Genomic DNA, 63,760 nt, shown 5'->3' on the forward strand with positions numbered 1-63,760 from the left:
TTTTTTTACCTTGAAAACATAAGTCAAATAAATATAAAAGTAATAAGTGTATTATGATTTTATGGTGAAAGACATGTTTTGGTTGTGTTTTAGTATCTTTAATCATGTTGATCGTCATGTTTATAAAAAAAAATTTAGATTTTGTTTTTCGAAAGAGTTAATGGGTGGAAATACTTTTATTTTTATTTTTAAAATGGGTGGAAAAACTTGGTTACCATGGATGGAGTTAATCAATAGACATATTAATGTTAAGGGTTTTGACATAAATACCTAGGTTCATATAGTTCATCGATTTTTTATTTTTTTTTAAAAGTTAAGCATGATTGTAATTAATGGAAACCTAGGTACAATATTACTAACTACGGTGAATGTGTCGAAAAAGACAACGAGTTTTGTCTGACTCAATTGTTGAAACAGTTTGTAGCATATTTACTTAAATTAGAAGTGTTGAAGTGCTGAAAGCATATAACAATTCTGTCTACACTAAATTGCTATAGCAATGAAACGTAGTTGTTTGTATTGTATATTAATTACTTTAGTGCTTACAAATTAAAACTACGTGCATATTTAAAAAAAACGAAGTTAAAACTACGTGCATGTTTCAGATTTTACAAAGTAATGCAAATATTCTATTAAGCACACAATACTCTCATACCAACCGGTGCTAAAAATTTGTCGCTGCCGACCAAGTTGTCTTGCATCTTGTATATAATATACTTTAATTTTATCTTAGGTAAAATGACTAATTCAACCCATAAATCAAGCTTAGGAAGTGAGGATTGTTTAGGCTTTATAAGCTTTATCTCTAACTAGTTAGTTAAAAGGCTTTATAAGCTTAGAATGTGGGACTTTGGGTTTGTTGAATAGGAATAAACACAAGTTAGTTAATGGCAAGCAGTTTTTATGTTTAGAGATAGAATATAGAGGGCTTTTAAGAAAGCTCGAATAAGAGTATAGAGGATTAATGAACTAAGCATAATGAGGTTTTTTCGAAGTGTTTATCCCTCTTGTTCCGGAACCAGAAAATCAATATAAACCTATTGAATAGCATGAAAGGATTTTGCATTAAACCAAATGTGTTACAAAACATGAATAGCATCAAGAGTCGAGAAGCAGTTTTATACATAAATTCGAAAATGATTACCACATCACAACTTAAACAAATTTTAGTCCTCCACTGCTTTCACTCAAAGAAAATTATTTGTTTATATAACTCAATCACCATAAATGGTTACGATGGTGTTAAGGTAAGATTTTAGGTCTATCAATCGCAATGGAAATAAAGTTCTTACTTGTTATCTACGTTTTGTTTTTAATTTATGACTTTTTCTTAAATAAATAATGGTTTATACTAACAAATGTCTTAATGATATTGTTTAAGGAATCCATTATAATTTTTTTTATCTTAAAAACATAAGTCAAACAAATATAAAAATAATAAGGAAAATGTTCTATAAACACCATTTTTTACCATACCTCCGTTTAACACCCGCTTAAGTGGCAACTTTTTCGGAGTCATCCAACATTTTAAAAAACTAAAACTAAAAAAGAAGATGCTTGTACTCTTCTTCTCCTCCCCTTTCCTCCCTCTTCCCACTTTTTTCCTCTTTCTCCACAACCACCATACTAAAGAGTAGATGTTCACTCTAAGACTACCTTCAGAGAGGATATAGAACAAGAGAGAGCCATACTAAAGAAGTGGTTGAGAAAAAACAAGTGAGTATGCAATTGGTAGAAAGCTTAATTCTTAAGTTGTGGGGATTTCGAGGGTATGGAGAAGAAATTTCATGATTTTAGTGAGACCTCTATGGAAAAAGTGGTTTAACAAGGGGGGAAAAATGTTAAATTAGAAATTAAAAAATGTTTTGATGAAAGAGTGGAAGAAAAAAAGAAGAGGGAGTATAGGAGTAGAAGTGTTATTAGTAGTAGAAGAAAATCAGAAAAAGGAAAATAGACATTGAAGGAATGCTAAGGGTGAGGCATGGGAAGAGTCATTGATAACTGATATTTCTCTGTTTTTGAACAGTTTAAATTGAAATTGAATTTGGTATTTGTTCCTTTATAATTAACGTTTTACATAGAGAGTGTGTTCCGATTGAATTTGAAGGTGAAACAAGAGAGATGGTTGATATGATGCCATTTTGTTATGATTCTATGTAGAGTGTGATAAAATGAGAGTGTCGAAAATGGCACGAACGGTTTCCAAATCATCATCGTCAGCGGTTGGCGGTGGAGGAAGAGAAGCCCACCACATAGGTTGGTAGAGACTCCGACTTAACTATCTTGGGGCATTCTAGGTCACTATGTTCATCAAAGTCATATTTGACTGTGAAAGGAACAATGGTGCTCTAGTGGATAAAAATGGTTCTCCTTATTGAGACCATCATCGTCATTGTCGTAAAATAATGTCAATTGTTAACTCAATCAAATTTAACATGCTAGTTTTGTTAAGTAAAATACAACCTAGTTCGATTCGATTTGACTCTATGAATCCTACATAATCTGAGTTAATTTTTAAATTTTAAATAACCTCACTATAAAATTTCCTTTAGACTTTTAAATGTATTGGGTTGACACATGTTTAAAGGAAGAGACTAGTTTATCAAAATATGACGAACTAAGATTCAAATCCCGGATATGAGACATTGTTTTCTTCTTCTTTTCAAACAAACAATAGGGGGATGGTGATAAAGTTCATGCAAAAACTATTTGAGGTTTGTAAATCTATTGAGGTAAGGGGGGAACAGATGGAGAAGATAATCAAGAAGTAAACTTCCATGAGGCAACATATCAAGAGTTTGGTCATTCTCAAAAAGCCTTTAGAATGGCCACTGATGTTCATATTTTAAGTGATTTAAACAAGTTTAGCTCCGTTGTTCAAGAATCGTGTGTTTCAACGACAACTATCGGGCAACGTCAAATATAAATGTACAGAGGAGGAATCAAATAAAGTCGAAGAAACCAACTTTACTAAATATCTTTCCAAGCATCAAAGAAAAATAAATACATGGAAGACTCATCAAGCCACAAGAATTGGCATTGGTACTGACACACATTCCAATGATATTTCTAAATTTCACTCTCCTTAATTAGTTTTCTTTTTTGTTTTTTTTTCGTTTTGTTTTTGTTTCATTGGATTTTGGCCTAGTCCACCAATCTTACTTTTTTCTCTAAAATAATTTTTTAGCTTATCCGGAAAAAAAAAAAAGAACCATTGTCTAATTATTCCAAATATGAATGCCAAAAAATCATAGGGACATGGAGTTTAACATAAAAACTCTCTCGTCTTTATGAGCTTGGTCGTAAAGGGGAATTCAGATGTTTTCAGAATGTCAATTACAAAGAAAGCTCTCTTCTTATTGGACAAGTAAATGATTGATTATTTATCTTGTTTAATCTTAACCATTTCTGAGATATTAATGCCATTGATTATTAGGGTTTTTCTATTTGCATTTTTTTCTTATTTGTAAGAATGATATTTCCTTTACTCAATGACCTATAATTTTATGTAAGGTAAGGTATATTTTGGAGCTTGATAAGCTAATGAGCACGATGACTTTGTTTTTACAATTCTTCTCCTTATTCGTCTCTATTGGTCTTTCATGTCGGCGTCATCTTTTTTAAATATATATGTTATAGAATGCAAGTATCCTTAATGTTACTCTATTTGCTATGTGTTTCAGTTTATATCCATTGACTCTATGTAACATTCCCTGTTGCATGCCGATTCTAAATATTGTTCAACTCTCTTTCCAAATCATTTCAGTCTGCAGTTTCAGTTCTTATTTCGGTCATTTGGTTCTTGCTTTCTGAATGAAGATGATTTTGATTGCGATTTCCAGTACCCCTCATTCACAGGATCACATTAGCAAGTGAGTTTCATTATCTTGCCAAATATAGGGTCAATTTTGTTACAATTTCATGTTACTATGTTATCAATATAGCATGGTAGTCACTTCAAAAACTTCTCGATTTGCTTGCGGATTTTCCTACACAAAATAATCCGCATGAATTCCTGAGGATTGTGTTGTGGGTTACACAGGACAAGGTTCCTACGGATCCTCCCACCACATGAGTCTCCGTAGGTAATGGCTATGTTTGCTGAGGTTTTCCTGTGGATTTTTGTATATTGTTTTCTGCAGATTTTGCTTCGGCTTTGTTTATGTTTTCTTCATTATATTTAAAAAATTGTAATGATTCTGAATTTCTAATTTTTTTTTCTTTTGGTATTGAATACGGACCCTCTAATTTTGAGTAATAATATTTGAACACAAATTTTGACAAAAATACTTGGACACTGTGAAATATGACACATCCATATTTGTTTTGTGTATTGTAAGTCAATTTAATGACTTTCTATCTTACATTTAAAAGGGACAATTAGGTCTTTGATAATAATACGAAAGACATAGTTAAATCATTGAAAGGTAGTAGCAAAGTGCTTCAGTTCTGGTATTCTGAAATTTGGCATGATTTTATATACTCATCATAGATGTTAGCTTGTTTTTGCACAATTTTTATATACGTTTTTTAGAAATTGAGTAATGAGTTCTATCTATATGCAGACATGTCAAATGGTGTTGAGTGTAACATGCATGCAGCCGATGGTAAGGCGCTGATGAAACAAATAATTATGGATGAACATTTGAATTATTATTTTTATTTACTCTGCCTTTGCAAAATTACATTGTAGTTTTTTCCATGACATGGATGTTCCTTACTAGAACTGAAATGTTTTGTCATATTTTCGTGTTTGTTGAAATAATTGTTATGCATATTTTGGAGCTTGATATTGATTGAGACTGTATTTTATGACTAATGTTTTTGTTAGAAAAAACAAGTTTTAATTGCATTGTTTTTTTGAATGTATGTTATTTTTTTTTTTATCTTTTACTCCTTAGAAATAAATGGAGTATATTGACAATGACATTTAATATGCATTTTGGCATACATTGAAATAAAATAATACCGATTTGTGTCAATAAAACAATAACTTTCCTATGGATTTTCCTGCGGGTAGCTTTAGTTTCATGAGAATTTACCTGCGGAATCAACTTCGCTACGGAATTACCTGCAGCATTTGCTGCAGTATGTTCGTACGAAACATTCACCTGCAATGGAACTTCTTCAACTCTGACAAAAGGTTTCTTGTGGATATTTTTAACTTTTCCTGCGGAAATATTTCTAGAAAAGTCTTCGGCGGTTTCTAAAATCCACCGGAAACAATTATCCATGAAGGTATTACTTGGGAGTGAAAATCCTTGGCATAATCCAGAATTTACACCAAAATCCGTAGGTAATTCTGCAGGAAAATTGAGAGTTTCTAGTAGCAAGTGAGATTTTCTGTTACACTTTGTATAATCACAAAAAATACACTGCATTCTCATCAGAAACGCTAAGACAAATAGAAGTACACACTTGTTATTTCAAATTTATTTCATATACATCATTGCAATTAAGGCTAGTAATAGCCATCATCAATCATCACGCTGGAAATAAAAGTTGATTTTTACTATTATTACAGTTTATGACCCTACTTGCCGAGGGACAATCCATGTACGTGCTTCCATTGGGAAACAAACACAACCTTATTTCTTTTAAGTAAGGCAACGATTTCCTAGTAGGAGGAGTACACATAACTGCTGGTTCAAGGTTTTTATTACCACTTTTTATGGCTGTAACAATTTGACCTATGTCATAAGGATTTGTTTTATGTGGCACAATACCAGAGTTTTTCAGTACATCTATTAGATTAATCTCTGTCTTGATACTTAGAGCCCGCTGAAAATAGGCTAATTGTGTATATTTGCTTAGGGAGCATGTTCCATGCTTGTTCCATTCTTTCTCCCAAAAATCTAGATCTTTTCCATGTATTACATCAGGCCATTCATGTTGAAGTTGAGGTTGCAACTGACTAAGCTAAAGAAGAAGGAAAAGCACATATAAGATTTGATTTTTTTTATATCAGAAAAAATAAACAAACAAGTATGTAGCAACAAATTAAATTATTTCTTTGTACAAATGAAACTTAACTCACCAAATTCAGATTAAATCCTCCTCTAGTTTTTTTCTTTCCCAAGCAAAATTCCGGATATGGTTGTGATATGTTAGTTGGCCATAACCCGTGTATTGTAAACTGGTTTCGGACAGGTTTAGGTATTGTGCATCCTCCATTGACACACAAAGTTGGGGGCCATTGTTGGGCCATAGCAAAATATTCATAGGAGCCTGCAGAAGGACCTACCTGTGTGATCACAACTATGAGAAACAACAATGCACAAAATCTCATTTTCATATTTGCACACTAACTAGGTATGAATTTTATTTCATTGATGATACAAAACTATCAAGGCTACTACTATTTATAATGGAGGAGTTGCATTTTTCAAAATACTTTTTCATACTTTTTCTAATCTTCAATATTTCTAATCTAAAAAGAAAAATGCATATGGCTTTTAACTTTTTTGACCATGGTAGTATCTGCTTTATTATTTCCATTGACTATTATTATTGTTAATGAATTTCTACATTGTTTTATTTATTTCTATATTACTATTGTTATTATTCCTAAATGTATAGAACACATAACATTCTTCTCTGAAACCATACAATACTTCAATTTCCAATTAAACTAGTAAATAAAAACCAATAAAAAACTGGAAAAATGCAAAAAATAAAAATAAAAAAATACTAGGTAAACAAGAAGAATTCCAATAAAAAAATTATTTTTTACATGTCTTTTCATTGGGATTTTTTTGTTCGTTTTCTAGTTTTTTTTCATAGGCTTTGGGCAGTTTAATCCATAGTAGGCTTGGTTAGTTGCGCTAGTTAGTTGTATTAATAGATCTATGTTGCATAATTTGATTAATGAAATGTATAAACTGTTGAGAATTGACTCAAAATTGAGGATTGAAAATCTGGCAAAATCGGGGTAAGTTTTGGAGAAAACAAGGCACGATTTTGGGTTCAGTTTTTGGAGTTTTGCTTTGACAAAAATAGGGCACGATTTGCAAAAATTGGGGTACGATTTTTGTGGATAACGTTAATACTGTATTGTGTACTAACCTGAAATCGGGGCACAATTTTTGAAAATTGGGGCACGTTTGCTTGGGATTTGAACACGGGTGCGGTTATGGTGCATAAGGAAATCCTTATGCACCCTGCATAAATTCAGAAATGGTGTTGGAGTACAACTCACAGAAACAATTTCCACAACAAAATGGTTTTGACATAATTTTATGCAGGTGCTGGAAATCCTCTTGCAGGGTGCTGGAAACCATTAAGTACATCTAATGGTTTTTGAGTACAACTCACAGAAACCATTTCTGGATTTATGCACCATAACCGCGCCCTTTGAACATTATATATGACTTCATTCTTCTTGTTTTGAGTAGGCTTCAAGAGAGTGAAACTTGGGAAATCAAGGAGGTAACTTTAGTGTGTTTGGATGGGGGATGTTTTGAGGGAATGTAATGTTTTAAGAAAATTCAAATACTTTGAGGTGAATTACATTATTTAGATAATAATTTGAAGAATTTTCAAAATGATGGAAATTTATGAAGTATTTTGTTCAAGTTAAATTTAGATAATTTCAAATGACACCTAAAAGTTAAGAATTTCATAATTCTTCATTGTTATAATTTTCCAAATTTTGCATTTTGGTTCTCAAATTTTCCAAACTTTTCAATTTGACCCCAATAAATTTCCAAAAAACTGTAAAGTGGCCCCTCAATTTTTTCAAAAATTATATTTTGACCCCTCAAAATTTTTTATAATTACAAATTGACCCCTAATTTCAATTTTCAAATTTGGCCCAAAAAAATTAAAATTTATAAAAGCTGCCCAAAAATGATGACAATGAAATTTTTTATTACTCCATCCAAACAAAAGTATTGAGAAATGAAAGTAATTTAATTGAATCATTTAAATTGCCTAAAATTCTAAATTCTTTAAAATTTCCAAATTAGTTCATAAATTTCCATCATTTTTAAAATTCTTCAAATTATTATCGAAACAATGGAATTCACCTCAAAATATTTGAATTCCTCAAAACATTACATTCCCTCAAAATACTCCCCCATCCAAACACACTTTTAGGGCTGAGAGTCTTTGGTGAGGGTTCTCTTGGGTTGGGAAACATTTGTAAACACTTGGGTGAGTGAAAATCATTGAGTGACAAGTAAAGTATAAAACGGAGAGAGTATCAAAAGGTTTCGTGGCTTATTACCCCCTTGAAACAAAATTATTCTCCAAAAACGACAAGTATTGTAAAAAGGAGAGAGTATCATTTAAGGTTTTGTAAAAACCAATCAATTATATAACAATATACAAAAAGCTAAATTATAATTTTCGTCCTTTTGGTTAAATTTCAGTTTCGCTATGATTTCTTAAGTTTGTTTCGTTTCATTTTGATCCCATAAATTACTAAAATTAGACAATTTTGTCCTTTAACTTTTTTTCGTTTCATGTTGGTCATTTAACTTGCAAATATTAGATGATTTGATCCTTTAAGTTACAAACTTAAGACAATTTAATCTCTCCTAAAAGGGACCAAAATGTCTTAATATTTATAACTTAAAGAAACCACAATGTCCAATGTTGTTAACTTAACGGATCAAAATAAAACGTAAACGCCTCAAGGGACAGAATCGTATAATATTTCTAACTTAAGGGTTGGAAATGAAACAAAATAATATCAAGGGACCAAAAGAAAATCTGAAAACTTATGGACCAAGGTATAAATTTAGCCTAAAAAAATAACATTAAATCAACAAAAGTGATACCACATTTTAGATAGTAGTTAATAATAATCAGTCAAAAAAATAATAATAACCAGTCAAAAGATAGTATACAAAAGTAATATTCAGTTGAGTAAAAAAAAAGTAATAATCAGTCAAAAGAATTTATTTTAATTACTAATTGCCTCAAAAAGTTAATAATGAATTTTTTCTATATACTTTTCTTTTCTTTTCTTTACACTAACAAAATATAGCTTTCTTTCTATAATTAAAAAGAAAATATATAGCTGTTTTTCTGAAGAAGTTTTCTATATAACTAGAGTAAAACGGAAACAAGAAATCATCAAACACTTCAATTTCACAGCAATCGCTTCTAGCTTCACGAAAACCCATCTTCTGAGAAGATGATGCAATCAACGGATTCTGTTATAGCTGAAAAGGTTAGCAATCATATTCATGATGATCTTGCATTTTCCATTCTGTCCAAACTGCCTCTTAAATCTTTGAAACGGTTTAGTTGCGTACGTAAATCATGGTCTTGCTTATTTGAGAATTCTAATTTCTTGAACATGTACCGCAATTATTTCATATCTAGTACTTATGAGGAAGATGGTCCATGTCTCCTCCTACAACAGACTCTGCCATATTTACCAAATCTTCATGTGTTATATTTGCTTTTTGGTGAGAGGTTTGAGAATAAGGTCAAATTAAATTGGCCACCTCCATTTCAAGAGGATAACATAGCTATTCATATTTTAGGTCCGGTTATTAACGGTATTGTTTGTCTCTATCAAGGACGAGAACCTGTTGTTATATTGTGGAACCCAGCTACCGAGGAATACAAAGTCCTTCCTCCCAGCCCTACTGAGTCACCTGTACTTTATGAGGAAGTCTATTATTATGTTCATGGATTTGGTTATGACCATGTTAGAGATGACTACAAAGTCATTCGATACGTATCTTATAGTCTAGATGTACCTGATGATTTTGAAGGTGATATTGATGGTGAGCCAATCAAGCTGTCACGCGACAACATGTGGGAGATATACAACCTAAGAAGCAACTCTTGGAGAAAACTTGATCTGGATCTTCCTCGTGCTCATCACGGTTGGGTAGGTGTCTATGTGTACATGAAGGGAGTGTGTCACTGGTATCAAGATGAATTTGAACATAAAGGATATCTGGTGTCATTTGACATAAGCAATGAGGTGTTTTGTACAACACCCCTGCCTTTGTATATGAATGATAGCTTTGATTCTGTATTTTTGTTGAGATACTTGATGGTATTAAATGACCACGTTGCATTGATCTCAAACTATGTAGAAATGACTACTTTTCACATTTCTATTCTGGGTGAACTCGGTGTGAAGGAGTCTTGGACTAAACTCTTCGTTATTGGACCTTTACCTTGCATTGAGCATCCTATCGGGGAGGGAAAGAATGGTGATCTATTCTTCAAAAGAAAAGATGGCGAACTAGTCAGGTTTAATTTAAGCACCCAAGTGATTGATGAGCTTGGTCTTAAAGGGGAATTCGGTTGTTGTCAGATTGTCAATTACAAGGAAAGCTCTCTTCCTATTGGACAAATAAATGATCGATTATGTTTATGCCAGTGAGGCAATTAGGATTATTAGGGTTTTTTCCTATATGCACTTTTTTTCTTTTTTGTTGTAAGAATGATATTTCCTTTACTCAATGACCTCCAATTTTATGTAAAATAAGGTATATTTGGGAGCTTGATAAGCTAATGAGCACCATGGCTTTGTTTTTTAGGATTCTTCTCCCTCTTTGTTTCTTTTTAATAAATTGAACATTACCATCTGTTTGGTTAAATATATATGTTATAGGAATGTAAGTTTTTTTCCTTCTGTCTTGTTTTTGAAACACAGCCTTTCATTCTATGATTGAGTCATGCTTAATCTTTCTCTATTAGTGCCATAGAAAAGTTTCTTTGCTTGGCTACAATGCTTTGGTTAAAAGCTATAGTGCTTAACCGTTTGTTTCTTTTTTACATGCCTTCGATTAAAAGCTTCAAATTTCTAAATTTCAGGTTATAACATGGTAGTAAAGTTTTTGTAACCACATGGTTTAAAGGATGGTTCTTATTCTGATCAATACATTTTAAAGGGTTATGAAAATTGTTGGGTATTTGTAATGGTTGCATTGTTGCTAAAACAAATATCCTTGTTCTGTAAGTTGGAACCAAAGTTTGAACATGTGTTTAGGCGTCTCTGGAAGATGTTGGATACGATGTTCCAACATCCTGGCACGGTTCAGTGTGCCTGAGTTCTCTTCTGTTTGTACGCGCACCCTTTATTGTTTAAGGAAACAATATTTCCTTAACTTATTGATCAAGCAACGCGCATATCTTCTAAGAATCAGCTATGGAATATTTCTAAAGTGTATTTTATATTTTAGGAAATATTTATTATTGTTTGGAACGATTTTAACACCCTGAAGAAAAAAAAATTAGATTAGATTTTTATATAAACAAAATAATATTGTTAAAAAGAAAAAAATATTGTAAACAAAAAAAAAAGTTTAATTAACGGTGTGAATATTATTAGACTGAGTATCAGATAGTGTTTGTCACCATTTCTTTCATCTTGGGCCAACTTATAATCATAAGGTAAATGAAAGTAGTCAACTGGTGATTAAACTGTATCATTAATGTGGGACTTAGTAAACTTCATTTGGTTCGATTTTTGCTACCATTCCTCTTGAAATTCGAATTAAATCAAACTAATGAAAAATGAGTTGTGTTTGTTGTAGGTTCAATCATATTATGTAACCAAAAAAAAAAAATCATATTAACATTTTTTTTTTAAAATTAAAAACTTCACTTCATCTATCGACACAAACGACAAAATCTATTATATGAAATGATTAAAAATCAATCCAAAAAAAGGAATAGAATAAAATGTTATGTTGAAATTATTTTAAGTTATATTTTAACTTAAATTATTTTTTTCCTAAAAAAAACTTATTTCAAAAAAGTAAGTGTAGTATAGACTATGAAGTAATGTTCTTGATTTGGCCAAGGTTCAATCCTCACATCTAAAGTCCATTCACAAAGTTGAGCCTCAACAAGGCGTACAAATGCCAGTATCAAACAAACCTGGGTTGGATTTAGTTATGTTGATGGCACCGCTGCAAGTCCAACCACCGTTTCAAAGTACATGATCAATTGATCCTTCATGCCAGTATCTCTTCTATTGATCCCAATGTTGACTTCACAACTAGCTTGTGACATTCTCACTGAGATGTTTGCAAGCATAACTCATGCAATAATCATGTACCTAAAAAAGAGACTCTATATATAGATTCATCAAAAGATCAAAATCCATATCTGAATACCTTCATAGTATGAAGGCTTTATCTGATAATTAAGTCGTCATGAACTCTTCTTTAGACAATATGGATCTTGTCACCCACGCTTTTGAATGGACTTGGTATCGAGTATCGTGAGGTCATTCTAATTTTGCAAGTTATTTAAGGAGGGACAAAATCGTGCCAAAAATATCTCTCGTAGCTATTGCAGTAAAATTATGTAACATGAAGGACAATGATGCAATCTGTGATAGACCACTTTCGTAGTTTATCAAGAGATTCCACATTAAGCAATAAGCATGCTAAGGAACTTTATCTCAATCGTACGTGTTATTTTTGTGATGTACTCTTTTGTGATTGTTCATCTTGCTCCTCTGGCACCTTATGACGAACATTATTACCCAACTCTCTAGATTGGGAGGCTTCACTTATAACCAAAACTGCAGTGTGAATTTGTTTGTAAACTTTAGTCAATCTAGAACTTTTGAAAGTATAATACTTCCAAAAAAATAACTATTTTTATGTCGTTTGGAGAAGTATACTTTTGAATAAAAACGTTTTTCCATCATAGTTTCGGATACGTGTGGTTTTTTAAAATCGTATGATGGGAAAAAGTTCTCTTATTTTTATATCAAAAGGTTTAGACCGTCTATAGCATGCAACCCCACTTATAAACACATTGTCAGACCATCACCTATCCGATGTGGGACTCTTAACGCCCCCCCACGACCAGTACTATATTGGGCTTGATTCGTGGACATAAATGGTAGGTGGCCCGATAGCGGAAACCTGATAACATATGGCCCAATGGATCTTGGAGAGGCTCTGATACCATCTTAGAAAACGTGGTTGGGCCTAACACAACCCCACAAAACCGGCTTGTGAGGTGATGATTGTCCCCACTTATAAACACATTGTCAGACCATCACCTATCCGATGTGGGCAAGTTGCTCTCCTGAAACAAAAAGAATGGAGAGTCCTAACGGTTGCGCCTTTTGCATATCCAAACTTACTCTTCTTTCTCCCATCACCATTTTGCATTTACGGTTCATATTAATCTATTATTGATTCAACAATGGTGAAAATAGTCTCAAAAAGTGTAACTTCGCTAAAAAATTACCTTCGTATGAAAATGTTTCTTCTCAGTTCTCACCCTTCATATTGTTTCAGGAGAGCAACTTGCCAAACCGAACTAACCAAACTGTTTAATCCACAACCGACTCCAACCACAAATCAACCAAACCGTTGCTCTTAGCGGACGGAAATGGGTCTAAATATTATCTCTTCAGTTTCACTTTGCATGAGGTTTTGTGAGCCAAACCCGACCGATGTTCACCCCTACTTCTAATCGTTTTAAAAAAATATTTTTATATTCAATAAATATGGGTTTTTCTAACATGTGCAACATTGCACATGTTAAAACAACTAATAGTAGTAACTTTTTCTTGGAAAACAAAAGTTATTTATTTAAAAGTTTTATATTTAATATTTAATGTACAAGTTCCAATACAAAATTTCTATTTTAAACTTGTGTAAATTTGCACATGATAGAAAAACCCAATAAATATATCTCCCTCCAAAATGTAGTGTCCATTAAATATAGAAAATCATAAATTGTGAAAGACATCATAGAAAATTTTGATTTTGTGTATTTTACAAGTTTTAATACAAGTTTTTTCACAAATCTAAAATTATTTAGAAACTAACCAAAAAAATCTACATTGAATTTAAAACATATGCATAGATTCCTTAAAAAAAAAAAAACATATGCATAGATATTTAGTAGTACTCCTAAGTATTGATGTGTTTACCACCAGTCCATCACTAAAATAGTTCAACTTGTGGTGATCTAGTGAGAGACCTCATTGATAGTTTTATCGAGCAATTCCACAATAAGCAATAAGTATGATGAACTCTTTTCTGACTGTTCATCTTGCTCCTCTAGCCTCTTATGGGAGACTTCACTTGTCAACAAGCAAATTGTTGTATGAATTTGTTTGTAAACATTGGCCCCTCTAGAACTTTTGAATCCATACTTCCCAAAACAAAAATAATAAAAAAAACTATTTTATGTCGTTTGGAGAAGCATAGTTCAAACAAAAACGTTTGTTTATCATACTTTCGATCTTGTGTAGTTTTTTAAAATCATACGAGAAATAAAAGCTCTCATGTTTTTATACCTAAAGTTCTCGACATCGTCTTTAAAAGAGAAAACTATATGTTTGTTAGTGAATTCGGGGAGCTTGAAGAGTGATAACGGTTCACTGATAACCAACAATCAATCAAGACACCACATCTCAACTCAAATTCTTTAGACATTAAGTATAAATGGATCACCACTTTTATAGATATCAATCAATTAATTAGTTCATTCTTAATCGATATAGAACTAATCACTCACACTTAAACTCAAAAATTCATCGATGCATTTGTGTGTTCCTCTATCATTTTTCTCACTCGTCAAAACCGTACTCTTCTGAATTTGGCACTACATTAATGATCTAAATTATAATCTTCTAAATTACATGTGGACAATAAAATGAAGCACGATAGAACTCACCTAATTTATATATCATTCATTTCCCTAAAGTTTTGTTATAAATAATGTTTTTACCATATCATGTAAAATATGTGTGTATACAATAGTGTAAATGCAAATTAAAACACAGAAGAATGGAAGAAGAAAATATAATCTTTCTTTAGAAGTCTAAACAAATGATTGATTATCAATAATCCAGCCCCTATCCAACCTGAAGTACTATCATTTTATTATCAGATATTGTCAGGATTTGGCCTTTTATGCCTTTATTTATGATTATGCCTATTATACAACAATCAAATGGAAGGATTCAATCATGTAAAAAAAAAAAGGTTAAATTGATTGATAAGTTCATTTCAATAGTTTCTCTTTTCGTTTCAACAAAGATCAAAACAGAGTCTCCAGTGTAAATAAATCAAAGAACTGAATTTGAACAAGTAGATACCAAAGCAGTAAAATTTGATAACTCAACTGCATTATGTTATCCATTTTCTAATTCACCTCCAACATCAAAATGAAAAGACAATGAAAAAAAAGTAAAAGAAAAGGAACATTATCTTCAACATTATCTTGACAGAACAACATGGCAGTAAAAAAGGAGAAGACTCAACCTGGAGTTAACAAATACACAACCAATTCGACTTGTAACCAAATCCTACGAGAAATTTATAGTCAAATATACATATTTGACTATAACAAGTAAAACAAATAAAAGACACAATCAAGACAAGAAGAACAGTCAAAGCCATAACCTCCTTCAACATTGGTATACATTAATAAAAGAACAGAGTTTTGCAATTGCAACTCAATAATTTGGAGCCAAAATAAATACGCAAACTCCAAAACCTATTCTCACCAATCTGACTACCATTAGGTTACTCATTCAAATACTGCTACCAAAACTATCCCTTGATAGTCTGCATCCCAAAATTTTCTTTAACTGAACTATGCTAGCAACATTAATGCTAAAGGGAAAAAAAGCCTAAACTAACCCAAAATTAAATAAAATTTCAAAAAAATGAATTACCTCAAAGACTGCAGGCTTATATACTTCACAATTTCAACCCGAAAGATCTCACTTTAATTGGAATATGGCAACCAAAAAACCACGGAATGACCTCCATAAACAAGCATCAGAACTGAAACAGAAGAAAATAGAAAACAACCAAAACAGCATCCTTGTGTTTTGAACTAGTGTGCTGCTAATGTGTAGGAATGTGTGTAGAGAGACGAGATCAGAACTGATAAAGTGATTGCATTTTGTTTTGGTAGGACGGACATGTTAAAGACAACTAAAAAAGGATATAATTGCCATCCCAAGTAAGTATGACTCTTTGCTTAAAATTCATGGACTAGTAATGCTATCAATGCATTCTGTAAGCAGTTTGGAGACTAGCATAATGCCAAAAAGAAGTTGAATGTTTCTCCCATGAACAAGCACTCTGTGAAGGTGAAGGACAGCTACCCTATACCAATGAATGATCCTCCTTAGTCCTCAGACATGTTGAGAAATCTTACCTTCAACTAATTGTTGGAAAATAACTTAATGTGATAGAAGACTGTCAATCTCAACACAAACCATTAAGCATGACAGAATCATGACAGAATCAAGTTCCCAAATAAACATTATTTCTACGTAATATTAGAGGTCATTCGGTAAAGGAAAAATATCATTATTGCAAATGAAATAGTCATTCAGCAAAGAAAAAATATCATTCTTAGAAATGAAATAAAAAAGCAATTCACAAATAGAAAGAGATTAAACATCAAAATAAAATCCATAAACCAAGATTCATACATCAATCATTCTATAACTTGTCTTGAAACTAATTATGATTTGCGCAATTGACAAGCCAATTTGCATACAAGGTAAAAACCTAATAACCATTACCATAAACCTCTAGGGTGAAATCTGAGATAAAAAAGGAAAAATAATCAACCATTCAATCCTCCAAGGGAAAGATGGCTTTCCTTGTAAATGACTACCTGACAACAATGCATTTGCCCTTTAATACCAAGTTCCTCCATCATCTGGGTTCTCAAGTTAAACCAAACCAGTTTGTTATCATCTCTTCTGAAGAATAAATCACCATTCCTTCCCTCTCCAATAGGATGATGAATGCCAGGTAAGGTTAGAATGAAGAGTTTAGTCCAAGACTCCTTCACACCAACTTCACCCAAAATTGATATGTGAAAAGTAGCCGACAGTTCAAAATATGAGATCAAAGCAATGTGGTCATTTAACACCGTCAAGTGTCTCATCTCTAATCCAGAATCAAAATTAACAATCTTAGTTGAGGGCATGGGTGTTATACAAACGACCTCCTTGCTTAAGTCAAATGACACCAAATATGCGTCATTATCATCGTCGTCGTCGTCATCCCACCAATGACACGCTCCATTCAAATACACATAGACACCTACACTAGTCCTCATACCACAAGGCATATCCAAATCAAGTTTCCTCCAAGAGTTACTTCTTAAGCTGTATATCTCCCACACATCATCACGTGACATGCTAGTTGGCAGACTTACCGCATCGCTTTCATAGTCAGATAACGCATCACCTTCAAAGTCGCTATCATCATTTTCATAGTCGGATAAATTCAGTTCATACTGTACATGGCGAATCACCTTATAGTCGTCGCTAACACTGTCATAACCAAATCCATGAAGTCGTTCCAGTTCAATCTCATAACGTACTGAGGGCTCTAACTCAGTAGGACTTTCAGGAAGCACCTTAAATTCGCCGTTAGTTGGATTCCATAATACAACATTTGTACCACTTTGGTAAAGACAAACAATTCCGTTAATAACGGGACCCAATATAAATCCAGGGTTGTCAGACTTTCTGAACGGAGTTGGCGAACCTAATTTGACTTTATTCTCAAACCTCTCACCAGAAAGCAAATACAACATGTGACTATGATAGTGTGGATATGGCAGAGTCTGTTGTAAAAGGAGACATGATCCATCGTCCTCGCTGGATATGACATTGTTACGATACATGTTCATGAAATTAGGGTTTTCAAATAAGCGAGACCATGATTTATGTACACAACTAAATCGTTTCAAAGATTTAAGAGGCAATTTGGAGAGAATGGAAAATGCAATGTCATTGTGGATGTGATTGCTAACCTTTTCAGTTGAAATTGATTTCTCCATCTTCTCAGGTTCAAAGCGCCGAAGTTGAAGTAGCAATCGAAAGTAGAACTTCGCGAACCTCTGTAACCCAACCCACACTCACAGACAGTAGCGATCGAGAGTGAAGATGAAATGAATTAGGGTTTTTAAACGATTTATCATTTCCTTTTACACTGCTGCTATAATATAGAGAAAAAAACTAAAAAAAATATAATTGTAAAAATAATACTAATATACTTTTTTTTTAACATTTATAAAAAGAATTTCCCCTCAAAAAAATTGTAATAATTTATAACTTAATTAAAGATTTCAAATCCTATATCATTTGGATCAATTTTTTTTTTTACAATTGGACCAATTCATAGTTGGTCGTGCCATTTTCTTATGTTATTTTCTAAAATATCACATGATGTAAGTTTTTTTTAACCACAAATTTTTTTAATAATCAAATTCTTACATTAGAAGAACCATATTCAACACTTAAATCTAAGTCAAACTCCCATCCTTCCTTGCGAGTGACGAACGAAATAAAATTCAATTACCTATCGACCGTTGCTCCCCATAACCCCTCCAAAACAAATCATCCAACTGATCAAAGCACCTAAAAGCTAAACCTCAACTCCTCATCACCACATATGAGCCCAAATAAACTCACGAACAATGATTTATTCTAACACTCCTTCGAATTCCACCGCCACTCGACCCAGTGGCGAAGGCTTATATGGGCTGAGGTGGGCCACGGCTCACCCCCAAAATAAAATCCTATTTGGAAATTACAAAATTACCCTCAGATTATATTATTATTCCCAAGTGGCCCACCCAGCATTCCCAGATTTTCCCCCTTACTCTGTTACGTTAGACACAACTTCTTCTCCCTCTTTGGAAATTGAAGAGATTGTACCTGGTAAAGGTGCAAACCAAATTGGTACTGTGAAACGGGCAACAAATACTTGATGGGGATCACATTTCAGTTCTATTTGTAGCTTGATCCGTATGTATGAAGCAACTTGTTTTGTTTTAAAAATTTTTGCAAAGGAAGCAACAAATTATTCTACAAGTGGGAATGTTGATAGTGCTTACAATTACTTGAAGTCATTTGATTTTATATTTATCTTGCATTTGATGAGAGAAATTACGGGGATAGCAAATGTGCTTTGTCAAGCCTTGCAACTACAAGCTTGAGATGTAGTTAATGCTATGTTTCTGGTTCGTAACACAAAAAACTCTTATTCAACAATTGAGAGAAGATGGTTGGGATAAATTGTTTGCTAATGTGAGATCTTTTTGTGTAAGACATGATATTGAGATTCCTGATCTCGATGATTTGCATTCAGCAACAAGATTCGGACGCTCTCGTCTTGAAGAGAACCAGATAACAATGGAGCATTGTTTTAGAGTTGAAATATTTTTTACTACCATTGTTAAACAATTACAAGAGTTGAATAGTAGATTTAGTGAGCAGACAATGGATTTGTTAACTCTAAGTTGTGCTTTGACTCCTAATTAAGGATAGTTATAAAGCTTTTGATGTTGAAACTATTTGCACTCTTGTTGAGAAATACTCTCCCATGGATTTCAATGACCAAGAGAAGATTCACTTGTGTTATCAACTCGAGCAATTCATTGTTGATACCCACAAAGAATCAAGTTTGAAGAATTTATCAACTATTCAAGAATTATGCTCGTGTTTGGTTGCAACTGAGAGGAATAAAATTTACTTCTTGATTGATAGACTACTCCGCCTTATCATGACTCTTCCAATTTCTACAGTCACAACTGAGAGATCTTTTTCAGCAATGAAGATTATGAAGACTAGGTTGAGAAACAAGATTGGAAGTGGGTTTCTAAATGATAGCATGACGGTTTATATCGAAAGGAAAATTAGTGCAAGTATTAGTTATGAGTTAGTTATTGATGATTACAACTTAGTTGGATCGTGTAACGACTTATTTTAATTTTCTATGGTATGTAGTTTACTTTTTTGATGAAACTTTGTGCTTAGCGTTTATTACAACTGAAAAATTTATGTTTATATATTATAGTATATTTTGCTGGCCCACCCTCGATATTTTTTCTAGCTCCACCACTGCGGCGATACACCACCTTGCGCTGGTGAAGAATCATCGTTGACCATCGCATCAGCTTCGTCACATCTCATGCGCTCATCTCTTTTAAAATAATAATTTTATATTCAATAAGTCTATCTGTTTCCAAATTTTAGTGTCCATTAAATATAGAAAATCATAAATTGTGAAAGACATCATAGAAAATTTTCATATTGTGTATTTTACAAGTGTTAATATAAGTTTTTTCACAAATAAAAAATTATTTAAAAACTAACGAAAAAAATCTACATTGATTTTTTTTGTAAAGTAGTCAAGTGGCTAGAATTCACCTTTTTCAAGATGAATAAGTGGAGTGTATGAGGTTCGAAACCTGACCCCTGCATATAACAATGCATATCCCTAAAAAAAGTATGTCAACAATCGTGAGATGGATCCCATTGGTTATGTTGATGACACCATTAGAAGTTTCGTCACAGCTGATGCAACCTATATTTGTTGGAAAAGACACAATCAATTGATCCTTCATTTCATCACAAAAATTACGAGGCACAATGAAAAGGAGATTACGATCAAATCTTGGTCGTTGCCAACCATTTAGCAATCTAATTTAAAAAAACGATTAAAATTTTGAATAGATTGCGGCACAAAAGTCATTGGTTGTGAAAGCAAGGAAAGAGACGGGGATCATTCTCTTGTGATGTGTTTGGCTATGAGAAGAGAGTGAGAAGAAAGAAATGGGTGAGAAATAGTGAGAGAAGAGAAAAATAAGTGAGAAATCAAGTAAATTTAAATTATTGTTTAGTAGAAGTGAGTTGATAAAAAATGGATTTGGGTGTGAAAGAGTGAATGGATTGAGAGTGAAAAAGATTTTAGGTGATTTCTTATTTACCGTTGAAGATCTCATTCGTTTATTCTTTATTTTATGAATAAAACATTTTTAAAAAAAATAATAATAAATAAACAAATACATTTATTAATAACAATGTTAAACATAAAAAAAAAAAAAAAAAAAAATCACATAGTTGTGTCACATAACTCGATATATGCACGCGAAGTTGACACATCAACACTGTAAGAGAGGAGTTGACATCAGTGACTAGTTGCATGGATGTACATTTTTTTAGGGACCAAAACCCTAAAGAATATTTTAGAAAGATTGAAATCAAATGTTGGTATATTTAAGAGACCATTTATTTATTTAACCTAAATAGTTAAGACTAATTTATCACTCTCCAATTCACATTGATCACACTCCAATTCTCCAATTTACATTGATCACACTCCAATTCACATTGATCACACTCGAATACATATAATAAATAATAAGAGTGAATACCTAAATCCGTCCTTGAATTTTCACGAATCGGACAAAAACGTCCCCTAATTAATCGAAATGCACGTTTTGTCCCTGAATTTAACAAACGTCCATCAAATTAGTCCCTACGTCCATTTGGGGTGTTAACGGTGATGACGTGGCTGTTAACATCTCAGATGGATTGCCATGTCAAACGCCACATAAGCAGGGACTAAATTGATGTATAATGAAAAAAATTCAAGGACGAAATTGATTGATTTCTGACAATATTATGAAATACAATCCCTGTTAATTTTTACTTACTATCAAATCGATCCCTGAATTACTTTAAAAAATCGTCAAATAAGTCCTTGAATTATATAAATATATTTCCAACTTGATCCTTGAAGCATATATTTGCAGAACAAATTAAAAAAGACAACACACAACTTCATCCTTGAAAATACCATCAAATAAGTCATGTCTTAAGTTTGAAATATTACATAGGCAAAAGTAACCCAACTATGGGGCATTAACAAGTCATAAATCATAAGAAGGATGTTCTTAAATATTACATAACCAAAAAGAACCCAACAAGTGGGCATAATTTAAACAAGTCAAAATATTCCAAAAAGTATAATTTAAGCATGCATCAAGTTTCACTTCTTTGGCACGCCGGTGGTTGGGATAAACTCCATGAACTTAGGTTGACTTGAACCGGATGGACCATAATTTGGATATGACACTCGAACAATGCCAAGAGCAGTTGGATGTGATGGTGCATGACTCGTTACTGATGTTTGCTTAGGCCTCTCATTTGAAATAATTGGTCCTCTAATGCCATACCTCCTTGCAGGAACACCCTGTAACAACAGTTTCAATCATATCAGTCCCTATTTAATAAAACATTCAATCAAATTAGTCCCTGAATTTTTACACTTAGTAGAAAATCGATCCTTAGAATTTAACAATCCTACATGTCTAAACACTGCTTCATTTGCAACACCATTGACAACATTTTGTCCCTAAATTGCAACATTTCCAGCAACAACATTTCCATCATTGACATTTTGTGCAACTTGTCCATCATTTTCAGCTAATACATTTCCAGGATTAACATCAAAGCAAACAAAAACGAACATCAAAGCAAACATCTAATGAAGTTTAAAGTTGAAAATGAATGCCTAAAAACTCAAAACGAAAATCACAAAAAGGGAGAAAGCGAACGAAAACAAACATGACTGAATGGAAAACGAACAGGAACGGTGTTATTACCTTATGAAATGACGAAATCTTCCATCAAAATTGAATCTTTTGCAATGTTCCTCGTCGAAGATGATGCTGATGAAGATGATGAATGTTTTACTGGGAAGAAGAACAGTCAGGGATGTGTTTGATATTATGGCTGAAATGTGAGAATGGAAAGGTATAGGTATTATAAGGTAAATTTGGAAAAACAGGAAAAATTGAATTTCAAAAGTACAACCGAAATTTTGTGCGTTTCAATCAAATTGGTCCTTGTACACGTGGCTTCCTTGTAGACACGTGTACAAGACAACAAGCCATGCAGGACGACAACTCAGCAACACTAACAGAACATTTGGACGGAAGGACTATTTTGATGGACGTTTGTTGAATTCAGGGACAAAGCGTGCATTTCAATTAATTGGGGGACGTTTTTGTCCAATTCGTTAAAATCCAGGGACGAATTTGGATATTCACTCTAAATAATAATGTTATTGTAGTTTAAATAAAAGGGTGCTGCTAACTGGTGCCCCGGGGGCACTAGTTAAGGAACAATTACTTGATGGATCACACTTGTTTTACATTAATTAAAGTGAGAAATTAGTCAAGTAATTAAATTTAGGCTTAAATATGTAAAAGGTCCCTGTAAGTTCGCGCATTTTTGGTTTTCGTCCCTGTAAGATTTTTTTTCTAAAACAAACCTTGTATCTTCATAACATTTTGAAAAAGGTCCTTGCCGTCAGCTTCTGTTAACAAAAACGCCATTGTGGCTAACGGAGGACAGGTGGCAGGCAATGAGTTGACATATTTTGATGATCTGGCATGCGAGATGATTAGTTTGGTAAATACAGGGACTAAAATCAAAAACGACAATTACCACAAGGATGAAATTAAAAAACGAAAACATCAAAATTTGAAATTAAAACCTAACTTTCATTCTTCTTCTTCCTCTAAAATAACAATTTTCTTCTTCCTCTCTATCACTCTCATACCTTGCGCCCTAGAACCAAAAACTATCTCTTTCAACAATGTCTTCTAATTCCATAACTCAACCATCATCAAATGGGTTACCTATGTGTGGTTGCAACAAAATCATGAGAATGTTCATATCCAATTCACATGAAAACCCTAAAAGGAGATACTGGAAATGCCCAACCTATATGGTGAGTTTGCTGTTGTAATACTTTGTTGTTGTTCATCAATTTTCGCACATTTTAATCAATTGTATATGTTTGTTTTCATCTCAGACTGCTAGTAGTTGTAAGTTGTACATATGGGATGATGAAATTGAAGGACATCCTCCATATGTTCGTCCAGTAATCGCAGCTGAATCATCAACCTCATCCATGAACAAGCTTCCATGTGATTGCAATTGTGAAGTGGTGATGAAAGAGTTGACTGTGATGTTGAAAGATCTGGGAATGAAGAAAAACGAGAAGTTGAAGAAGAAGCTACAACATTCAAGGAAGAAGACGAACTTGTTTATGGTTTTGTTGATTGTTTCTTGGGTATTTTTTGTTGGGTTTGTAATCAATTTAAATTGAGTGGTGTAGTTGATACATGGTTTGTAACAACCCTGCTGAAGGTGGTTATTTTGGTTCTAATTATGTAGTTCAACATTTGTGTGTTTTGGTTGTAATGTTAGTTGAAACATTGTATTCTACTTCTTTTTTATTAATTTAGTGATTTTTGTTGCAATTGATTGCATAACCATTCATAAAGCATGTAGATAATAACCTGCCAAATTGCATAAAGTTTTCAGATTGGAAAATAACATTGTCTGCAAAATAACATTGTCATATGGCCAATTATAAAAGCCAGATTACATGAAAACATGTAATAACCAAAATGCATAACAGTTTGAAATCAAAATTACTTTGTCTTATGGCCAAATATAAAAGCCAGAATACATCAAAATGGATAAAAGGGTCATAGGAAAACAACATTCATAAGTTTGTTGCAAAATAAGTAGAACATAGCAGCCATCTACTCTGCAGGTCTTGCTTCATCTCCCTTCTTGAACTTGTCAACATTGTCTTTCCCCTTCACTAGTGCTGCAATTAGCTCTCTGGTTACCTTCTCTAGCTCCTCTGGTGGCAAGCTTGTCAGTCCAACCATCATTTGCTCTTTCTGATTTTCTGATGGATTTCCAACTGTCTTCACCCTTTTTCCTTGAACCTTTGCAATATTCTTGTCCCAGTTCAACAGTTCATCAACCATTTGTGTCACTGCTTCATTACCTTGTGCTGGTGGCAATGCCTTCAGTCCATTAATTATCATGTCCACATCATTGTTTTGCTGAGTTGCCTGAGATGACTGACTAGTGTTGGATTGAGCTGACAGAGTGTTGCTTGATTGAATAGCATCTTCAACTTGATCATTTGGTACTTGTGCGTCTGGTACTTCAGTAGGGATTGGCTCAGGGTTTTGTGATTGATCAACTTCAGTATGGATTGGCTCAGGGTTTTGTGATTGAACCTGATCACATTGCAAATAGTGTTATAGGCAAAAACCAATTTTATATAACCCAACAGTTAAGGTAGTATCACTTACATTAGTAATAGTCCTAGGCCTTTTGAATGGTACATGAGCTGGAGGAACCTGATCTTCAAGTACCAATGGTGTCTCAGAATTAGATCCAGGACCAGCAACATTGACACACCTCAATTTCCTGCACCTATTACTCCTCCTTACATTGTTCAAATTGTGAGTTATTTGCTTGACTGACTCTGGCTGCTTGCTTGGCTGTGGTTGTTTGCTTGACTGTGGCTGCTTCCTTGGTTGTGGCTGCTTGCTTGACTGTGGATGCTTCCTTGACTGTTGCTTACTATTCTTTACCTAAGACATCACAATTTTATCAGTTAATAAATCCTAGTTGCATCATATAAAGAGTTGTTCAATACTTAACTGGTTTAGAGGGAGGAATTGATGCAGAAGTCATGACTGATGACACATTTGGTTGAGATTGAGTAGCTTCAAAAGCTGATGCAAGATCTGCAGCAAGGGCTTCAAATTCTGTGTCTTCACCTATTTGGTGTCCTGCCTCAATTGCTGCTGCATGGTCAGGAGCTTGAGATGATTGAGTAGTTGGGACATTAGTTGCTGCAGGGTTAGGAATTTCAGCAGGTCCAGAAGTTTCAGGTTGTTTTCTTTTAGGCTTTGTCTGTGATGAAAAAAAAAGGTTAATATCAATTCAAAATCAATGGGTAAACAATGCATATATGACAAAATATATAATAACAGTGTTATAACCTTTCTCTTAGCAGCTTCAGGGTTAGTGACTTGACTGATGCAACTTCTTGTATTGTGTCCATTTTTTCCACATTTGGTGCACCTGTAGCAAGTAGTTGTCCTTCCTTTGTTAGGATCCTCATCTGGTTCCCTTCTCCTTAATTTTTTAGGCCTACCAGGACCTCTTTTGTATGCAGGAGGTAACATTTCATCAACCTCAACTTCAGGCCACATATCCTCGCCATTGATTGGACTGACATTGTTATCATAACAGTCTATATATCTCTTTTTGAAATAGCATTCATCAACAAATTCATCAGGTCTTTGCATCCTATACCTTAAAGCTGCTACTGCATGCCTACAAGGGATACCCACAAGCTCCCAGAAATTACATGTACACATTCTTCTGTCAATGTCAACTATGAAAGCTTGTTTTGTGTGAACATGCACAACCTGAAAAATCTCATCCTTACTCCATATTGGAGTCCAACTACCACTCTTAGCAACCTCCATATCTAACCTATACCTAGGCTTAGGGCATATATCTTGTTGCCATCTATCCACTTTTTGTCTAAGAGTGGAGTTCCTATTCATTAGATAACTCCTAATCCACTCACACATTGTTAAGATTGGTTTGTCCCTTGCTACAAGTATTGTGCTATTGAAAGCTTCAGAAATGTTATTCATAAGAACATCACATTTAGGGTAAAAAGAAAAGGCATGCTTACACCATGAATTGGTTGGAATTTTCATGAGCCATTCCCATGCACCATGATTGATAGCTTTGAGTTCTTTCATCTTAGTCTCCCACTCTTGAATGTATGTAGCCTTAGCAGCTCCCATCATAAGGTCTCTAATAAGTGTACCTCCTCCAAATTTCTTTTTGAAATTGGCATATAAATGCCTCAAACACAGTCTATGCTCCACACTCTCAAACAACTCATCAAAAACAGTCATTAGACCCTGGAAAACAATAACAACAAACCTTAACATAAAAGTGTAAAAAATGAGGAATGATATAAAGAAATAAAATTAAACAGCCATTTTACCTTCTGTTGGTCAGAAATGAAAACTCATCTCTTGTCTTGACCAATGTCTTCCAATAAAAGGGTCAAAAACCACTTCCATGATTCTTTTGTTTCAGTTTCACAAACCCCAAAAGCTAATGGATAGTACTGATCATTTGGGTCCCTGCCAACTGCAACTAAAAGGATTCCTCCATATTTGGTTTTGAGATGGCATCCATCAACCCCTATAAAAGGTCTGCAAGTTGTTGTGAACCCTTTTTTTGTTCCATCAAAACAAAAATAAAAGGAAGAAAACCTGGGTTGTAGTTGTGGACCAATCCTTTCCACATTGATCTTGCAATTGTTTTCATTAAAGGTATCATAAGTAGGTGCTTGGTCATCATCTGAAGCATCAGGGTCACTGCTACCCAGCTCTTCACTTGTGTATCCAATTTCTAGATCATCTGCAGCAGTTGAAGGACCAGCATTCCCACCATAAACATTTGATGGACCATTTGTCCTTGTAGCAGGAGGAGCATCCTCAACATCACCTCCAAACCCATCATCCAAACCCAATGCTCTTTCCTCCTCACTGTCATCAAGTCTAACACCAGCAGCTTCATCTTCACTACTTTCAAAAACACCATCAGAAAATTCATCATCACCAACCCCTCCATCATCAACTCCTGCTGACACATTACCATTACCTGCTTCAACTCCAATAGCATCAACACTTTCTAATGATCTAACTCCAACATTAGCACTTGTGGTCCCTATAACTGAATGTTCAACATATATGTTAGCCTCACATTTGGTATTAGCTACATACTCAACAATGTTATCAGTGTCATTGTCATCTATAATCCTTACATACTTGTCATCCTCAATAATATACCACCATAACCTATACTTAAGGTGATCATAATATCCTAAATCTTTCAATATCCCAGTAGCTTCAAAGTAGCACCACTTGTCCTTATTAATATCATTAAACCGATTCTCTTTTCCTCCTCTGTAATACAACAGAAAATCCTTGACAAACTCACCCCCATGGTGAAAAACAACAGCTACAGACATCCCTGTAAATTTTTAAAAAAACTTAACTAGTTAATAACCTAACAATTTCATCCCTAACACAAACACATACGACAACAACACAAAACTCACGACTACAAACAACAGAACTCAACAACCATTCAACTATATCAGATTATAGGAACATTAGACAAAAATAAAATTTAAAACAGAGCATGCAAACGTTTCGTCTACCTTCAAAGCTAAGAACACAGTTGAAACCGCTTTTCTACCGTTTAATCTCGTCTATCACCTTCGTATCACCTTCGCAACTGAAATGCTTGTGTTTCGCCGTCGTTCTCTCCATTATTCACCCACCGGAACCGCTTCGTATGCCACCGGAAACTCTGTTTCTATTTTGGAACAAACCCTAAAAGACAGGGACGAAAATGAAAAGGTTTGTGATTTTTGCTTTATAAAGGAGGGAAACTTAACTTGCTGCCAGATCATCAAAATATGCCAACTCATTGCCTGCCACCTGTCCTCCGTTAGCCACAATGGTGTTTTTGTTAACAGAAGCTGACGGCAAGGACCTTTTTCAAAATGTTATGAAGATACAAGGTTTGTTTTAGAAAAAAAAATCTTACAGGGACGAAAACCAAAAATGCACGAACTTACAGAGACCTTTTACATATTTAAACCTTAAATTTAATAAATGCTATTTTCAATACTCTCTTAAAAACAAAGTTATTTCCATATATATATATATATATATATATATAGAGGGCATATCAAGTGAGAGGAGTAACTTAAATGAGAGATGAGAGGAGCTAATATCATCCGTTGGATCAAAATACACGGTCATGATTAAACTCCACCAAAAAAGGATTGGCACACTTGAACAAAAATACTTTACGTTTCCTCTTCTCTTGAAATGCATCGCTTCCTCTTCGTTATTTTTCATGGTTTTCTTTCTCTCTCCAAGTCCCAAGCATACAATTTTTTTTAATCTGCATTTGGACTGAGTGTTATGCCAACACTTTATCATGATTACTCAAATTGATTTACATGATTTGGATTTTCAATTTTATCTCTAACCCCCAATCTTTTCTTTTCCTTCAAAAATCTACAGGTGCTTCCTTTTTCCTTTTCTTTTTCACGCCCATTAAACTTCTTCCGTTTCAGATTCAGTGTTATCAAATTCTTTTCCCCAGTTCTTGTAAACCATTGCGTTCTCAGTTCCTTTAAAGACCCATTCTTCTTGATAAAGAAAGAGCTCCATCTAGTCATGATTTTAATAGTTGTAATCCATAAACATTGGTTTCATTTATGCAGGAAACAAACAATGAGAAGAAATATGCAAGAAAAATTACAATTTTTAAAGAATTATGAAGGCAATTTCAATCTTGTAGGATAAATTAAGAACACGCCTTCTTTCAATAATTTTTGAAAAACGAATTAAGAATTAAGCTTTTTTGTATTGAATTTTGCAAACCCACAAACTCACGTTTCAATTTCCCCTAACCTAAAAACCCAAAAAATGGGTCTTTTTATTTATGAGGATGATAGTGATGTTTTTGTTTTGACCAAATGGTGAAAGATTTGTTTTAGGATGAACCAAGTGGAGATGGAATACAGTAAAGAAGGGAGAAGAATTAAACTGAAATCTTGAAACATGGTGATGAGGATAACGATGGAAAAATTGAGAAAAACTAAGGCACATTAATCACTACAATAAGAGTTTTAATCTTAGCCCTTGATCTTGATCTAATGGTTGATAATAGACCCTCTCATCCTCTCATCCTCTCACTTGATACACCCTATATATATATATATATATATATATATATATATATATATAGGGCATATCACATGAGAATGAGTATCTTATGTGAGAATGGTGAGAATGAATTGCAGCCAACATATTAAAAGCAATGGGTGAGATTAAAACACCACTTAAGTAACTCATGTGCCAAGCATGTGAAAATTCTCTCCCTCTTTTCCATCATTCAAGTGCTTACTCTAGGATATTTAAGAGTTTGATTGCAGTAGCATTCATATATACATAAAATTACAATTACCAAACCGGCAACACCTATAAAATACAGGACATAACCATCAAAATTAAAATCGAGATTGTGGCAGATTAATTGCAGATGAAATAGAAACACAGGACAGATTGATTGCATATTGAAATTGAAATTGAAAAAAATTTCAATCCCCAAATCCCAAAAAGAAGTCAAGTAATTAGAAGAAATTAGATGAAAATTGACAAAAGGGGATGAAAGAAAGTAAACGAAGAATCGGTGAAGCAAAAGGTGGAATCGCAAACCCAGAAGAGAGGGAGAAGAAAAATCAGCCACGCACATGAACGAAGGAAGCGCATGAATCGTGGAGAAAAGGGAGAGAGTGGTCACATGCTTGGCACATGAGTCACTTAAGTGGTGTTTTAATCTCACCCATCACTTTTAATCTGATTGCTGCAATTCATTCTCACCATTCTCACATAAGATACCCTCCACTCCCCTCCCCTCCCCTCCAAACTCCTGAACAAAGCCTAAAATTTAGTGCATTCAATTCATTAAAAAGTTAAAGATTAAATGTAATACATACATTCCAATAAACTATTTCTATATTTGATGCATTAACATGTGCCTAAAGGACACAAGTTAACATTTTCCATATTATAAAGTTCAAAATAAATTAGCAATTCCAAAGATAAAACATAGCCAATTAAAATATCAAATACAAAATTATTAAATGTGCAATTGAGAGAGTATTGAATACAACATTTACTAATTTTAATTATTTGACTAATTTTTCACTTTAATTAATGTAAAACAAGTGTGATCTATCAATTAATTGTTCCTTAACTAGTGTCCCGGAGGCACTAGTTAGCATCCTAAATAAAATAGAGGATGTTACACACGTCTACATGAATTCCAAATAGACTCCAACCTAACTTCAACGAAAAATCAATAGAATACGATGTAGAGGATTCTAACATCATCAATATCAAATGATTGAACCCTTTAAACCCTTTTAATGATAATCATTCCCATCATACAACCTTGAAATTCTCTATTTTCTAACACAATCTTCACTTTCTGTATTAACCATATGCTCATAAACCAAATAATAAGAGAGCAACTTTTAATTAAAGTTTAAATCATGGTTGAAGTAATTTCGACCAGACTTTGTTCCTCATAAGACCGAGCTTTTCATAATTAAATGGCTTGTTTAGATCCACGGTGTAACTGAGTTTCTTAAGTCCCAAAGGCTTTCTTAATGTAATTTTTTGAATTAACAATTCTTAGGTTTTGGAAATGGCACGTTTGGTGGATACCCCACCGTACTTCTAAACAAATACTAAGTCATTACACTAAAAAATGGAATTTGATTTGATTCAAACTCATGCTTCAGAGTATCTTTAATTATTTAATTCGATAATTAAAGATACAACAAACAAATCCTAGAGACCGGTCTAATGTCATGTAACTTGAGACTTATAAGTGTTCTACTCTTTAATGTTCAAAATAACATTTGATACGTGTTTCTCGCGTCCCAAATCAAAATTAATTTGATTTTAGTGAAGCTACTACAATCAATAGAGTCATGTGAACACACATTTTTGCTCTCCTATTGTATAAACAAATAGAGCCTCGCATTTCAATCCCCTAAAAATTAACAATTTATGGTTTGGACAATTTCTAGATTAGTCGGTCCTGGGTCGAGATACCGAGGCGATGGGATTAGTATTCGGTTAATTTGAGATTAAAAAAAAAAATTAAAATTTGTACCAAAAAATAATTAAAAAATGAAATAAAACTAGGGTAAAGAAGCTACTTAGAATCAATCTCACACACTCAGACACACCACCGCACAGTTAAACCCTTCTTCCCCAACCGAGAGAACACACAACAAATTTCTCACTCTCTTCAATCTTCATTCGATTCGCTTCACTTCATCCATGGCAGGTAATTCATCATCTTCATTTCTTTTTCCAATTCACCGCATCTATATCCACATCCATTTTCACATTTTTTTTTATTGTATATTCTCTGTTTTCGATTTCTTCATCGTTCTTTGAATCACCGTGTTCATCAACGATTTTTCACTTCCGTGTTGTGAATCTTATCATACCTATGTTTATCATTGTTAATTTCTGTTTATTACGCTGATTTATTTGTTGCTGTGCTTATTAGGGTTCATAACGATTAATTTAGGTTTTAGTTACTATGTATACAATATATATTGCTTAATTTCGTTATTTTTGGTTTAATTTCACTGATTTGGATTCCTTGTGTGTGGAAATTAATTAGTATATTGTTTTTGTGGGGTTTGGATTTGCTTATTATTTATTCAATATTGCTTAATTTCGTTGTTTTTAGTTTGGTTTCAGTGAGTTTAATTCCTTGCATGTGAAAATTTATTAGTATATCGAGTTTATGAGCGTGAATTTGCTTAGTTTCGTTATTATTAGATTAATTTCAGTGAGGTGGATTACTTGTGTGTGAAAATTAGTTAGTATATTGGTTTTTGGTGGTTTGAATTTGAACAAATTTTTAGCTAATATGGAGGAATGATATTGCTTCATTATTAGCTTAACTTCAGCGAGTTGAATTGAATTCCTCGTGTGTGGAAATTAATTAGTATATTGTTTTTGTCGGGATTTGATTCGTAAATTGTTTAGCTAGGCTTGCACAATTTGGAGGAATAATAGATTTTAAGCTGTTTTGTTGGGATCTGATAATTAATTTCACTGAATTTGGAGGAATAATAGTATAATTTCGTTATTATTACTTTAATTCCACTGAATTGGATTACTTGTGTGCCAAAATTTATTAGTTTATCTGTTTTGTGGGGTTTGAATTTGCACATTTTTTTAGCTAGGCGTACACAATTTGAGGAGTAATACAATATAAGTTGTGGTGTCTTATAGGAGGACTTATTTGCTTTATGCTTATTTTTATGGTTTTGTGCTAGTAGCTATGTCTCGGGTGGTAGTAAATTTATTGTGACATTGAGCTGAATTGCATTTTATTGGGATTCTTAATGAGGCAATGCATGGTTTGATTTACAAATATTTTTTTTATCATTCATTGTTTCTGAAGAAAAATTGAAGTTGAAATAGAATTCATGCTTTTTCCGGAAGTAATCGTATTGAGATTTTTTCGAACTTGGAGGTGTTGATGGGATGGGAATGTTTCCGTCATTTTTATTTAATAATTGTTAATTTACATCTTTGTTTTTTTGTGGCAAATGGTAGATATCGAGGAGGACATCCGTTCTTTACAGCTTGAGTCAGCAGGTAATTGAAAGGCCTACTGATATTTTATTTATTTATTCTTATAAATTCTTTATACTATATATCAAGGTTGCATGTTTTGGTTGCCTTTAAGTCATTTTATCTAATTTTAAAAAAAATAGAAAAAAGAAGTCATTTTATCCAATCTTTGATGTAGACATAGCAGAAGACAGCAATGGAGTTGTAAGTCCAGATGATGGAAAAACAGAAGTTGAGGAATCTGCTAATACACAACAAGGTTGGTAGTAGGAAGTGGTTTGTTTTTTGTTTGTGGTATTTTACCTCTGTTAAAAACTTATTCATGACAACATCCGTCTTTTTCTCGTTTTTTCAGAAGTTGAGGAACATATTAATGCAGATGAAGGTTGGTAGGAAGTGGTTGATTTTTTGATATTCTTCTTCTTTTGGTACAAAACTTAATCAGGACAATGTGCAATGTGTACCATTGCCATACTTTAAAACTATTTATTTATATACCGTTTCTGCCATTTTTCTGTGTTTTATACTTTTTTACTTCTGTTTTGCTCTCATTTACGAAATTTACTTTCAGCTATCTTCATATTTTCTAGAATAATTTGCATGTGCTTCGTACGTACAGTGATAATGTGTTGTAGTAACACCTTTTGTTCCTTCGCTTTGCACAATCAGTTAGGAACTCAGAAAATGGTTAAATTGGAAATTTAATGCTACCTGTTATGAGGACCAACAAATATTATAGAAATTGGACCGGAATACATATACATTATTTTTTCCTTCTATTTCTTTTGCCTTCTTAGATTCTAGTATTTTTGAGCCTATTATTAATTGGGAAATGCTGACAAGTGCCCTTAAGGCATTTGATAAGAAGTTTAAAATGGAAATTTTATCTTGGGATTTGTGTATTCAACACATTGAAACATCAAAGAACAACTTTTTCTACATGAAAGTTATCAATTGTTCCCATTTTTAAATCCTTAACAAGTGTCCTAAGCACACACTTGTTAGCAAGACCCTTATTAATTTTATTGCAAAATTTATATTTGTTACTTGTTAGTGTTTAATTGGATTTCGTTTGGAACTCGATGCATCTTTTTCTATATCCCATTGTGATTTTCTTACATGCTCTTCTTATCTTCAACTCGTCAGCCATTTGAAAATAATGGTGAAGTAATTTCATGTATTCTGCAATAGAATTTTACTTGCTTATAGAACAAGAGCTAATGAAAACTGCATCAGCTCTGTTCTAGATTGTTTTCTTGGTGCTCGCTATCTATCTTATTTACCTTAATACTGCATTCCATAACATAAATTATTGATAGAGTTTATATTAAGAAAGTTACCCTGGTGGTTTCAGATCCTAAGCAAGAGGTTCAAGAACAATCTATTAAGACTGAGATAAAAGGTAACAGATAAGTATTGCATTTTCATTTATGTGATAATGTTTATCTTGTGATTTTAATTTCTGTATCAAAATTAAGCAGCTCATGGCTAACCAAGACATTGATTTCCATTTTTCTGTTGTTGTTACTTTGATGTGTATTGACAGATAAGGAAATTCCTCCGGTGCAAGATGAAGAAGATGAGGAGGATATATTATCTAAGAAAAGACATTTAAATGTTGTATTTATTGGTCATGTGGGTAAGTTCATGAATTCTTAAGGTTCCTTTATCGTTATGTATTAGTAGGAGTTCTTCCGTTCGTTTTGTGTGGAGTTGTTCATGAAGTGTACTGTCATATGTGTATCATCTGATCTGATTATAGGATTTAAAGGCGTAAATTTTGCACTTTCCCTCCTCTTGTGCAATGATGTCTTTATGGTCTATAATTATCACAGTATTCCCGAATTTCATCACTATTCTCTACATTCTTTATGTATTTCCAACTGAGTTGTGTATGGAGTTCGAGAGTTCATATAATTGGTCTAGTTGCAATATTTCAATTTTAATATCTGATTAACAAGAGCTCTCGTTTATTGTGTTCATTAATACCCTCATTCAAAGTTAAGATGGTTGAGGAAGTCTAAGTTTTAGAGCATTGGAGATGATAAATGTTAATGGATTTTTAGATGCCTTAGGAGTTAGGACTTAGGAGGATATATCGTAAGCTAATAACTGATTTAAAACACCTGAAGATAAATCAACTTTATTATATATAAAATTTTGTATTTTCTTTTTACTGTATTATATATGCTTAAAAGTGAAGCTTAGACACAAACATGGATGTTAGATGTGTATGTGTATGTGCATGTGTTAAGGAGTTCAATGACCCAAAAATAGTCGGATATGGGCAAGTGCAACCCAACCAGGGCCCTAGGTTTTGACAAGTATATTCTAGAAAGGATAGGAAGGGAATTTTTCAATGTAAAAGAGGTGAGTGTTAGCTGGCTTAGTTAGTTATGGGTCTCAGGAACGATTACTTACGGGGAGAGTATAAGAGGTAGTTAGTTGGATGTGCAACTAATACTTATTGAGTTATTGTTCTTCAGCATCATATATATATTTTAGACATTGATTGCAAACTACGATAGGACTTACATAAGCTGCATCTTGTTTCCAGATGCTGGTAAGTCTACAACAGGAGGCCAGATACTTTACCTCAGTGGCCAGGTTGATGAACGGACAATCCAAAAATATGAGAAGGAAGCCAAGGACAAAAGTAGAGAAAGCTGGTAAGTTCATTTATCTGCGTTTCTTGATTGTGGATGACACATTTATTTACTTCTGCTTTGCTGCATCAATCAATATTTGTTTAGTTGTTTTTGTCATTAAGGCAATGCTCTTCTTAGAACTAGTAGGAGTTGTGATTGTACATTGGTTTGGTTTACTGCAACACGGGGTCTTACCCTGTTCTTGCAGTTAATAGGTTTACTGATATATAGTTTTGTTGCATAAGGTTATAGAGCCAAACCAATTACTTTTGTACTGAAATTGGACAAGTAAAACACTATTGGGCCAAAATCAGTCTGACACAACTTTTTGTCATTAAGGCAGTGCTCTTAGAACTAGCAGGAGTTGTGATTGTACATTGGTTTGGTTTACTGCAACACGGGGTCTTACGCTGTTCTTGCAGTTCATAGGTTTACTGATATATAGTTTTGTTGCATAAGGTTATAGAGCCAAACCAATTACTTTTGTACAGAAATTGGACAAGTAAAACACTATTGGGCCAAAATCAGTCTGTCACAATTTTTTGGACAACAATCTGGCCAGCCTGATCAATGTGATTCGAAATCAGGGCATCATCCTGATTGTTTAAATCAGGCCCGCCAGCTCAAATTTATTGGACTAAAATTGGTCCAATCAACCTCTTGTGGCTGGAATTAGGCCAATCAACCTCTTCTGGCTGGAATTGGGCCTGCCAGTTAGATAGATTATTCGGGTTGAAATCGGACCATCTAGAATTTGTTCATTCTAGGTTTTAAATGCCCCCAAATGACTTTTCTCGAAGGAGTAACTTTTTGTTATACTAATGGAAATGTAAACCAAACATGTAGCAAACTCAATCACCTCTTTTCTTTATTTGGGCCAACCAAACATGTACATAAGTACCAAACTTTCCAACATAACTTGAGGAGATTATTTTAGTCCTATAGAGATGACTTCAACTTACACACCAAACCAGCATATCACTTCTTCAGGATGACCTTGAACAAATGAATTTTTAATGTCTCATTAACAAAGCAATAATTGCTCAATGTGATTCCCTAAGAAGCCTTTGATAAGCACTTTCAAAGAATATATCAAGCTTCGTGTCCTTTGGTTCTATTGTGATGAACAGGGGATTTTGTGACAATAACACTGTATTCACTATTTAGAATATCGTAAAATGTGTTGAGTGCTGAAAAGAATCTGAAGCTCAAGGAGTTAGGAGTGCATCCATTGAATTTCTGCAGCTGTGTTAGCTAGGCCTCCGTATCCTGTTACAGTATGGGATTTGGCCACTCAAGCTTGTTTATTTGACCGTCAACCAAGAAACTTAATCCGGTCCAAAACAATGATCTATAAAGAGTATGTTCTTGCAAGTAATTTTCACCAAATTTAGGGAGTTTACTGTTGGGAACCATGGGATTGAGATTCCCTTTGCTTATGTTACATGAGCTTTCTTCGGTAAGTCTTGAATATACTTTGATGAGAGAATAACAGAGAACCATCATGAAGGTACTTGATTTGAATTCCAAGTAAATACTCAAAGATTCAACTGTTGCAGGGAAAATTCTGAGATATAAGGTTAGAAATCAAATTCCAAATAGAGATTAGTGAGTTGTCGGTAATTATAATACCATCAACATCAATGAGAAAGGTTTAAAAATCTATGAAAGGTTTCAGAGAAATCGAAGCCAAGATGTTGATGAAACCCTTCAGCCACCAACCAAGCTTTGCATTTATTTATTGAATCATTAGGTTTTTCCTTAATCCCAAACACACATATTCACAAAAAAAAATAAAAAAATCCGAACTCACATTTGTTGACGATTGCATGCCATCTTCTCTAGAACCATTCTTCTGTAGTTTATTTATATGTTTTTTTCACATAGTCAATGTGTTGCTTGCAAAATGTTTTGAAAATCATGCCTTTTATTAAACTGATGAAGAAATTGATTCATGGTTGAAAGGTTCATCTATTGTTTACTGTGGTTGAACTGGAATATATGTTTTTTTTTTGGGTACAAACTGGAATATGTCTTCGAATATACGGTGTCATTTGTTGGCCGACTCTGCTAGTGGGGAAGGCTTTTGGTTGTTCTTGTATAATGATGAAATATAAATATAATAGTAGGAGTATTGTAAATAAAGGATAGTCAAGGTCTTGAATGGATCGGCTAAATGGTGTTAATAAGCAGATTATGGAAAATTAGTATTAACACTGAAAATGGACCATGGATTGGAGTTATACTCCTTGATTAAGAGAGAGAGAACAAACTTCTCTACTCAGCCAAAAACCGCCCCAAACCAATTCCTAACTTTCATATGCCCTTTTCGGCTTTGCCTCCCTTTATATATAATTCTTCCTATATCCTCTCTTGATTCTAGAATCTTCTCTCCCACTCCTTTTCCACTTGTCCCATTTTGTTATTTCCCCCCGATTACTAATTAGGCTTATCACTTGATTGTGGGTCTAATAGGTGTCGATCTTGGTTGAACTGACTGGTCAAGCTTTGTTTTCTTGACAATGGGTCACAGGTCACTCAAACTATTAAAGTGTAGGATGCGGTCATATTGTTCATTTTTTATGTTAGGCGAACTTTTTTGGTTTGGGGATCATAGCTGAATGTGTATGCTTGAATGCATCTGTTGATTCTAGTTAATGATTTGAAATTTAAATTATAGGTATATGGCCTACATAATGGATACGAATGAGGAAGAGAGGGCAAAGGTATGAATGAATCTGCTGATGAATTTTAAATATCTCATTCTATTTAATGTGGTTTTCATTTTTACTCGTTAATTATATATTCTTATATAATCAAGAAAATGTTGTGCTGATTGCAGGGAAAGACAGTTGAAGTTGGAAGAGCACATTTTGAGACGGAGACATCGAGGTTTACGATTTTGGATGCACCGGTGAGTATTTGCATCATTATTTTTTCAGGAATTTTCCCCTACCAATGATGATGGTTATTAGTCTCGGTTATCAGTCTCTCGTGTTAACTCAGAATCATAGTAGTTTTCAACTCTAGGTACTCGCTTACAAAATCATCTCCGTGTAAACTCGGGTAGATTTGCAGAGTTTTATAGACTTGCATGAAATCACAAGTTTGTGGATGGTTTCCGAAGCCCAGCATGCAACAGCCAAGCGATAAAGCTCTGTGGTGGACAAAATATTAATTTAAGTTGTAGTCGAACCTGAATCCACAAATGCATCCAACATCCTAATGTGAATAAACCCACAGCTCCCAACAGTTCCCAACATAAACAATACAGAACACCAGAAATCATGAACAGAACATGTTCCAAGTTTGTAATAAACCCAACGGGGCAACAAGATGAAAGAACCCCACTCTATTGAGCTGAAACCTAGTTCTAACAAGTTGAATCCAAGCCGGCCTGGATATTATTATTTTTTATTTAGGTTCTATAGTATTAATTTGTGAGCTTTGCTTAGTTGATGTTTCTTTCTTTTTTTATGGTCGGTTTCTTCTCGCTTCTAAAGGATGCTTCTCCATTTATTTCTTGATGCTAGAGATCATAAAATTAAAGAAATCTATTTTCTTGACTTCACCAGGGAGTAGACAAAAATGTCCCTGAAATTGCACATTGTCGGTCATTTTAGCTACATGTTACCCTCTAGATAGCATTTTTAATATAAGATAACAAATATGAAAACCATTTGTCATTCATATGTGTTTTTCAGGAGCTTATTTGATTGAGACTTATTTGAAATTGCTGCTAATGGAATCTAACATGTACTAAAAAGACCATTAGTTTACAAATTCAGGGACATTTTTGTCAATTTCTATTTTCTTGGGACGAACATGCTAGCACCCTAAATTTTCAAATGCCAACTTAGGTAGTCACTCCAATTTATAGTTTTGAATAGTTAATGGTCTCATGTTTATTCTGGTGGTTTGACGTATTCTTTTGACCTCTTTTGCTTGTGTCAATTGATGCTCTCTCTCTCTCTCTCCCCCCTTCTGTTAATTCAATTTATTATATGAGCAACTGTTTAATATTATTATAAACTGCAATGCTTCTACAGGGTCATAAGAGTTATGTTCCGAACATGATCAGTGGTGCATCTCAAGCTGATATTGGAGTATTGGTTAGTTGATCTTTGATGTGTGACACTTTATTGATCATCAATAGATGCTTCTTGACAATCATTTGACGAGATATCTGTGTCTGTATCTCTATGTTGCATCAATCAGGTAATTTCTGCTCGAAAGGGAGAATTTGAAACTGGATATGAGAAAGGTGGTCAAACCCGTGAACATGTTCAGCTTGCAAAAACCCTGGGTGTGTCTAAGCTGCTTGTTGTTGTTAATAAAATGGATGATCCTACAGTGCAGTGGGCAAAAACTAGGTACTCTTTCACTCTAAACCTGGCTTCAATACCAACTCCAAGTGTTTTTATTACAAATGTAATGGGTTTTCTGTTTCTGTGCCCTAGGTATGACGAAATTGAGTCAAAGATGATACCATTTCTTAAGCAATCGGGCTACAATGTGAAGAAAGGTATGCTGGAACTTTATTTTTGACTTTCTGTCCTATTAGGTTTTATTTATTATGCATGGACACAATACGAGTATCGGATATATTACGTATCTGATACGTTGATACATTGTTCCTCAAGAAATATATGATGTGATGCATTTATTTATATACATATATAAAATATATTCACAAAATACGGTAAATATATTAGTTCTTATAATTTATTATAGAAGTAGGATAGTCTCCTACAAGAAGTTGCGCTTCTATTGGTTTATATAATTATTGCATCTCTGTAATGAAGATCCATTTTCAGTAAAATCAGGAACTGTTTTCTCTCAACTGGTTAACCTGTCCTCTAATCAGCAATGAAGTAACACCGCTTGATTGGTTTTAGCAATTAAGGACTGAGATTTGGGGGCGTTCAGGTTGTGCCACTGCCACATAAGTTTATTTTTTCCTTTTTCTTCAAGCCATGTCTTTACCAAATGGGTTCAAATTGACATTTACACCCTTACAAAAAGACAAAAGGTTTTAAAATAAAAGGATTTGAGGAACTTTCTCCCGAAACCCTAATAGTGGACACGACAGCAGTATGGGGCCTCAATATGTGGCCACAACAACCGCTATTGCTGATGGTGGCTTGCTGGCCAAAAGCGTTGCGCCGAACCCTACCACTACTACACTATTCTGCTATTGTGGTGCTATTGACAACATAGGTCCTTGGGGGCAGGCTTTTAGAAAAGTTTGTGTAAAAGATGGTCTGTGAAAGAAATATCTCTTTTATAATAAACTTCTGGTATATAGTCTCATTATTTACTAGTCTCAGACCAGTTTTGGTTGGTTGTGAAGGGAAATTATTGTTATTGTTGTTGTTGTTGTTGTTATTATTAAGTATTGTCATTTATTTACCAGATGTCCTGTTTTTACCCATATCTGGGCTAATTGGTGCAAACTTAAAAACAAGAATGGATAAAAGCATTTGTCCATGGTGGGATGGTCCTTGCCTATTTGAAGCTCTTGACTCCATTGAAGTTCCTCTACGAGATCCTAACGGTCCTTTCAGGTATGGTGTGTCTGAACTTTGAACATTGTGTTGCTTCCTTATCCCTCTCAAATGTCCATGTGTGTATGTAAGCGCGCACACACATATGTATTTGTATTTGTGCATTTTTAAAAATCTGACTTTGTTGAGGTTTGATATTTGCTTCTAATAGGATGCCTATACTTGACAAATTCAAAGACATGGGAACTGTTGTTATGGGAAAAGTCGAATCTGGCAGTATTCGTGAGGGAGATTCCTTGTTGATTATGCCAAATAGGGTGGTTTATTTTATCTTTTATTTTATTGATTTTTTTCGGGGCAATTATGAACTTCGTCCTTTCTTTTCTACTGCTTTTGATCCCCATCTGAATGTGATTGCTATTAATCTGTAGGATCAAGTGAAAGTTGTTGCTATATATATTGATGAGACTCGGGTTAAACGTGCTGGGCCTGGTGAGAATTTACGGGTTAGAGTATCCGGTGTTGAAGAAGAAGACATATCAGCTGGGTTTGTCCTGTCTAGTACTGGTAAGCTTTTGCTGTGCTATGAAAGACGTGTCTAGCATATTTTTTGAGAATATTTTAAAAGGAATTTTATTGAATGAAAGATGCTGCATAAAATGTTAGAGCATCCACAATGGTGTGCGTTTTGCCTATTTAGCATCAAGTTAAACATGCACCCCATTGTGGCCCTCTCTCCCCCTCTCTCCAATTTTCGTGGGCCCCATTTAATATATTATATTAGTATGAATGAATTTTATTTAAGTGTAATGATCTAGTTATTTGTGGGACCCATTTTATATTTTTTTGAGGTGTTGAGTTGGAGAGATTAGATATTCATCACAAAATTATAAAATGAGTGATGTGTAAAAGTGGGACCCATTTAAGCACCTAACATGGAGAGCTCCATTGTGGTTGCTCTTGCACGATTATATTACATGCAGTATGTAAAAACTAGTGGTGTGTCTCCTTGTTCATTTATTACTTCTGCGTGTAATATTAAGGTAAGTTTTATTTCCCCTTCCCCATATTTTTTTAAAAGGCAAGTCTTAGAGTAGTGAGCCATGGCATGAGATGTTCAAACACACTACTATTGTATCATCATGTTGCAGATTTCTTTAAGCAAGTAAAACCTTCTTTCTTTTTAGTAATTGGGTTGGGAGCCTAGGCTTAAATTCTGGTAGGTTGACATTCCTTCGACAATGGTGTCAGAAGGGACCTGCTTCCAATTTTCCCTGAACAAACGTCCTAGCCAATTCAATATGTGGGACTCTTTACTTTTAGATTATGGCTGTGTTTACATGGTTGTGCATTTGCTAATTGGTTGTGTTTTTTGTTCTGATCTCAGCAAATCCAATACCCGCTGTTACGGAGTTTGTTGCCCAGCTGCAAATTCTTGAATTGCTGGACAATGTACTTACTCATCCTCTCTCTCTCTCTCTCTCTCTCTCTCTCTCTCTCTCTCTCTCTCTCTCTCTCTGCATTTGGTTCTTTTACAACATTTCTCTCTATTGATCTTGTACTTCTATTGTATAAAATTAGGCAATTTTTACTGCTGGGTACAAGGCTATTCTTCACGTCCACTCTGTAGTTGAAGAGTGTGAGGTTATTGAGCTCATATCTCAAATTGATCCAAAGACAAGGAAGCCTATGAAAAAGAAAGTTCTCTTTGTGAAGAATGGTGCAGGTGTTGTGTGCCGAATTCAGGTACATGCTCCATTGTAAATTTGGATACAAATTTGGTTTAACAAATAATTATATTGCTATACTAGGGTTTTCTAGGGATATTAAAATATTTAAACTCATAATGATCACGTGGGGTGATTGTTGAGTTTCAGATAAAGGAATTAGTTGCTTATGGAATGGTCGTTTTTTTTTTTTGCAATACCATTAAGCTTTATTTGATTTTGTTTTGGAAATGTTCTTGCAGGTTAATAACTCCATATGCATCGAGAAATTCTCTGACTTTCCACAACTTGGGAGATTCACTCTTCGTACTGAAGGTAATATTTAAGAAAGGATGTCTTCTTTTCTGTCCAACTATTCCTTGTAATTATGCTGAAAGCACATCACTATCTCCTGCAGGAAAAACTGTTGCAGTGGGAAGGATCAATAGTTTTTAAATTTAAACCACAATTTTGACTTGAGGTAAATAATATCTGAAGTCCATTCTTGCATCTTTTTAGTAGTAACTTTTATGTCATACATGATGGTCCTGCTTGCTTCTTTTAGCGTATGTGGCCTGGTTCTCTTGATAACTCCGGCCAGTATCTTTTCGACATAGCGTATGTGGCCTGAGTTGATCTCTGTTTGAAGCCTGAATTATTAGGTGTTGTTTTAGTCCTCAACTTGCCTACTTATAGCCTCATATGTGGCGACTAATTGCTTAATCATGGCACTCGTCGTGGGATGGCTGAGGATAGCCGTTCCCAATTCCCATTGCAAAGTCTGAGTGGGTTAGTGGTCGTAGTAGGGGGTTGTGGATCTGGTGAGATTGAGTGTCTCACGCACAATCCTTTCCTTGGCGATCCCTGACTTCGGAAAGAAAGCTGGGGGAGTGGGATTGATTGGGTACTGTGACTACCTTATGCTTTGTGATTCATCTTTTACAATGAGAAACTAGTTTTTGACTGGTTTACCACTGGGCTGACTATAATTCCAGTATTCATTTTTGGTTTTTTATTATTGTGCAAATTAGTTATTGTACTTATATTTCAGCAGGATATTAATTTGGACATAATGTAATTCCTGCATAGACAAATGGAGTTGGCCGCGTTGAGACGTAGTTTACAACATCAAATTTGAAATATATCCATGATGAATAGTAATTTGTTGCTGCCGGTACATGTGTACTTTTATGTGGCCTTATGTGGTCTTTGCTGCTTCAGTGTTTGTGGGTGACAACTTATCCATGTTTCACCCATTTCAGTTGTTACTTGAGAATATATACTAGAGTTGAGTTTGAAGGATTGATTTGGTAAAAATGAGTTTAAATGATTGATATTAAACATGGAGCATTATATTCAGATCATTATATTTTCTTAAAATTAGTGATGCTGGAGTTTTTTAATTAATGTGCAAAGCTTTCAATGACTATTTTTGAAATCAAGAATGTAGGCGAAAGTATTATTTAACATACAATAAAATGACAATTATATCTTTTGATGTTTAGTCATCATTGGTGTTATTACGAATTGCATCCGCCTGTGATGAAAGGATTTGATTGCACTGACTGCAGTTGAATTCATACATCAATGTGTGAAAATATAGTTCTATCATTTTCTTTTTGATCGATTAATCATTTTATCACATGTTTTGGGAGTTGAGGTATGCTTCATTTAGTCATGATCATAGATGCAGGATATGTGCCAAAAATATATCCAATGGCCGATAATTAAAAAACTATTGTCTAACAATTAAGAAAAACAAATCAAGTAATTCATGTAGGCTTAAATATGTATTTGATCCTTGCAATTAGGGGTCGTTTAAAAATTGGTCCCTGTAATCGCTAATCCTGGCAATTTACCCTTGCATTGGTTAATCATTTAAAATTTCGTCCCTCTCCCCACTTAATCACTGCCACGCCACATGAAATTCCAATTTTACCCCTGAGTTTTCAATTCTTTCTTCAATATTTTGTCCTCTTCTTAAGGGCAAAATTGGAATTTCATGTGTGGCAGTGATTGCCATGTCATCAAATTAGTGACGTGGCAGTGATTAAATTGGTCAAAGGACGAAATTTTAAATGATTAATGATTGCAAGGCTAGTTTGCAAGGATTAGCGATTACAGGGACCAATTTTTAAATGACCCCTAATTGCAAGGATCAAATACATATTTAAGCCATTCATGTATTATTCACATCCATTTCTGTTTTTTGCACACAACTCTTCCTCATCGCAGTTGTGTCAACTACGCTCATTGCCAGCCCCTCTCCCTCGCATTGCGATTTGTTATGCTTTGAACACTATTGTGTCTACTCAAACCATAAAAAGTTTAATACAACCCGTTGAATTTAGAGCAATCATGACTTTTGCCTAAAAAGAAAAAGGAACAATCGTGGCTTTGATATGTAGATGGAAATTTTGTGCAAACTACATCAATAAGATCTAGAAATAGTGGCTTCCTTACATTTTCAGCAGTACCGTGAATTCCTGCAGTTGCTCTTTGTTGGTTTTACATGCACACCTGAATTCTTGTGAATTGGATTGTAAATGTTTTTTGCGGTATGTTTTGCATCCATGATCCTGAATGGACTAAATAAAGCGTACTTGAATTATTGTTTTGGAGTTTGGTTGACTAAGGGGATTAACTTATAATTGTGCATTGTAGATATTTGACCTATGAAAATAATATAATTTTGATTTTTTGAAATGTATAATTTACCGTCACTTTTCACATTACAATTATCATATAAAAGTATTATATCGAACGTAAAAAGGTTTCTAGTTTAGTAAACATATTTAAAAAAGTAGAAAAATTCTATGATGAAGTTGTGAGAATGACTTTTTTAGTGAAGTTAAATGATTAATCATTGAGCATTTATGCATTTAATCCATGTCATGTTATAGTATAATGAAATATACTAGACTTTTGACCCATGCTATCGCACGAGTCTTACCAAATGAAATATAAACGAATAAGTTATAGCATAATGAATGTATAGTAACAAATAAAAGTAGCATGATAAAGTTTAAGTTTGCCCTAATTTAAAATAATGATAACAAATCGATAAGGTCATAGTCTAGTTATTGTTAACATTTTACATTCGTCAACTTACGTTACGAAATATTTCATGGTAAACGACATTTGATAGGTAGAACATTCTTCTTTCTTCTATATCCATATCAGATGCACCACTTAGAAGTCTAACATTTTGATCTTAATGCTAATAATTCTGATTTTCTCCTATTAATTGTGACGCTGTCAATTCCGTCACGTTTATTAATTACATTAATACGCATTCTGCATCTCATAGGTAAACGTAAGAGTCACATTAGGCAATAAAAATTTGGTCAATAAGAATTAATGTCATAATAAACTGTCAATTTAAATCTACTTTGCACTCTTTCATTAGTGTGACAGCATTTGCTACTCACATAGTGGTACTGAACACGTTAGAAATTATCATGCAAATGGTTTTTTTATCCATTGATAAGTGTCTGAAGAACTTTGTTCTAATTATGTATCTTATATGATTCTCATATTAGTTGGTGATTAATAAAGCAATCGAATATCCATTTGTTTATATATTCTTGTTTCCACTCTATGCATATGTAATTGTATAAAGTTCTAATCCTTAACAGTATCGTATCAAGTTTCAACCCTTATAATTATACAATACAGATGAAAAATGAGATTGGTTGACTTTATATCACACTAAGTCAAAATTCATTAGTGTATTTGATGAAATCTAAAGGAATGCCTTTTCTTTTTAACATCATCCCTTACCGAACTAACTTATAATACGATATTTGCTATTAAGCTGCAGCTTATAACAATGAAAACTGGATCTGTAGCAACAATTGTAAATCGTTTATAACACAAACGAAATCACGAGGATTGATAAAATACTTAGTTTGGATTACAAAACCATCAACATAAAAGCATTATATGATAACTAAAAGTACTTGCAACCAAAATAAAAACAATCCAACAACATTGAATGAAGATGCAATTTGAACAGATGCAAAATGCCAACAGGACCAAAATTGCACAAATGCAAATTACACGCAACCAATCTCAATTTTGTTTGACGGACTCAACCTTCACACGAACAATTTTGATCGTAATTGGATCCAATGGAGCTGTAAAAACATGAAGAAAAAAAAAGTTATTTTAAAGTCCGAATGAACACGCAAAATAAGCATCGAACATAAATAGATTACTAACCTTTCAAGGAATGCAACACCAACATGATTTCAACATCATGTTCATCCATTAGAGGTTTGATGATACATTGATAGAATTCGTTATACCTGTATATAAGCTGTAAACAAAGGAGGGTGTCAACGCGCGTGTATATATAGAGTGGAATGGAGAGTTTGAATCATAGTTATATGTGTATATGGAGGATGATGATTGGGTAGTTTGAATCTCATATTCATTGCATAAATGTATATCAAAGGTCATGATAGATGTTTGGGTGTTTAATGGTTAGTTGGGAGTGATAGAAGTCAACATTCTTGTAATTATTGTTGTAGGTATTTGTATTTATTATCATTCATGTTTGTCATTATTTGTATTTATTCTCATTCATGATCGCATTAAATGATAGTAAGGGAGGGAAAATTAGAGTGTTTAGGGCTAAATGCTAGCTTGACCCTTAGGGGGTTGTTATGGGATCTACGGTAGAGACGTATGGGGTTGTTGACTGACTTGATTAGGATTAACTACGTCTTCAATTGCATTCAAAGTGTGTTATTCGTTTTCAATTGACATTAATTAAATTATATGAGAGAAAATGAGGAGTTTGAAAATAGAGTTTGAATCAACGGGTGTGATCAAGTGTGAAAATAGAGTTTGAATCAACAAGTGAGATTAGATTAGCAATAAATATATGTTTAGGAGCGAAAAATGCTAGGGATTAGGGCAAATTAGGGTGAATTAGGGCAAACATGTTCGCTTCTATATGATATATCTACGGCTGAGAGTTTGAATCAACGGGTGTGATCAAGTGTGAAAATAGAGTTTGAACGGGTGAGATTATATTAGCAATTAGTGCAGGGCGTTGTTGACCGATTTGATTAGCATTTATTATGTCTTCAATTGCATTAACTAAGTTATATGAGAGAACATTTTCAGAGTTTGAATCAACGAGTGTGATCAAGTGTGAAAATAGAGTTTTTACGGGTGAGATTAGATTAGTAATTAGTGCAGGGGGTTGTTGGCCGACTTGATTAGCATTTAATACGTCTTCAATTGCATTAACTAAGTTATATGAGAGAATATTTTCAGAGTTTGAATCAACGGGTGTGATCAAGTGTGAAAATAGAGTTTGAACGGGTGAGATTAGATTAGCAATTAGTTTAGGGGGTGTTGACCGACTTGATTAGCATTTAATACGTCTTCAATTGCATTAACTAAGTTATATGAGCGAACAATTTTAGAGTTTGAATCAACGGTGTGATCAAGTGTGAAAATAGAGTTTGAACGGGTGAGATTAGATTAGCAATTAATACATGTTTAGGAGGGAAAAATGCTAGGGATTAGGGCAAAGTAGGGTGAATTAGGGCAAACATGGTAGCCAACCAAGTCTATCTTTTATAATAAAGGATGGTGTATTGTACATTTGCCCATAAGTTGTGTCATTATATCTTCACTTATTGCAATTGTGTTCATGATTAAATCAAAATTAAATATAGATTCCCATTAGTGCACTAAGATTGAAATTCCCCTTAATATTTTGTATGAGGACTAATTTGTAATAGGAAAATGTTACATAGACACCTTTTAATTGCATACACCCTTGTACACCCCATATATTAGGAAGAGAGAAGAGAAGAAGAAAGAGAAAGTGTACTTGTGCGGGGTCCATATGGCCACATGTCAGATTTTTGTGTGGGTGTCAAGGGGTGTATTGCCACCTAAGGGTGTTTATGTATCATAACTCTTTGTAATAAGGTAAAGTTCAGTTTTAGAGTGATTCACCAGCAGGACACTAGCTAACATGACATCAGCAATTATACTACTGGCTAAACAAAATAACTTTCTCAAACAAGTCAATTTTCTGATTGAACCGTGGAAGCGCCCTTTAAAATATTGTATAATTAAGGATTTAGATTTTTGAATTGCACATTATCAACCGTACGACAAAATAGCTTATCATTTGTAAAAAAAAAAAATTATCAATAAAAAAACAATATTCCTTAAAAAAGACAAAAATAACATAATTACAGAATATTATTAAATTTATCTTTTTTACTATGTAAGTTTTTTTTTTTTTTTTGACAAACTACTATGTAAGTTCATATTATTAACTGACAAACTAATAGAAGAACTGAAAGGCCGAAAAGGGTTCTTAAAAACAGATAGAAATATGACACTAAAGCTTACTGTTTGTAACATTGATAAGATGGCATCTATCCTGCATCAGTAGATAAACAAATAGCAATAGATAGTGATGATTAAATGGAAATGTGGAATGTGGAAAAAGGGTCTGCATACAAAACATTCCTAAGTCACACTTTATTAACGGTTGTACAAAATCACTAATTATTATATGTAAGTTCAAGTGCTGCACTGATACATGCAATCTCTAATCTCTCCTATTGAACTTTCTCAAGATTTTGATGTATAATCCCCTATAAGACATGGATACAATTTTGTGCAATCATAGTTGACACGAACATCAAACAATACACTGATGCATATATAACAATAATAATATAAGAAATGAAAGCAATTAAATATACTATATGTGTTAGTGTAGTGTCGGTTTCGGAGATCAGATACACCTTTAATCTAAAGTGCCGATGATACATGGATCATACTTATAACTAAAAGCAAATATACATGCTTATTACTTTAAACAAGCCTAACATCTGGATTTCTAATGGTCTTTAGCCACATTTCAGCCATGATTCTTGATGAAATGCTCCACAACAAATCTTGCCCTTTTACCAATGCATGTTTTCCTTTCTTCCCTGCCTTTCCTAAACCATATTCAATCAACCATTGCATTGAAGTTAGCCTTTGTTTCTCACTCTCCCAAGCATTCTTCCTCCCACCACCACTCCTCACCTTAAAACCTCCCACATGCATGCTACTTACTTTGAACCTCTTCTCCTCATCATCTTCATCATGATCATCACCCTTTGTGTCCACATTTGTTGTATGAATTAACACCATCATAGGTCCTCCAACTGCTTCATATCTTCGTATTGGATCTCTCAGTTGAACAACAAACATTAATGTGATATTTGATAGTTCATCAATATCAGAACTTGCATTAGTGTTTTTAGAGCTTTGGTCTCTAATCCAATCCTCAAGTGAAATAGCAGAACTCAATAGATCTTTTTCTTTGTTCCCTTCTTTGACTGAAGAAACTTCAAATGGAGCTTCTTCTTCAGCTATGCCAGCTTGAATTTTCAATGCTTCAATAGCCATGAACTCAATTTTCTGCATTGTAAAGGCTAGAATTTTCTCTGCAGTAAGTGGAATGTCATCAACATTCCAAATTCCTGTCGAAATCCGTTCCTGTCTTCCTAAACTCATTGCATTCGCCATGTCTTTCAATGCCGAAACTATCCGTGCAGCGCTTGAACTTGCTCCTTCTTTGTTTCTACCTTGTATTATAGCAGAAGCTATGCCTTCAAAAGCAATCTGTTCAGCAGTTTTACCTATCAGTTCATCTATTGGCATCAATGAGAAAATTTGAGAGGTGAGTTCATCAAGATCAATTGCAGCCAGTTTCTGAAACAACTCTAATCCATTTAAGGTGTCTTGTGATGTTAACACAAAAGGCTTTGACATTTGCATTGCTAGCTTTGGAGTATCGTTTCGAGCTACATAATTGTCTAAAGGATTCATAGATGCTAAGTAGCCTCCATCTCTTGTTTGAACCACACAACCTAAACCTTTTCCAAGGTCAGGAAGATACACTTGAGAATTAGATTCTCCATATGATGAAGAATTATCATCATGTTCTTCAAGATGCAAAGGTGGAATTTCAGATTGGTTAAGTTTGTATAATCTAGACTTTTGATCCTCAAGCATATGAAGAAACTCTCTTGTAACATTTTCTTCATCAGAATCCAATCTTTGTGATTCCGTGTCAAAATCTTTGCTTTGTTCTCCCATCATGGATTCAAGAGCCTTTATCTGCTTAGAAAGTGAATCAAGCTCATTTAATCTTGTTAAGTGCAATTGATCATGGACTATTTCCTTGACAATTTCACTTGATGCTGATTTCACTTCTATAGATTTCTCTGATCCTTCTCCTTCATCTTCTTTCTTCTCTTCAACTTCAATTCCTCTATCAACAACCTCGAACTCCGGAAGATCAAGATCCTCCACCTTTTCTTTGTCATCAACACGTTTCTTAGTAGATGGATATGAATGATGAACTGGATTTGGATTTGGATCATCATCAAGATTCAAATCATCGATTTCTTGAATATCTTCTGCTAATCTTCGCTGTGAAGGAGTCCAAGCATCATTTCTGTTTGTGATTCTTGGACTAGGCATGCTAAACGATGTCTTGGATCGTCGTCGAGCGAACGTAGATGTGAGGTTTTTGAACCTACTACTAGGCTTCAAATTCTCTTCATTGTTATATATTTCAACTCCTCCATCTTTCCCCATGACTTGAAATCCTAGTTTCACAACCAACTCTCCTCCTTTAGCTTTTCCTTGCAAACTAAAGCTTGTTTCCCACTGCCTAACTCGATTTCCTTGCCGGTTTTTCTCGATTGATTCTTGAACCAACTGGCTTAGATCCACTGAGTTTCTTCCAAAATCAAGCTCTTTAGCATCAACTGCAAAAAGGTATATCCAAAATGGTCTTGGCTCAAACTTAAGATTTTTACCATTACCTTGTTGATTGCAATAAACATGACACCTTAGAAAAAGTGTTTCTTCAAAATCTGCAGCACCTTGAGAAACCCTTGATGGCATTGTTTGAACAGCACCATCTTTATTCTCTTTCTTTCTAACACAAACAGAAAGTCTTAATCCATTCATTGATGAAGGAAGGGATTGAGCAGTGAGAATTTCAACAGAAAATAAACAACTTATTTTCTGCTTTCCAATATGAGAAATAGCCCTAATAGGTTTCCAATTCCAAATCCCTTTCTTGTTGTCACCTGAATTTGTTGTTTCATATTCAAACTTATTGTTTTCTGATTGAGTTGAGGGTGACTTGCCATTGGCATCTTCTTGATTTGTTTTTGATTTCCATGGAGATAAGGACATGCGGCGCGACCGAGGTTTGTTGCTGTTTTTGTTGTTATCAAGTTTAGCAGTGTCATTATCATCTTTAGCAGATGGAACAAAAGGAACTGAGGTTCTTGGAAGAGCTAAAGAAGCTGCTCTTCTAGCTGTTGTGTGTGATTGGTAAAGGGAATCACTTAGAGCCTCTAGTTCTTCAAGGAGCTGAACATTGGAATTTCTCTTGGTAGAGTTATCAGCTGCCATTACTAGGGAATGAAGAAGTTGTTGTAGCAAAAGAAATTGGAGATATTATTAATGATTATGTCACAAAAAGAGAAGAGAGGAAGAGTTTTTGGAACTTTGATGATGAAGGTTAGTTTAAAAGTAGGCTTGAGGTTGGAAGACGATAATATACTTTCTTTCTTTATTTTTTTTTTAAAACTCGGTATTCAATTCAAAAACCGACTAATCCGAGGGGACCAATGACATTAGGGGGAATCAAACCTGATACCTTAAGAGGATCACACTCAAAAATCCTAAGCCAACCATTAGGCCAACCTTAAATGGGTCACTTCCTTTCTTTATTGATTATTGTTTTTGTAGAAAATTTTACCGTCTTTGGTATGTGTAAATAACCTTTAAACCACAATTAAAAAATGAATGGAAGGGTCCTTGTAAACTTAACTTAGTTGGTAGAAACAATGCATAATATATGTAGAGTCAGGGTTCAAAACCTGACACTCTACTTCTCGACATTTAAAAAATATACTTGAAAATAAAATGAATGGAAGGAGAATGAAGCATGAGGAAATTGTGAAGTTGTTGGTCATTTCTCAACCAAGAAAATCTTATGAATAGTATTTGTGGTGGATAAAACATGAACGGTAGCATTGTATTGATGCCTTGGTGATCAAGACAAATATGAATATTGATAGGTAGAGTGGTCCAAATGAATTTAATGTGCTTTTTCTTATTTAGGTACAAGTGGCCAGAGTTACGTGGGAATAGGGATTTTCAAATCAACAATTTAAGCAACCTTATCACAATTTTTTTTGTCCATCACTTTATACATGTCATAAATTTTGATGAGGTTTCATTTCATCTATTTAATGTCTATGAAAAGACATAGATACAAAAATTTCACACAACATATACTCCCTCCATACCACAATAATTGTTACGGTTGCTTATTTTACATAGATTAATTTTTTTTTTTTTTTTTATAAATCTGGTCAAAAGAAAAAGAAAAGATTATTAATACAAGAAAAATAATAGTAATTTTTATCAAATTAAACAAATGTATTGATGTATTTTCCATCAAAAAATGTATTGGTGTACTCTTTTTTGTTGATAGATAGACAAAATGCATTAGTTATTAGAAATTCATACACATATGAATGTGTTGGGGTTTGAATCTCAATCACAACATTTAATTTAACAATATAAATATTTTTATCAGTCGAGTTTTGTGAATGTAATTCAATATAAGTCTCAACCATCTATTTTTTTAATCTAAAGGTCCATAATTAATTTACGTTTTTATTTCTTGAGGATCCTCTCCATGAGTCACACGCTATTATTGTTCTGAAACGTTGAAAAACTCAAATTAAAAGCCATGGCCGCGTCTTGATACTCCTCTTTTTCTTCTCGAAAATTTGTAGATTAATTATCCCACACACCCTTTGATATTATTCTTGTATCTATCTCCTATCTTTCTTGGTTAATTCCTCATATACATTAAATTTTGTGATAAAGGTCGCAACGGTAGTTAACATAGGCTTATTTTGGATTGGATGAATTTGCTTCTATCGGTGGAGATGTAGCCATGCATGCTTGAAGTTTTATTTTTGTTGCCAAATATATAGCATATGGTTTAAGATTTTGGCTACATGGAGAAAAGATAAAATGATTGGTTTGAAACAAAAGTTACATTTCATATAGTCAAACAGAATGGTCTGGTTGGTTAAGTAGCTGTCAGCATTTGTTTGGCCATGATTCAACCATGTAAGTTACTTATACATTAACCATTTAAGTCTTAGGTGTTGAAAGAGAAACTCTTTAATATTTCCAAGATGATACGTGTACAAGAGCATACTCACAAAAGTATGGTTTTTTCTTGTCTTTTATGGCAATAGAAAATATGGTTCAAAAAGTTTGAAATGACAAGAGAAAGGAAGATAGGTCCACCAATCAAATGAAGAAGGTTTGAACTCATAAGGGTCAGAATTTTAGATTAAAAAAAGTGAAGTCTGTCTTTCATACTTGCAAGTCTATTTTTTGTTTCTAAAATTTTAATTAAGAAATTACCTTTTGTTGTTTTTATTGAAGTGCCAATTACTATATACAACTTAAATTTTATGTACGGATACACTAATGGTCCAAAATTGAAAGTTATGGTGACAAGAAATAAATGGACAAAACACTCCAAGGAACCCGCCTCAAGGTGGCGTACTTGATTGTGTTGCCTATTTGGTTGTCAGTTGGCTTAAACATGACGATCAGGGTAAATTTTTTAAATGGGGGAGAGATTATCCAAAAATAAGAATAGAATGTTGGAGTATGATATTACCATGGTTCAAGACACAAAGTGGTGGACGTGCAAGAGTGGTGGCTACGGGGGCAGTGTTGAAACAACACAGTCGCAGTGATAATCAACCATTTGTTGTGTATTGGTACACAACCTAAGTGTGTTATCAAATATAAATTGGACAAGATATAAGAAGCAAATAACCAGTATTGTCTTAAGTAAAAAAGATTTCTAATATTACTTGGCCATATTGATTTAAGAGGTAAACAACCATTATTAGATGATTTAATTTAATGTAAATTTTCTCAATATAACTTGGTCATAGTAATATTTTTGACAATTTAGTGCATAGATATAGCTATGTATCCAACTGTTTGGTGATTTACTCCTCCTATATTTTCAAGTAAATGGGACTAATAAATAAATATATGTGAATTGTATTTAACCACAAAATCACAATATAGCATTAGTATTTGAAAATGCCTGTGAAGCTTTATAGTGCCTTCATTTCATAGAAAACTTATTATACATAAAATCTGGTAGGATGATCAACACCACATAAAAGCAAACTCCAAAGACAACATGAGCTTATTATAACTTATACATACTTGTTTACACAAATCTACTTTCATAATTTAGTATGAATTGAAATCATCTGTCTCATTTAATTTACCTATCTTATTTTCTATCTTCCCATAAAAACATATTTCAATAAAAAAATTCACTCTGACCGTCTTGAAACCATGCATTTAATGCAGTTAAACGATCTGGACCCTCGGATCAAACTCAAATAGTCCATATTTCAACTTTGATAAGTAATGACAAAAATATAAGGTGAAAATATGAAACATCTCATCTTGATGAGATGGCCTAGATCGACGAATGCATAATATCGTGAATGCAGAGTATCCAAATCCCTATCTATAAGTAACATTCTATCTCATACCCTATTTTTATTTATTTTTTTTGCTCAAGTTTTGTGTTCTCATTAGAAACACAAGGAAGAGGATAGATAAAAAGGACAACTGATTTTAGTGCATGATAGATATCAAGGTGGATTTGTCAGAAACACGATAAGTTATAAAGATTTTTTTAAAAAATACACTTTATAGCTCTTACAAAATTTCAGCGACTCGCCGTGATTCTAACTTATCCACCGTGATTACAAACACACACTCAGTCCTCCTATTCACTCGATGCCAAGGAACGAACATAGTTGATGCCAAAGCTAAAATATTCAACCACCATTTCCTTTGGTGGAATGCAATCTTTGATAGGTGAAGTCTGGATGAAGTTATGACCCCATTCATGAAGAGAAGGGAACTTTTCAGCATTAATTAGTTCCATTTCTCCAAGTTCTTCAAGAACATTAAGCCAATATGATATCCAACCAGCTACAATATCAAGATACCCTATCTTCTCTCCACCAAAAAACTTTTTCCCTTGAATCTGCTTCTCAAGAAATGCAAGTGACTCTATTGCAGCATCTACAGCTTTTGCCTTTTCTTCTCCTTGAGCCACACATGCTCCCCATACACCAAAAATACACTGTTTCCATGAAAACAAGCTTAAGTTATATCAAACAGCTAGAGCTTGAAACTAAAAGTTGTGATGAGTTGTGTTGTGTTATGTGTGGCCTTTAAATAATGAATAGTTCTTGCAAAATAGCATGTGCCTATTAAGCATAATAATCAAATGATAAGGAATCAACCATTTTAGTCCTTAAAGCTGCAAGGATAGAACAATTTGGTTTCTGAAATTATAGAAAATTTTAAAATGATCTATCGTTTAGTCTATTTGTGAAAATTTCAAGACTAATCAATTGATCAGCGACTTAAAATGACTTAGGTCATCAAGAATTTTTAACTTCAGAAACAATTCTAGAATTCCGTTAAGAAAAATGCTACAAGTGCCCTTATAGCACCTAGTTTGGGTGGTAATATACAACATTCAATATATTATATTACTTCATACTTCTCAAATATTTAAACAATTCAATTATAATTTTGAAATACCCGTTCCACTCATCCAAAACTCCACAATGGGTCCCACTAGATCCACAGTAATCATCACAATCCAACAAGTATGTGTTATTTATAAGGCTTAATAGCAGTTTTAGCCCTCTAACTTTCCCAAAGTTGCGATTTTGAGCCCCTAAGAAAAAAACTACAAAACCGCCCCTTAAGTTTTGCATCTGTGGTAGTTTTGACCCCCAAGGCCAATTATGACTCGGTCTACGTTGACGTGGCACCCTAAGTGAGGTGCCACATGTTATTTTTTATATTTTTTTACCAAAAATTGGCCTTGGGGACCGAAACTGCTACAGTTGCAAAACTTATGAGACGATTTTGTAGTTTTTTTTTCTTAGGGGGCCAAAATCGCAACTTTGAAAAAGTTAGGGGACAAAAACTGCTATTAAGCCTATTTATAATTTATATATATATTTTTTTTCTAACACAAATATTAACCATTGTGGTTCGATTGGGGAACCGTGGCAAATTTGTGGTTGCTTTTCAAAGACAAATATCCATATTTTTTTTTATCAATGACGGATCTTCATGGGAGCCCATGGTAGCCATGGCTCCCCCCATATATCTAATAAATACTAGATTAGCCGAGATTCGAACCAGTGATTCTCAGGCAGAAATCAAGTTAAACAACCATCTACCCCATATTACAATTTGTATTTACACATGAAAACACTTACATATATATACGTTATGAATATTTGGCACCCCTAAAAAATTAGTCAAGATCCACCACTGTTTTTGATACAATGTCTTTGGCTTCAGTTAAGCCACGTCAATTGTCAACCGATAATTATCCTCTTAGGGCATTGTTGAAGCAACTAAAAAGAGTAATCTTTGCTTAGAAAATGATGTAATTACTACTTTAAAATTAGTTTGATTTGTATGTGCAAGACAAGACAAATTAGTCATCTGTTTATAAAAGATCCATAACATAATCTCAAAAAGTACTAATAAACTATAAATAAGTTCAAATAAGCAAATTTCCATAGGCATATCTTCATACTAGAACTTCTATCAAACAATTGCTAGCAAAATAGACAGAAATTTATGATCTACAAAGAAAACAAGTAAATAAAAAATTGAAAAGAATGGATAGTATAGTATTATATTCACCTTCTCATCAATAAACTTTGCCCAAAAACGAGCTAATGCTTTCTCATATGGATCTAGTGGCAACAAAGGGTTGTCCTTCCATGTCTCATCTATGTACTCAAGGATAACAAGTGATTCAGCAATTGATTTTCCATCATGAAGTAGCACTGGAACTTTCTTGTAAACTGGATTAGACTCAAGAAGTAAAGGACTTTTATTTAATAAATCTTCTTGTATGTATTCATATTCAACACCTTTTATTCTTAGAGCCCATTCAATTCTTGCACAAGGAAAGCTTTGAGGTGTGGCAATTAACTTCACTTCACCCATTATTATTGTAACTATATTTTGTAAATAAGGAAGTGAAATATATGATATTGAGTGTCACATAAGCAAATTTATATTGGAGTAAATATATGTAATTTGTATTTCTTTGACTTGGTAGGATGTAATTTTGTAATAAAAAAAGTTAGCATGGTTACGTTCAGTATTTAAACATCATAATATATGTAAATTTACATTCAAATATGGTGTGCGCTTAGTTTAAGAAACTGAAAGTGACCCAAATGAACAAAGAGAAGCGTATTTTGAACTTGGTCATATTTTGATCTGGTCTAGTACTTTTTTCTTGGGATAAAATAAACCAAGACACTAAAAAATAAATGTTCTTTATCAGGGCCGTCTTCGACAATTCGGCGGCCTTGTTGTAATCTTGACAATTTTAATTTAAAAAATATTGAAAAAAAAAAATTAACACTACTTAGAGTGACAAACATTTAGGCTCTGACTTTTAGTCACAGACAAATAGACATAATTTACCTACGGACAATGTATATATAATTGACAGTAAAATAGTTGAATTATGGACTTTTACCTAAGAAAAAATGACATTTAGTGATGGATTTTGACCGTAGGTGCAAGTGTTTTTTCCTTTTTTTTCAAGGGCCTTGATGCACTTGCACCGGGCTGGCCTTGTTCCTCATATATATCTCATTCTCACATTCTCATGTGATATGTCATATATATATATATATATATATATGACTCTTTTATTTCTCGAGAATTGTTTTACTCACATCTATTGTTTCCTAGAAACATATGAAAATGACCAAAAACACCCCAACGGTAGTTAACTACTTCTAACTTATAACTAGAAAACCGACACTAGCTAACTACCGCTGAATTTTTGGTCATTTTCATATATTCCTAGAAAACACTGGATGTGAAAACAGCAAGCTTCTTATTTCTCGCATACTTTTGTTTTAGTGTTGAGAGGGGGATTGATTCTTACTAAATTTCTATGAACATTTGCCATTGAAAAAAAAAACAAAAAATTTCTATGCTAATACTACTACAGATTTTTTTTTACTATGAAAATAAAATAAAATATTATTATAGATTTTTTCTGTCGCATTAAATTGACTGGGCACTAACCTACACTTACCACAAGTTCACGTTTATTTATTTATTTTTGGATTAAGTTCACCATTTTACTTTCTAACCTTTCATTACTTCAATTTCAACTTGGGAACCTTCATTGGAATCTCTTTGCATGGGACTAAGAAGTTGGAGAAATAAGTATATTAGCCTGGGTGGATGGATTATCCTGATTACCTCTTGTTAAATTCCATTCCAATTTTTTATCTATCTTATATGAAAATGCCAACACTAGTTTACTCATAATATTTTCACAATGTATGAATGTTTTAATGTGGTTAAGAGAACTAAGAAACACAAAAATATTTTGATTTGTCTGGCTCATTATAGTATAGCTTATTTGTAAAGGAAGGAATGATAAAAAAAATTTAAATGGGAGAAAAGAACATTTGAAAGTAGTGGATGAGATCAAAAAGGCGTCGTGAAGGTGGGGTTTGAGTCGGTTGAATATGCCCCATTTTTTGTTTTATGAATGGTCTTGGAGTCCTTGTCGATGTATTGGGGAGATGAATCATTGTTTTCTAGAGGTGGAATAAGAAGTTTTATCTCAGGCGGCCTCCTGGTGGAGGTCTTGTTGTGTTTTTTTTTGTGGAAGTGTGACAAGCTTTTGATGTTGAGTTTGTAGACTTGTAAGTCTGGGTTAGCTTTTGGGCGAGGATGTTTTTCGTGTTCTGCTTGGTTTCCTCGTGTTTTTTTTTTTTTTGTTGTTTTGGGAGTTGTTGTGTGGTGCAGGAGGTTTTGCCCATTATTGTATTCTTAGGCGTTTTGTTTTTGTTAGGAAGGATATTGCATTGGTTTGTTTAGCCCTGATGTAGTATTTTTTTTCCTTTGATGGTTTTGGAAAATATTTGTGACACCCAAAATGTGTATACATCTTGTCTTGAGAAGGATAGAGATAAAAAGAGGTGTACATTGAATGTGGAAAACAATTATGATGTCTAAATATCAATTTTGGATGGTTCCTGGTTTTAATTTTGTGCTAGAGGTTGGTTTTGTATAATTGTTTTGCATTCTTGGTTTTATTCGATTGTTTATATTTTTTTTATAACTAATTTGAATTTTAAAACCCAAACTAATTTGGAAAATATTTTCAAAACTACATGTAAGATACCCATGAACTTGTTCACACTCTCACAATTACGCTCATTGAGCATTGTTTGTGTTTCGAATTTGGTTGATTTAAACTAAAAATGGTTAAATATGTTTCTGATCCTTATAAAATTGGAAACTTTTAAATCTGGTTATTGCTTAATTTTAATAGGTTTTTTTTAGTCCTTACAAAAAAAATTTACTTATAATTTTAGTCCCTATTACATCAAAGTTTATTTAATTATCTTTAAACACTTAAATTTTTGAACGATTTTTTTAGACAAGTTTAGAACATTATGAAAGGTTCACTTACTAAAATTTAGAGTTTTTTTTAACATGAAACGAATTAAATATGATTAGACTTACATGTACTATTTTATCGTTGACATTTTTAACATGCAAACAGAGTTGCTGATATCATGTGATAGTCTTAAGTGTTACACTTTGTGGGATGTTACACTTAAAACAAGGCATGATAAAATTAGATTAAGTGTATTCTTGTTTATATGATGAATTGATGATACTATGGAGACTGAACTATCGATGCCACTGTACAAACAGTGAGATATTACTCGCAACACTTTTGATGTTATAATGTTAACTTCACCAGAAAAGTCATTCTCATGACTTCACCATAGAATTTTTCCAATCACCTAAACCATGACATCTCAAATCAGCTTCAATATTATCAGCTTCAAAGGTTATTGAAATATTTCGTGCTCCTAAACAACGCCAATTCCATGCATATGTGACTTGAGAAAATAATACGAATGTTAAAACAAATTGCATTACAATGATTGTGAAAATATTAGCATTAATTAATTTGTTAATAGATTTTTCTCTCATTAGTGCCATCATGGAGATTCCAATTTTAATTATGTATATACAGTCTACACAATTTTATCTTAAATAGCTATAATGAAGTGTGGTTGTAGTTGTTAATGTAAAAAAAAAGGTTATAATTGTTGGAGAAAGGGAACAGTTATGATGGACATTTATATGATTTGTGTTACAAATTACTGTACATCAATTAATTCTTTATATAACTGATCTATGTGACTAATTAAGGGTGTTGTGGCTAGGAGGCAAAATAAGTTGATGGAGCTAGGCTTTACAAAAATTAACTATGGTTTGTCAAAATATTAATTAAGATCTAATTAGTTTGGCACGTAGTATGTCATACATTTATTTTTTCGATATGAGTATGTCTTTTTTTTGAAAGAATGATATGATGTTCTTTAAAAAAAGCTTGATATGATGCGTTGAACTATTTAAAAAAGTATTTTTCACATCAACGTATTTAAATAGGTAATCATACATGCATTTAAAAAGACCAATTATCTAATAGGCCAATGAAATGTAAAAAAAAAAAAAAAGATTAAACTTCTTTTTTATATTTAACATGACATTTTAGAAAATTTACCCACATATGATACCGTATATTAAATTTATAACAATACATTTAAATATGAAAAAAAAGAAAGATATCATATTATTATTTGAATCCCCTCAATTTTTTTTGTAGGATCAATGCATGCATGTTCTAACCAAATATTATATAAGGTTTATATAAACGATGTTTACCCTTGTGGGCCTAAGTTTCGTGGCCTGCCAGATGTCGTATTGCTCCATATCGATATGTCATGGATTTATACTCTCACATGTAATTAACTTCAGAATGTGGTGTTGCTCCAAAACTATTTAAGGGACTTATGCTCACAAAGATGTAGGAGACGTCACATGTCGTATTGTTGCAAGGGTCAAGACTTACACTCACGCATATTTCTTTGGACTTAACCAACATACTAAGAACTAAGAAACATGCATGTTCTGATAAATCCTCATAACATGTTCACAATGTTTGAATGGGGTTATGAGAACTAAGAAACAAAGGAAGGGATTTTCGTTTGTCTGGTTCATTGGGGTATGTCTTATTTCGGAAGAAATGAGGGATAATTTATTTTCAAATAGGATCAAAGAACCTTTGGATATAGTGGATGCGATTAAAAAAAATGTCATGGAGGTGGGGTTTGAATCGGTTGGATAGGCTCCATTGTTTGTTTTATGAACGGTCATGGGATCCTTGCGGATGTATGTAGAGATGAAGCTTGGAGGTCATTGTTTTCAAGAGGAGGAACTAGAAGTTTTGTCACAAGCTTGCTGGTAAAGTTCATGTTGTGGTTTTTTAATGTTGTGTGATTAGCTTATGATGTTGAGTTTTAGATCTACAAGTTTGGGTTAACTATTGGTCATGGGATGTTTTCTGTGGTCTGCTTTGTTTCCTCCTTGTTTTTTTTGTTCTCGGGAGTTGTTGTGGTGTGCAGAAGGTTATGCCTATTATGGTTTTCATATGCATTTTTTTATGACGGAGCATCATATGATATTTTTGGCTATGTTTTTAGTACTTTTACTTGCATTTGAAGGTAAATAAGATGAGAGTTAGAGAAGTTGTCAATGGTTTGATAAACATATTGTATTTTTTCACTCAAGTCGTTTTAATTCACTTTTATCATAAATCATGCAACTTTATAGGTGTTTTGTAGTAAGGATTCACGTAAATCGACAAACCAAGACCTCACATGAAGGATCGAGGATATGAAGATTGAAGATCAATCGTTCTTAGAAGGTTTTTGAAGACAATAAAAAGTGAATAAAATTCATTTCAAGTTCACAGGAGTTTCCAGACGGAAGAACAATAAAAAAGGGACGAAAACGCAAGAATTCGTGCATGAGGGAATGGCTTATGCGCGATTGGGCATGATCCATGTACCACTAATGAGCAGAGAGAAACTCCTATATGGAAGCTCCTAGTGCTTGCCTTCCTCTTGAACCGCTTCGTTCTGAATGATAAATTATGAAGAAGGCTTAGTATTTATAGGAAAAGTTTCCACCTGAAACTGGGCTAAAAAACCAGGCTTTTTCCACTTAAAAGTAGCAAAAAATAAGTTATGGCTCATTTTTAGTCGTGCTCGGGGCGCAAAGCCTCTCCTCAGGGCATATAAAAATGCAGAAAATGCACCTTTAGGAAGCCTAGCCCATGCTTGGGGCGCATGGACCATGCTCGGGACACATGAGAGTGTGTTCCGGCGCATAACTCTTTGTTTCTTCGTCTTTTTGGGTGTTTGCTTCCATATAAGATGCCTTGGGACATGAGAATATAAGTTCTCCCTCTGTAATATCTTCTGAGGCTTCTTGAATCTTCATTCTTGATCTTCCCAAAGTCTTCATAAGTATTCATATGTCTTGCTTTGCCGATTTGCATGATTTCTCCGTGAATTACATCAAAACATCCTAGAATTGATATGTTTCGGGAATAATAGAATTACATGACTCATATATATAAAACATTATAAATGTCCCGAAATCATAAGCAATTGCTCTATCACTCCTCTATTCTTGATGTAAAACCTAATGAAAATGACTAAAAAACATGTTAAGAATAACGCAAAATGACCTGTCATCAGAGACCATTGTTTTCAAGAGGTGAAACAAGGAGTTTTGTCTCCGGCCTGCTGGTAAAGGTCTTAATGTAGTTGTTTGGTGTTTTGTTCCAAGCTTCTGATGTTGAGTTTTTAGAGCTGCAAGTCTATGTTAGTTTTTGGTCATGGGGTGTTTTCCTCCTTGT

General features: G+C 33.6%; 5 protein-coding genes across 10 annotated transcripts; 2 read left to right on the top strand and 3 right to left on the bottom strand.

Moving 5' to 3' along the window:
• The first annotated feature begins 9,142 nt into the window (after positions 1-9,142).
• Positions 9,143-10,468, top strand: LOC25480400 (F-box/kelch-repeat protein At3g06240). The gene has a single exon (XM_013587146.3). The coding sequence runs from the start codon at positions 9,143-9,145 to the stop codon at positions 10,352-10,354; it is 1,212 nt and encodes a 403-aa protein (XP_013442600.1). The 3' UTR covers positions 10,355-10,468.
• Positions 10,469-16,366: 5,898 nt separating this feature from the next.
• Positions 16,367-17,914, bottom strand: LOC25480399 (F-box/kelch-repeat protein At3g06240). Its single transcript, XM_024774517.2, has 2 exons — positions 17,746-17,914; positions 16,367-17,590 (listed from the first exon to the last, which is right to left on the bottom strand). Exon 2 carries the CDS (start codon positions 17,524-17,526, stop codon positions 16,543-16,545), a length of 984 nt encoding a protein of 327 aa, XP_024630285.1. The 5' UTR covers positions 17,527-17,590; positions 17,746-17,914; the 3' UTR covers positions 16,367-16,542.
• A 13,518-nt stretch (positions 17,915-31,432) lies between these two features.
• Positions 31,433-44,161, top strand: LOC25496771 (eukaryotic peptide chain release factor GTP-binding subunit). 6 transcript variants are annotated; one of them, XM_024785985.2, is made up of 20 exons: positions 31,433-31,585; positions 32,878-32,919; positions 33,074-33,154; positions 33,251-33,280; positions 34,250-34,297; positions 34,442-34,534; positions 35,453-35,564; positions 38,224-38,269; positions 38,386-38,457; positions 39,593-39,655; positions 39,762-39,916; positions 40,004-40,068; positions 40,960-41,110; positions 41,262-41,367; positions 41,482-41,617; positions 42,438-42,502; positions 42,632-42,796; positions 43,020-43,092; positions 43,175-43,237; positions 43,808-44,161. In XM_024785985.2, exons 1-19 carry the CDS (start codon positions 31,579-31,581, stop codon positions 43,210-43,212), a joined length of 1,548 nt encoding a protein of 515 aa, XP_024641753.1. In that variant the 5' UTR covers positions 31,433-31,578; the 3' UTR covers positions 43,213-43,237; positions 43,808-44,161. The 6 variants fall into 6 exon arrangements, with proteins under 6 accessions (XP_024641753.1, XP_013452927.1, XP_039691058.1 ...); XM_013597473.3 differs by having other exon boundaries at positions 43,811-44,161; XM_039835124.1 differs by having other exon boundaries at positions 43,846-44,161.
• Positions 44,162-49,614: 5,453 nt separating this feature from the next.
• On the bottom strand, positions 49,615-52,224 carry LOC25496772 (protein PLASTID MOVEMENT IMPAIRED 1). Its single transcript, XM_013597474.2, has one exon. The coding sequence runs from the start codon at positions 52,222-52,224 to the stop codon at positions 49,615-49,617; it is 2,610 nt and encodes an 869-aa protein (XP_013452928.1).
• Positions 52,225-55,048: 2,824 nt separating this feature from the next.
• Positions 55,049-58,039, bottom strand: LOC25496773 (glutathione S-transferase U7). Its single transcript, XM_013597475.3, has 2 exons — positions 57,631-58,039; positions 55,049-56,035 (listed from the first exon to the last, which is right to left on the bottom strand). Exons 1-2 carry the CDS (start codon positions 57,937-57,939, stop codon positions 55,673-55,675), a joined length of 672 nt encoding a protein of 223 aa, XP_013452929.1. The 5' UTR covers positions 57,940-58,039; the 3' UTR covers positions 55,049-55,672.
• Positions 58,040-63,760: the final 5,721 nt, after the last annotated feature.

Source organism: Medicago truncatula, chromosome 6 (genome assembly GCF_003473485.1).
Source record: "Medicago truncatula cultivar Jemalong A17 chromosome 6, MtrunA17r5.0-ANR, whole genome shotgun sequence".
Taxonomy (NCBI): Eukaryota; Viridiplantae; Streptophyta; class Magnoliopsida; order Fabales; family Fabaceae; genus Medicago; species Medicago truncatula.

Excerpts from the sequence above, each read along its gene's own strand:
- LOC25480400 (XM_013587146.3), top strand. The coding sequence starts at position 9,143 with ATGATGCAATCAACGGATTCTGTTATAGCTGAAAAGGTTAGCAATCAT.
- LOC25480399 (XM_024774517.2), bottom strand. The coding sequence starts at position 17,526 with ATGTTGTATTTGCTTTCTGGTGAGAGGTTTGAGAATAAAGTCAAATTA.
- LOC25496771 (XM_024785985.2), top strand. Across the intron at positions 33,155-33,250 it reads ATCTGCTAATACACAACAAG|AAGTTGAGGAACATATTAAT; the intron begins GTTGGTAGTAGG and ends TCGTTTTTTCAG. Across the intron at positions 42,503-42,631 it reads TTCTTGAATTGCTGGACAAT|GCAATTTTTACTGCTGGGTA; the intron begins GTACTTACTCAT and ends GTATAAAATTAG.
- LOC25496772 (XM_013597474.2), bottom strand. The coding sequence starts at position 52,224 with ATGGCAGCTGATAACTCTACCAAGAGAAATTCCAATGTTCAGCTCCTT.
- LOC25496773 (XM_013597475.3), bottom strand. The coding sequence starts at position 57,939 with ATGGGTGAAGTGAAGTTAATTGCCACACCTCAAAGCTTTCCTTGTGCA. Across the intron at positions 56,036-57,630 it reads CAAAGTTTATTGATGAGAAG|TGTATTTTTGGTGTATGGGG; the intron begins GTGAATATAATA and ends TCATGGAAACAG.